Here is a 72,089-nt window from a genome sequence, read left to right as displayed (position 1 = left end):
CCTTGAATCGACTCCATGTCATTTCCTTAGAAACCACCCCTCTGCTTCTCTAGCAGATTCATCGCAGTCCACCATCAACTCGCCTCCCAGATAGTTGGAAGGTGGCATAAAGAACTCGCTGCCTATCCGTGCAGTGTAGGACCTCCAAGATCCTCTCAAGCTTATCCACCCAATCCTCTACTATCACTGGGTTAGGTCCTCCCAAGAATGTCGGAGGATGCATGCGTGTGAACCTCTCAATGGTGCGCCCTACAGCAGTAGGAGAGCGCTCGTATCTCCTCACACTCTGCCCGATCTCCTGCAATACTTGCCTCGTCAAACCTCGAAGCACATAAGGAGACTCATCACTTGCAATCTCCTCGGAGCCACTTCTCAGGTTATTATCCTTGGGCTCCATACTAAAAAAAGAATAGGAATCGGTTAGAATGCCTACAACATATACAATTAACACAATGATCTACACTAATCATGTTAACTACTCCCTACCAGGTCTAGGTCTGTTCTATCACACCGACACGAAAGTCATCAATGATTTGCCATGCTTTTATTAGAATTGTCAACCCAGGAAAAACACGGAATATCGTCGACAATTCTCAGTCTAGCAACCCAACAACCCTCAACCAACACTACCCAGATCCATATCCTATACTCTGATATGTACTCAAAACTAAGCCTAACCAAGTCTACAAGATCTAGTAACCTGGTTAGCTCTGATTCCAAACTGTCACACCCCGAACCCCGAAGTGGGACCCAGAGGTGAGAATGTAACCTATCCTATCCCTATATCATACAATCATCAAAAGATACAGTACAATGGATGAGGGTCCGACCCCGTGGGGTTCCTAGGCACCCTAAACAGCATCCAAACACAATCATATACGTAGCGAAAAATCATCAATATATCATATATGCAATACCATACCAGAGTCTATACAGGAGCAAAACATAGCGCTAACAAAACGTACAATCGGGTGCCCAAAAACAACCCAAAATTGCAACCCAACAAATCTACAGTCCTAGCACTTACCCAAGCACTAACACAGTACACCGGGCTCTACGCTCCCCACACTAGGATGCTAGTTCCGGTTACTCGAAGGACCTGTAAAAATGTACGTACAGTAGGGGTGAGACACCTCTCAGTAAGAAAGAACACATGTTATATTAGTGTGTGGCATTTGAGTATTATCATGACAAAACATATACACAGTTAAATGCAATTCAGTACTAATTCACACAGTGCCTACAAGCACACATAACATATGATTTAGTAACCCGGTTACCAGAACTGGCGATCCCATCAGCTCAGCTCTCTCAATACACCGATCACAAGAATAGGCGATCACATCTGCTCAGTTCCATCATATACACACACATGATTAGTACACAGTGTCATCACACTCATTGGCCTGAAGACGATCCTGCATTCCGGCGTTGGCCCGTAGCCAACCTGCGAAGCACGGCGCCACCAGCACATGGCAAGTCCTTGACTCCCATGGCATCGTACCAGTGCTCAAATGGTGGATCCACACCTTGCAGCCTAATCTGTCGGAAAGGCTCATGCCCTCGGATATAGAGTCGGACACTCTCAGTACCTGGAATAATTTCGAAACCGTGTTCCTACTAGCATTTCAACATATCACACACACATGCATGCTCATATAACCAAACAAACCACACCCATTTGGTAATCTAAATCATGGTTTCCAAACAAATACAGTTTATACAAGGTCAAGGCACGACCATCCCATTCACGCAGTATAAATCACATATATACATAGGTTTTCATCAAAACCAAGGATGCAGCCCGTCACCCTCTTTTTCCCAAAAATTGTAATAATGAAAAACCCATATTTTCCCTGTTAGATCCCCCCAAATGAGTAATCAAAACACACACATAGATCGTGGATCACAGTTCTGCCGAGTCCGATTTAAAAAATAACTAACATAACACAGTTTCCCCTTACCTTAACCCCGTAAGCAAAACCCGAACTCCAAGGCTCCTAAACTGCGAACCAAGTTCCAAAACCTACAAACGCCAATATAGAATATACTCATGAGACCATCTTCTACAAAACTACTAGATCAGAAATGAAAACCGAGCCTTACCTTAATTTTACGCCAGAACCCAAAAATCTCCGAAATGAGATTCCGATCCACAGAAGTTGCAGAGAATCCTTGTGGTAACCTCGAATTTTCGATTCTATCGACAACCGGCGAGGAAGTCTAGAAAGAGAGAGAGAGAGAGAGAGAGAGAGAGAGAGAGAGAGAGAGAGAGAGAGAGAGAGAGAGAGAGTAGAGAGAGATTAGGAAACTTAATGAATAAGAAACAAATTTTTCCTTTTATTCCACTTTGAATATTTTGTCACGGATGTCAGCCGCCTCGTCAACGAAGTCTGATATTTCAATTTCTCCAGACCTCTCGGCTTTTCTTCGTCGAAGAACCCTCTAAATTTCATTGATGAAAAGTCTTCTGCCTTCGTCGACGAAATCTGCAGAAATCCTTTTATATATTTTTCCAGGTTCTTACAGTACTACCCTGCTAGGAGGGTACGTTTGGACTAGGATAAGGGGATTTTGATGTGAGGTCCTAGGGATGTTTTGTATTTTTTTGGGAGATTGTATATAAACACAATATTTTGAGATATACTTGACTCTGGTATTATGTATTTTGTGGTTATGTATTTGTGATTTAGATTTACTACTGCCTAAGTTCTTATGTGTATGACAGGTGTCCCCGCCACCTGCGGGTTCGAGTTGACTATTTTACTTATTATGTTTTATTATATGATTAGATAAGCAGGTCGTTATAGTGTGGTATCAGAGCCTAGGATACTAGGTTCTGTAGACTCTAGAATATAACAGTAATAATACCAGAGTATAAGATAAGGGACTTTAAGGTCTGGTTTTGTAGTTTAGATGTAGGACTTCCATGGTGGTTTGTGTGATTTTCTTGGGGTAAATATTTCAGGAAAGTCATGGTAAACTATCGATGGGTTGGGTATCTAGGTTGTAGGATTGAACCTTGAATTAAGATCATGATAGATGAAATAATTAGGAGTAAATATTATATTTGTTGGGTGATATGTATAGTGAAGGGGTTCTAAGTTAAGTTATTTGTTTTCGAGATGGACCCTGGTGGTAGTAGTGTCCATGCCAGTGGGAATGAGGGTGCTGGACCCTCAGGCACTGTGGGTGGTGATTCAAATGCAGTTTTGCGTAGCGTAGCACAGCAAGTCGTGGCCGAAATTGCTAGGAGCCCGAGGGAACAGAGTGGTCTGTTGGCAGGCCACACAGTAGCTCGATCGAGAAATTCATTAAGATGAATCCTATGACTTTCTTAAGAGGAACTGATCCTGTAGTTTCTAAAAACTAGGTGTAGGAGTTAGAGAAAATATTTGTAGTGTTGCAGTATTCAGAGGAGCAGAGGATGCTGTTTGCTACTTATAAATTGACTGGAGAGGTCGAGAGATGGTGGTCGGAGGTGAAACTCCTAGAGCAATAGAGGACAGTACTTGTGGAGATAACGTGGGAGCGGTTTAAGGAGATATTCTTCGATAGGTATTTTTTGGCTTCATCTAGGGAAGCTAAAATAGAGGAGTTCCTGAATCTGAAGCAGGGAAAGCAGACTGTGCAGCAGTATGCGGTGAGGTTCATTGAACTATCTTGCTTTGCCCTGTACATTATACTAGATGGGGCGAAAAAGGTACGGTAGTTTGAAAGAGGTCTAAGGAGAGAAATTTATAAGCAGGTGTCGATACTGAGGTTATAGGATTTTGCTGAGCTAGTTGATGGAGCCACTATTGCAGAGATTGGAGAGCGGTTAGAGGTTGAGGAGCAGAAACAGAAGAAGAGATCCAAACATTCTGGTTCCTAGCAGGGAGTCGGCTGTGGTTTGTGGAAGAGAGGTGGCTACTATAGAGATCAGATGCAGGAGATCGGGAATTATAGTTTTCAGGGTGTGCAGCCATCTCCAGCTTGTGCGTCTTGCTGGAAGAGACACCTGGGGGAGTGTCGTGCCGGGTGAGGTGTTTGCTATTGGTGTGGGGAACCAAGGCATATGATGAGGGATTGTCAGGCTCAAATTGATGCTGCTCCTGCTCCTAGACCTGTTCGAGGAGGTTACCAGGTGCCACGTGGAGGCTAGCAGAGGAATATGGCTCCAGCTAGGGTCTTTGCTCTAACGTCAGGCGATGCTAAGGCGGCCGGCAATGTGGTGATAGGTACAATTAATATATTTTCATTTAAAGTTATTGCACTATTTGATTCAGGTGCCACACACTCGTTCATATCCTTGGGGCGTGTTAAATTATATGGGGCAGACACACAAATATTAGATGTTAAATTATTAGTGGCTACACCGACTAGGTCAATAGTGAGGTGTAGTAAGATGCTCCAAGGTTGTCTAGTTGATATTCAGGGGAGAATTTTATCTACTGACTTGGTAGTGCTGGATATGCATGGATTTGATATCATTTTCGGTATGGATTGGCTAGTAGCTAATTTTTCCAGTATAGACAGTCGTGTGAGAGAAGTGATATTCAGACCTCCATGGAAACCATAATTCATATTTATAGGGTCATGAATGTAATCTCTATCCCAGATGGTTTCAACTATTTAGGCAAGAAAATTACTCCTGAGTGGTTGTTAGGAATTTGTGGCCTTTATGAAGGAAACCGTAAGGAATGAAGTGAAGCTCACCAGTATGCCAGTAGTAAAGGAGTCTACTGATGTGTTTTCATATGAATTACTTGGTTTACCACCTGATTATAAGGTAGATTTTCCCATTGATCTATTTTCAGGTACAACGCCGATCTTTAAAGCACTGTATCAATTGATGTCGACAGAGTTGGAAAAACTGAAAGATCAGTTACAAGATTTACTTGATAAGAGTTTTATACGACCTAGTGTATCTTCGTGGGGAGCCCGAGTACTATTTGTGAAGAAGAAGGACAGGTCTTTGAGGATGTGTATAGATTACAGGGAGATTAATAAAGTAACAATCAAGGACAAGTATCCTCTATCCCATATAGATGATCTATTTGACTAGCTCCAAGGTACACGGGTATATTCTAAAATTGAACTCAGATCAAGCTACCATCAGATAAAGGTGCGAGCAAAGGATGTATTGAAAATGACCTTCAGGACCAGATATGGGCATTACGAGTTCCTTGTTATGCCATTTGGTCTGACGAATGCTCCTGCGATACTTATGGATTTGATGAATAGGATCTTCTATCCATATTTAGACCAGTTTGTTGTTGTTTTTATTGATGATGTACTGGTATATTCGAGGAGCTATGAGGAACATGAGGTGCATTTGAGGCAAGTTTTGCCGATGCTTAGAGAAAAGAAGCTATATGCCAAGTTCAGTAAATATGAATTCTGGTTCAAGAAAGTTGTATTTTTGGGGCATGTTATCTTGGGAGATGGAATTTCTATGGATCCTAGTAAGATTGAGGCGGTAGTGAATTGGGTTAGACCAAGGAAAGTCCAGGAGATCAGGAGTTTCTTGGGGTTAGCTAGTTATTACCATCATTACGTTGAGGGATTCTTAGCCTTATCAGGGCCTCTGACACAACTGACTAAGAAGAAAGCTAGATTTGAATGGGACGACAGTTGTGAGAAGAGTTTTCAGAAATTGAAGCAGAGGCTAGTCACAACGCCTGTATTGATCATCCCGTCAGCGGGTGAGGTTATACTATTTACAGTGATGCCTCCTTGAAGGGACTTGACTGTGTATTGATGCAACATGGCAGGGTGGTGGCGTATACATCCAGACAGTTGAAAGAATATGAGAAGAACTACCCTACCCATGATCTTGAATTGGTTGCAGTGATACACGCATTGAAGATTTTGCGGCATTACCTGTACGACAAGCAGTGTGAGATTTTCTTCAACCACAAGAGTTTAAAGTATTTATTCACTCAAAAGGAATTGAATATGAGACAGAGAAGGTGGTAATAGTCAATTAAAAATTTTGATTGTACTATCAGTTACCACCCAGGGAAAGCAAATGTGGTAGCTGATACGTTGAGCAGGAAGTCTGCGAGACTAGTAATGGAAGCTATGGAGATCCAGTATTCAATGTTGACCTTAAAGGTCGCACTCGGTTTTGATAATGATAAATACTGATATTTGATGATTGTCAAGTGCTTATGCAGGTTCAAATAAATGTCCCAAGGAAGGACACTTAAAGAAACAGGAAGACCACAAAGACTTGTATTTGTAATTGTAATTCATATCAGTTTGTAATAATTTATATGGGTCTGTAATAGTAACCTAGGTTGTGGTTGTATGTTTATCACTTGCACATCATGCATACAGGATATAGCGTAAGCTCAATCAGACCATAGCAAGACCTTAGGCTCCAACACTCACACACATAATATAAAATATATGAGTGTGTTATAATTGTGCTTAAAATTGGAGAAATTTAAGCAAGATAAGAGGAGTCGGGCGATCGAACCTTTGGAGTACAAAACTTCTCGAGTGCCCAAACTTTGAAAGTCAAAATGTTGACCAACCCTCGGGTGACCAAATCTCAAATGCACACATCTTCCCTGGGCACCCGAACCCTTCGAAAAGGACGATTCACAAACTCGGGCGCCCTATGGTTTTAGTTCAAATATATCCCCGGGCGATCAAACACCTGCCTTCGGGCCACCAAAAATTTGATCGGGCACTCGAAGTTACGAAACTTGGTTACTGACTTTGATTCGGGCTGCCAAACCTTTATCCCAGCGACCAAACTTAATTGAAGAACTTTTTGAACTATGTCTTATCAAGCAACCAAACCAAGGTTCAGCCACCCGAACCTCACCCGATTAAAATTATTTTAACCACGGTAAAACAGGGTTATTTCGGGCTAATTGAATTTTAATATTTTGAGACTTTTTAATCATGTCCTTTATGTCCTAAACGGTAATAATTTTTCACCTGGCTATAAATATGAGTCCATTTGCTCAATTAAGGGGTGATTAAGAAAAGTGATTAGCAAAAAAAAACCTTCTCTATCTTGAAAATCCCTTCTTTGTCCAAAAACTCTCAAACTTGCCTCCTTTGATAAAATCTGAGATTGTGAGAGTTCTTCGTGTGTTATTGTGATTGTTATACAGTGCTAAATTCTCCCATTTGTATGATTTATATATATATATATATATATATATATATATATATATATATATTTGGGGGTTTTAGCCTAGGTTTAACTCATGGATTTCTCATTTATAAATCTAGTGTGGGATTAAACCAAGGAAGCTTAGGATATTTGCATTTCATTGCAAGTTTCCAATAGCTTTGCTTTTGGTGTGCAAAGATTTTTTAAACAAGCAAGAAACCTTTTCAAGCTAGCTTTGTGCTCATTTCAGTGAAGAAAATCATTTAGAAACTAGTTTGATTATTTGCATAGTATACTTGGAATATTGATGTGTTGTTGATATATTTTGTTTAGATTCCAAGTCATTGCTTGTGTTGATTATTCTAGAGAATCATACTGATTGTATTGTGTTGAATACTCTTGAACTTCATATTGACTATACTGTGTTGAGTATTGATAGAACAAACCTTGCATCACTGAGTTTACACTATATCCTTGCTTTTGATGCGTATGTCATTGAGCGTATTATTTGGGTACAAATATGCTTTACATGAAAGCACTATTTCATTGTACCATTTAATTGTAAATCTGAGTGATTCCATTCGTGGTCTGAGGGGGCGGTAATCCAACTTGGTAAGGATTAGTGTATAGGTTGAGGTCAGCCCTGTGCTAATTGACCTGGTTTGTATAGGTGCTGCTCCACCTGGTTAAGTGGGCAAGTGATAGTGGTAATCCTTGTGCTTGTTAGCCAAGGTGGGGATGTAGGCAATTGGCCGAACCTCAATAACATTTATGTGTGTCACTCTTACTTTATTATTCTTCTGGTACATGTACTGTTAATTAAATTGCTTCATTTAATTTCTAATTTATTTATATTACTCGCACTAGATTAACCATAGGGTTGTGAACATACTGCTATTAGGAGGAATACCTAGGGGTTAAATTTTAAAAATACCAATTCACCCCACCCTCCTGGGATCACGGTAAAGCTAACAATTGGTATCAGAGCCATGTTGCATAAACTAGTTGTTATTTTGAAAAAAGATCACAAATGACTTATAGCTCCATGACCCCTTTCCCTGAGGGACCATCTTCCACACAACCTCCTATTTTTAGTGGTGTTAATTACACCTTCTAGAAACAGAGGATGCACATCTACCTTCAGAATATTAATCGGAAGGTGTGGAGGATTGTCTCTAAGGAAAACTATATCCCTATGAAAACTGAGGGTGCAACTAGTGTTCCTAGGACTGACTTTGAATAAGATGATGATGATATGAAAGCTGTTAGTCTTAATGCTACTGTCATGAATATTTTATACTATAGTCTTGATGTAAATGAATTTAACAGGATTATGGCATGTTCTACTGCAAAAAAAATTATGTGATAAGTTAGAGGTCACATATGAGGGTACTAGAGATGTGAAAGACAGTAGGATAGATATGTTGACCAGTGAGTATGAGGCTTTTAGGATGAATGTAGGTGAGTCCATTCAGAGCATGTACACTAAATTCACACATGTCATAAACTCACTACATGCATTAGGAAAGACCTATCTCATATATGAGATGATTAGGAAGATCCTTAGAGGCTTACCTTTTGTTTAGGAAGCCAAGGCTACAGCCATTGCTGAGGGTAGAGACCTTAAGGCCATGACCTTAGATGAATTGATAGGTTCCTTGATTACTTATGAATTGTCCATAAATGAAAGGCTTAATGAGCACAACAAGGCTAAGAAAGTTACTACATTAAAAACCTCCACGAACATATCTAGTGAGAGCAATGGATCTGAAACTGATGAGGATATGGCTATGCTAACCAGAAAGTTTAGCAGATTTTTCAGGAAAAACAGAAAACCATTAAAAAATTACAGAGAATTTATTACTGAAAAGGGAGAGCCTAGCAAAAGAAAAGAAAATTCAAATGCTCCCACATGTTATAATTGCAATAAAATTGGGCACATCAAACCAGAATGCCCATTACTGAAAAAGGAAATCAAGAAAAAAAGAAAGCTATGAAGGCGAACACTTCATGGTACCAATACAGTAGCAGTGACTTGGATACAGATCATAGTGACACGGAGGTCGCTAATCTGTGCTTAATGGCACACGAAGATGAGGTATTGTCCTCTAGATCATTATCTTCATTTTATTTATCTGATTCTGATTTTGATTGCATGCCTACTTTTAGAGAGTTACAACTTGACTATATTCGTGTATCTAAATTATTAGGCAAAATGACCAAAGAAAACGATGAATTGAAAAAGAAATGTGAGAATTGGTCAAAATTGTTTAATATTGTGAAAACCTCTCATGTCTCTATCTTAAAAGAAAAGGATGTTACTATTGTTGAGCTTGAGAGGAAATTGGAGGATAGCTCCAAAATCATTTTTAAATTCACTAAGGGCAAAGAAAATTTTGAAAACTTACTTGGTGCCCAAAGAAACTCCTTAAGTAAAGAAGGTCTTGGTTTTAATGGTATTGAAAATGTAAGACGACCTAATCTTTACTTAGGACACTTTACACGTGAGTCAAAAACTCATCTTCCTCCTAAAGAACCTAAGTGTAGATTAAGATGTTTTAAATGTAAACAGATTGGTCACATTCAATTTGATTGTCCACTTAGGAATAAGCATGCTAAAATTAGGAAGGTATAGGTAGTTAAGGGAGATCCTGCTACTAACCCCCGTGGACCCAACAAAATTTGGGGACCAGCATTAGTCACTTAACTTATTTTGCAGGCTTGCCTAAGATGTCATTTGTAAAGAATAAAATATGTGATGCATGTCAAATGGGTAAGCAAACAAAATGTAACTTTAAGAAAAAGAAATTTATATCTACCACTAAACCTTTGGAGATGCTTCACCTAGATCTATTGGACCTAATTCTATGCAAAGTCTTGGTGGTAAATCTTATGCTTTTGTAATTGTGGATGATTTTTCTAGATTCACATGGGTGTTATTTCTTGCACATAAAAATGAATCATGTGAACAATTTACCAAACTTTTTAAGAGAATTCAGAATGAAAAAGGATATAAAATCACTCACGTTAGAAGTGATAGAGGCACGGAATTCAAAAATGAAAGCACAGAAAAATATTGTGACTTAGAGGGCATATTACATAACTTCCCTGCACCTAGGACACCTCAACAAAACGGTGTAGTAGAAAGAAAGAATGGGTCACTGCAAGAAATGGGTAGAACTATGTTAAATGAGCATAACTTACCCAAATATTTTTGGGCTGAGGCTATTAATACTACATGCTATGTTATGAATAGGGTGTTGATTAGACCATCAATTAATAAAACCCCTTATGAATTATGGAACAACCATAAGCCTAATATTTCATATTTTCATGTGTTTGGTTGTTAGTGCTTTGTGCTTAGAGATAATGAACATCTAGGAAAGTTTGATTCCAAATCTGATGAAGGTATTTTCCTAGGATATGCATTAAATAACAAAGCATATAGGGTTTTCAATAAAAGAACTTTAACTGTCATTGAATCTATTCATGTTGTGTTTGATGAGTCTAATCCATTTTCTAATAAAGATGATGAAGATGATATTGATATTAGAAAATTCTTAGAGAAAATGTCTATTGAAAACAATGCAAGTGAAAATCAAGAAGCAAATGAAAAATCACTTGAAGATAATGAAAATGGAAATTAGGAGTTGCCTAGAGACTGAAAATTCATTAGAAATCATCCTATAGATCAAATCATAGGCGAACCATCCCGTGGTGTAGCCACAAGATCCTCCTTGAGAAATATAGTGAATCATTCTACCTTCTTATCCCAAGAAAAACCTAAAAATATTAAAGAAGTCATAGAAGATGAGTCTTGGGTGATGTCCATGCAAGAAGAGCTTAATCAATTTGAAAGAAGCAAAGTGTGGACCTTAGTTCCTAGGCCTAATGAGCATGTTGACCTTATAGGTCATGCTCGGTTTTGGTTATGGCAAATACTCATTCTATATAATGGGTGTTTGAGATTTTGTGTAGGAACTAAGATTGTTAAGATCAAGATGGGCACAAAGCAAGTAAAGTCTGAAGACCGATTATCGATATTAATTGTAATATAATTCATTTTTGAAAATTGGTCTGTAATAGTAAGTAGGGCTCTGGTTTGTAATAAGCTCACACACATCACATGTATGATTTATTACGTAAGCTCATACAAATCGTTAATGAGAAATAACCTTAGAAAGACCTTAGGGTTTTCGGTCGACCGACACTGGACTTTTTCGATGTCTTAATTTTGGACCCCAAGTGACCCTAGGACACATACATTTGCACATATGTTTGTTAGGCACTTGAATAGAGTTTGTATGTTTCAAGACTAGACCGAAATGCACACTTTGTGTACTTTCGGTTGACCAGCCAAAACAGTTCATTTTGCCCTGGTCGACTAAAACAGGCTTGGGTCAACAGTTGACCAAGTCCCTAGTCGACCGAACCAGGTAGTTCAAAAAGCCCCGGTCGACCAAAACCCCCTGGGTCAACATTTTGACCATTTGGTCGATCGAGCCACTTTTGTACTCCAACTACCTGATCGACCGAGGGTCCTTGAGAAAAATCCCAACATTCTGGCCGACCGAGCGAGCCAGTTCAAAATGGTCTGATCGACCGAGCCTCAGAAAAATGGGAAATCGTCCACTTTCGGTCGACCGAGCCCTTAGTTTAAAATCCTCCTAGTTGACCGAACCATGTGAGTCTTGGTCGACTGAACTCTGGTCGACCGAACCTCTTGGGTTGCCTTGCATTTTTACCATGGTTAACTTATTTTTATCATGGTTAAAATATTTAAAACAAAATTAATCTTTTCTAATATTCCCGACTATATCCCTAACGGTCATATTTTAGGGGTTTTCTATTTATACCCCTTCATTTGGGAAGATTTAGAACTTGATTAGCCTACTTGATTAAAAATTCTCTCAAGTTCAAATATCCATAATACTCAAATCTAAGCCCCATTCACTCATACTTACCTACTACTATTGTCTAAACCCTCTATAAGTCGATTGAGTGTTTGTTTGGAAAGGTTTGCTCTCCTTGTTCTATTTGATTGACACAATTTTCTTGAGAGCCAAACCTAAGGATTCTTAGGGGAGTTTGTTGATATGTCTATCCTAAGAAGACTTTGATAGATTTTTTAAGCTTGCACTTTCTTTGCAATATCTTGAGAAGATTGTATTTGTTTTTTGATTGCAAAATATTTTCAAAATACTTTCAAATATCTAGTGTGCTTTATCTTTATAAATATTTAAAGAGATATTTGTTTGTGTGAGAAAAATCTTTGTTGCTATATTCATTGATTTATATCTTTAGTTGAATACAAAATATTCATCTCATTTAGCAAACCAAATCTATATACTACTTGAGCTTCATATACATATGTATTAAGAAAACCTGTTAATTGAAATATATGGAGTGTGGCTAATATCTTTGCTTGAGCATTTAGATTGAATATCTTGTGATACAAAGATTGCTTGTTTGACACTCTCACGTACGCATTATACTGATAGAAAACACCTTTGAGAGTTGAACTATCTAGACCACACTGAGCTTATATATTATATCATATTGTGGTGTATGTAATTGCGTGTAATTTGGTACACATCTGCTTTACATGAAAGCATAATCACTGTACCATTTGATTGTAATACACATCTGTTGTATTTCTAAGCACGAGCCTGAAGGGGGAGACTAGCCCTGAAATAGTCTCGGATTGACTTAGACCCAGTTAAGAAAGCTAGGTACGTCATCCTGTTAAGGCGTGTAGGTTGAGGTCAGCCCTACTAATTGACCTGGTTAAGGTTGAGGTTAGCCCTATGCTAATTGACCTGGTTGTAATCGGTGTTGCTCCACCCTTAAGTGAGCTATTAGTGAAATCTTCGGGCTTGCGAGCTAGAGGCAGGGACGTAGGCACAGTTGGCCGAACCCCGATAGCATATCATGTGTTTGTTTATATTTTTGTATTGTATATTTACCGCACATGTATGTTATGGATGAATGATGCGTATGACTTAATTTCTACATTATATTTATCTATATATTTGGAAATTGCATAGATTTACCTAGAAGAAAAAGTTTTAAATTCCAATTCACCCCCCCTCTTGGGAATACACCAATTCTAACAGAGCACGCCATCATTGGAACTAAATGGGTATATAGAAACAAGAGAGATGAGAATGGGGTAGTAACTAGGAATAAAGCTAGACTAGTTGCCCAAGGGTATAACCAACAGGAAGGGATTGACTTTGATGAAACATATGCTCCTATTGCTAGATTAGAAGCCATTCGTATGCTACTTGCCTTTGCCGCTTTTAAAAATTTTAAATTGTTTCAAATGGATATTAAAAGCGCTTTTCTAAATGGCTACATAAATGAAGAGGTATACATAGAACAACCACCTGATTTTGAAAATCATAAATATCTTAATCATGTTTACCAGTTTTCTAAAGCCTTGTATGGATTGAAACAAGATCCTAGAGCTTGGTATGAGAGGCTTAGTAGTTTTCTACTAAAAATGGGTTTATCCGTGGCAAGATTGACACTATACTCTTCATTAAGTCCAAAAATGATGATATGCTCCTTGTTCAAATTTATGTGGACGATATCATTTTTTAGGCAACCAATGATGAGTTGTGTAATGAGTTTGCCAAATGCATGCAAAGTGAATTTGAAATAAGCATGATGGGTGAATTTAGTTTCTTCTTAGGGCTACAAATTAAGCAAGCTAATCATGGAACTTTCATATGCCAATCTAAATATATCAGGGATTTGCTAAAGAAATTTAATATGGAAGATTACAAAATTCTTGGTACACCTATGAACCCTTCCATTAAGCTTGATAAAGATGAGCAAGGGATCCCTATTGACATAAAATTATATCGTGGCATGATTGGAAGTCTCCTATATCTCACTGCTAGTAGGCCTGATATTATGTTTAGTGTATGTATATGTGCTAGGTTTCAGGCTGCTCTTAAGGAATCTCATCTAAAAGCTATTAAACGAATCCTTAGGTATCTAGTTGGGACTATTTAATTAGGATTGTGGTACCCTAAGCACACTACCTTTGAGATTGTTAGTTACATTGATGCTGACTTTGCCGGTAATAAGGTTGATAGAAAAAGCACTAGAGGCATTTGTCATTACTTAGGACAATCTCTTGTTTCTTGGTTTTCTAGGAAACAAAACTCAGTTGCCTTATCCACAACCAAAGCTGAATATATTGCGGCTGGAAGTTGTTGTTCCCAAGCTCTTTATATAAAACAACAACTTGTGGACTTTGGTTTGTACTATGAAACCATACCGATAAAATGTGATAATACTAGTGCAATCAACATCTCTAAAAATCCTATCTCACATTCACGAACTAAGCACATTGAAATTAGAAACCACTTTCTCCGTGATCATGTGCAAAAAGGAGATGTGGCTCTGAGTTTGTATGCACTAATGAACAATGGGTAGATATATTGACTAAACCACTACCTGAGGATAGGTTCATACAAATTAGACGTGAGTTAGGCTTAATGCATAGTAGAGAAGCTTCCTAAAACTTAAATGTTTCATAACTTGCAAAAATTTAGGGGAGCTCTCTCATGGGAACTTGCCAAGTCTTAGCAATTGATACTAATGATTAACTTATTTTCTTGCTTTAGACTTTGTGAAAGGTGATTGATTGATTGTGTGCACAATTCATATTTCTATCGCATGCTTATATTGATTATCATTTGAGATGCACAACTTGTCCACTTCATGATCGTATTGAAATTTCATTTGCTTGATTATATTATATTGAACTGTTTGAGTAATTGTAAATAAATTGCTAGAACATATTTAGACTCAAACAGGTTATAATTATACATGAAGTATTTTGGAAAGTTCGATTTACAAACGGAACTCTGCCGAAATTTTTATAAATCTTTCCAACTTTTCTTGTATATTCATAACATTTACCCATTGCCTAGTTTACTTTAATTGGCCCTTTTTGCTGTTACCAAAAGGGGGAGATGCAAAAAGGGGCAAAAATAATGGGTAAAATAATTTTTTTAGAATGCATATTGAAAGGGGGAGCCTTCTTAGGCTTAACCCATATTTTTGTTAGTTGTATTTGTCATCATCAAAAAGGGGAGAATGTTGACCTTGTAGGTCGCACCCGATTTTGATAATGCCAAATACTGATATTTGATAATTTTCAAGTGCTTATGCAGGTTCAAATAAATATCTCAAGGAAGGACGCTTAAAGAAACAAGAAGACCACGAAGATTTGTATTTGTAATTGTAATTCATATCAGTCTGTAATAATTTATATGGGTTTGTAATAGTAACCTAGGCTGTGGTTGTATGTTTATCACCTGCACATCATGCATACAATATATAACGTAAGCTCAATCAGATCACAGCAAGACCTTAGGCTCCAATACTCACACATATAGCATATAATATATGAGTGTGTTATAATTGTGCTTAAAATTGGACAAATCTAAGCAAGATAAGAGGAGTTGGGCAACCGAACCTTTGGAGTACAAAACTCCTCAGGCGCCCGAACTTTGAAAATCAAAATATTGACCAGCCCTCGAGTGACTGAACCTCAAATGCACACATCTTTCCCGGGTGCCCGAACCCTTCAAAAGGGACTATTCACCAACTCGGGCGCCTTATGGTTTTAGTTCAAATATATCCCTGGGCGATCAAACACCTGCCTTCGAGCCACCAAAAATTTGATTGGGCACCCGAAGTCACGAGGCTTGGCTACTGACTTTGATTCGGGCTGCTCAACCTTTATCCGAGTGACTGAACTTAATTGAAGAACTTTTTGAACTGTGTCTTATCAGGCAACCGAACCAAGGTTTAGCCACCCGAACCTCACCTGATTAAAATTATTTTAACCACGGTAAAACAGGGTTATTTCAAGCTAATTGAATTTTAATCTTTTGAGACTTTTTAATAATGCCTTTTATGTCCTAAACGGTAATAATTTTTTACCTGGCTATAAATATGAGTCCATTGGCTCAATTAAGGGGTGATTAAGAAAAGTGATTAGCAAAAAAAACTCTCTCTATCTTGAAAATCCCTTCTTTGTCCAAAAACTCTCAAACTTGCCTCCTTTGATGAAATCTGAGATTGTGAGAGTTCTTCGTGTGTTATTGTGATTGATTACAGTGCTAAATTCTCCCATTTGTATGATTGTTATATATATATATATATATATATATATATATATACATATATATATATATATGTATATATATATATATATGTATATATATTGGGGAGTTTTAGCCTAGGTTTAACCCACGGATTTCTCATTTATAAATCTAGTGTGGGATTAAACCAAGGAAGCTTAGGATATTTACATTTCATTGCAAGTGTTTAATAGCTTTGCTTTTGGTGTGCAAAGATTTTTTAAACAAGCAAGCAACCTTTTCAAACTAGCTTTGCGCTCATTTCAGTGAAGAAAATCATTCAGAAACTAGTTTGATTATCTGTATAGTATACTTGAAATATTGATGTGTTGTTGAAATATTTTGTTTAGATTCCAAGTCATTGCTTGTGTTGATTATTCTAAAGCATCATATTGATTGTATTATATTGAATACTCTTAAGCTTCATATTGACTATATTGTGTTGAGTATTGATAGAACAAACCTTGCATCACTGAGTTTACACTATATCCTTGCTTTTGATGCGAATGTGATTGAGCGTATTATTTGGGTACAAATCTGCTTTACGTGAAAGCCCTATTTCATTGTATCATTTGATTGTAAATCTGAGTGATTCCAGGCGTGGCCTGAGGGGGCTGCAATCTAGCCCGGTAAGGATTGGTGTAAAGGTTGAGGTCAGCCCTGTGCTAATTGACCTGGTTTGTATAGGTGTTGCTCCACCCAATTAAGTGGGCAAGTGATAGTGGTAATCCTTGTGCTTATTAGCCAAGGTGGGGACATAGGCAATTGGCCGAACCTCGACAACATTTATGTGTGTCACTCTTACTTTATTGTTCTTCTGGTACATGTGTTAATTAAATTGCTTCATTTAATTTATAATATATTTATATTACCTGCACTAGATTGACCATAGGGTTGTGAGCTTACTGCTGTTAGGAGGAATACCTAGGGGTTAAATTTTAAAAATACCAATTCACCCCCCCTCTTGGGTGATGGGGATCAACATGCCTTATGTATCCCTTTTACTGATATGATGACACATGGACAACCTCCTGATCTCCACTCCTTTGCTGACATGGTGACACGTGGACGACCTCCAGATGTCCACTATTGTTTATATCTATTTTGCTGGAACACATGGGACTAATTGAAGATCATCTACTTCTTTGATGGAAGATTTTTTTTTTTTATGTAAAGACTTTGCTATTGTGTTAATTTATATTTTTCGTGTATATGTTATTTCAAGATTACTAGGTGCTTGAAGACCATGCTTGAAGACCCAAGTGAAGTATTGAAGTAAAGTCCAACTTAAAACCCATGTGGCCCCCACATGGCTCCAATGGGTCCCACACGGTTTTGGCCTTCCTTTTGGAATGTGTTTAAATTTCAAATTTGAATTGTAATAATGCAAGACAACTAAGCTTGGCTTGTGTGCTTATGAGTTGGAGTTCCTTGTTTTTAGTAAGTATTAATTGTGTTAGGTTAATAGTTGTTGAAAGTTGTTGAGAGTTGTTGTTGAAAGTTATTGAGAGTTGTTGTTGAAAATTGTTGAGAGTTGTTGAGTGTTTAAAGCTTTGTCTCCTAGGCTATTCCTATAAATAGCTTTCTTATTGTAATAAAAAAAAGTTGAAGTTGAATATTGAAGAAGCATCTCTTTGCTTGAGCTTGTAAAGCTTGTTCCTCTCCTTGTGAGTGAGTAGTGTGAGGCTACGACGTTCTCTCCGGAGATCGAGTGGTGAGAGACCACTAAACTATCCAATGACTCCATCAACCCCTCCTCCATCTAATACTCTCACGGCCCCCATCAACACCATACGGCCAGCACCTTCATACACCTATACGATGATTATCATCTACACTTCATTGCTGCGTTCATCTTGTGATTCAAAGCTTGTACGAAGGACCAACGGTGTGACCTAACTACGTGTGGAACAATGTCAAGTCATCCAAACCAATATCTTGGTAACTTCAATACTTGTGCTTGAATCTTTTGTTATATCTTGTGGACCCTTGCTAGTAGATTAAAATCACATCTTTGAATAGCCCATTTGATCCATAGATTGTAATATTGGTACTTGTTAGTTAAAATCAATTGTATGAATATTAGTTTGCTAACATAGAACTTTTATTCTTGAATGTTTGAAATAACAACTTTTCATTATATAACTTGATTCCTTTGTGAAAGAACCAATCGGGACTTAATTGCTAGACAAGTCATACACCTTTTCAAAATCCTTGAACATGTGAAATAAAACATGATTTATTGTGTTTATGTTCGGATAATTAAATTCTTAAATTAAAGTGTTTAAGTGTATGTGCTTGTGTGAGGGTTGAATAGTAGGACATAGGTCGACCTTTCCCGTCCTACATCATTGGGATCACGGTAAAGCTAACATCCGATCATGATGGATCTGGAGAGACTCGGCATAGAGTTGGTAGAGAGTGATCCTCCTATATGTATTGCCAGTTTAGTGGTATAGCCTACTTTGTAGGAAAGAATTAAAATTGTTAAAAAAGAAGATCTAGAATTAGCAGAGGTGATAGATAGAGTGCAAACTGGTTAGGGAGAGGAATTTTGCATTACAGATAACGGGGCTTTACGGTTCTGTTCCAGATTGTGTGTTCCTGCTGATGCTGACATTAGGAAGACCATCTTAGAGGAGGCTCATAGATCTTTATACATAGTCCATCCCGGAAGTATGAAAATGTACAGGGATCTGTGAGAGTTCTATTGGTGGAGCGATATGAAGAGAGAAATTGTCAAGTATGTAGCCTAGTGTTTGATGTGCTAGCAGGTAAAAGTTGAGCACCAAAGGCCGGCGGGTCAGTTGCAGCTGCTATTTATCCCAGAGTGAAAGTGGGATCATATATCTATGGATTTTGTCTCAGGGCTACCATCGACATTGCATGGCCAAAATGCAATTTGAGTGATTGTAGATTGATTGACCAAGATTGCCCATTTCCTCCTTATCAAGATCAACTACTCCCTCAGCCGTTTGACAGAGATTTACATTCAGGAGATAGTCCATTCTCACAGAGTGCCTATGTCTATAGTATCAAATCGAGACCCGTGTTTCACGTCATGGTTTTGGAGAAGCTTGCAGGAAGCCTTAGGGTCTCAACTATCATTTAGCATGAAATTCCATCCTCGGTCAGATGGGTAGATTGAGAGGATGATATAGATACTAGAAGATATGCTCCGAGCATGTGTATTAGATTTTGGGGGTAGTTGGACTCAGTTCATGCCACTGGTAGAGTTTGCATATAATAACAGTTATCAGGCCAGCATTGACATGACACTGTTTGAAGCTTTATACGGTAGGAGATGTCGATCTTCTTTGTATTGGGACGAGATGGGTGAGTGGCGAGTTATGAGACTAATGCTTGTGCAGTAGGCGTACGATAAAGTTTGACTTATCAAAGATAGAATCAATGCAGCTCAGAGCCGACAGAAGAGTTATGCCAATAATTGCCGTAGAAAGTTAGAATTTGATATTGGTGATCATGTATTTTTGAAGATAGCTCCGTTAAAAGGGGTTGTGAGGTTTGGAAGGAAAGGTGAACTTAGCCCTAGGTTCATCGGTCTATTTGAGATTTTAGAGAAAGTGGGATCGATTGCCTACAAGTTAGCTTTACCGCCTATGTTGTCCAGGATGCACGACATATTCCACGTTTCTATGTTGAGGAAATACATCCCAGACCATTCTCATATTATCAATTATGGTGAATTAGAGCTCAGTGATTCACTAGTCTATGAGGAGGTACCGGTGCAGATTTTGGATATGAGAGAATAGGAACTACATAATAAGAAGATTCCTCTGGTAAAGATTTTATGGAGGAATCATGCAGTGGAAGATGCTTCTTGGGAGCTCAAAGAACAGATTAGAAAGAAGTACCTGCAATTGTTTCAAGAAGTTCAGATGTAATTAGGAAATGTAAGCAAATATGTAGTATTTATGTTGCAGGTACATGTAATACTCTAGTTAGTAAGTGGTATTTTAGTTTTGGGGGAATTTTCTTTTGTATATGTAATCTCCCAGGACTTGGAATGTGTATTCCTCCGCCATAAGTGAGGGTAAGTAATAAAATAAGTAGACCATTTTTCCTTTAAGGGATGATGAATTATATGAATAGTAAATTTTAAGGATGAAATTTTATAAGAAGCGGAGAATGTAATGACCTAAGGAATAATGATATTTAAATATTAAAGAGATAGGGAAATGGAAGGTGGCAGCAGACTTGGTTGACGAAGGGGAAGTTCATCGACGAATTTTCTCTTAACCTCATCGACTAGAAAATACCAAGAGGTTTTGGGGCGACTCTGAATTTCGTCGACGAAGGGAAGAGCTCATCGGAGAATTTACTATTGACCTCATCAACGAGGTGACATGGCTCATCGATGAAGCCACTAGTATAAATAGTGTAAAATCCAAGTTTAAAGGTAGAAAAATCAGGAAATTCTCTCTCTTTTCCCTACGATTTCTCTCTTCTCTCTCTTCGATTTCGGCTCTGTCATTCTCTAGATCGACAATATGAGGCCTCCACGACGCTCTTGGGGAAGTTGTCTCCAAATCTATCAGAGCAGTTCCTTGGTGGAAGTGAGTAGAAATTCATCGTTGAGTTGAGGTAAGGCTTTTTATGCCAAATTTGGTCTTTTTATAGTTATAGGAAATGATATCCACGTGAAAATATTGAAGTTTAGTTCTGGGACCTTTAAGATGAATTCTAATGAGACCATCACAAGCATGTGCACTAGGTTCACACATATCATAAACTCACTAAATGCCTTAGGGAAAACATATTCCACCTATGAAATGATTCACGAAATTCTAAGAGCACTTCCACCTATTTAGAAACCGAAAGCCACAGCCATAACGGAAGGTAGAAACCTAAAATTAAAAACCCTCACTAAATGAACTATAGGATCACTTCTAACCTATGAAATGGCTATGAAAGAAAGAATCATTGAAAATAGAAATAAGAAATTTATAGCTCAAAAATCCTCGAAAGAATATTCAAGTGAAGATGATAATGACTCCAGTGAATTAGACGATGAAGAATTAGCCTACATAACTAAAAGACTTGAAAATTCTTTAAAAGAAATAAGAAATTCACTAGAAAATTCAAAGGGTCAAAAACTAAAAAAAGGAGAAATAGTAAAATGGAATACAAGAGCAAAAATGAACCTCCCACTTGTTATCACTGTAAAAAGGCCGAACACATTAAGCAAGACTGTCCTAAGCTCAAGAAGGAAAAGAAGAAAAAGAAGCTTGCATTGAAAGCAACATGGGATACCACAAGTTCAAGTGAATTGGAGAGCGAATCCAGCGAGCAAGAAATGGCAAACATGTGCTTCATGGCACACAACTCTTACTACTCTTTTTCATTAGATTCGTGTGATGAATCATGTGATGATTCATGTGAAGGTATGCCCTCCTATAAAGAACTTAAAGCTGGATCATTCTCTCTTCATAATAAGTTTATCAAAGTCTAAAAAACAAACATAACCTTGAAGCAACAAAATGAATCACTTAGAAAACATTTTGAATCTTCGAAAATTGTTGAAAAAGAAAAAGACTTAAAAATTGATGATTTTGAGAAGAAAGTAAAAGACATTCTCAAAATTTAGCAAAGTCTCAAGTGAATGAAGATGGGAAGAAAGAGCTAGAAATAAATGACCATAAAAACTCAATTCAAGATAAGGGAAAGATTATTTACAACTTTACTAGAGGTAAAGAAAACTTTGAAAAAATGGTAAGACAATAAAGGATGGCTAACAATAGGGAAGGAATTGGATACAATGAAACACCAAACAAAAGAAAGAAAAACTTATTCATGGGATATTTTGTAAAGCAAGCTAAACATTATGCAAGTACTTCATCCACAAACATTTGTGAGCATACTACTTGCTACATGTGTAAAAATAAGGGACATATAATGTTTAATTGTCCACTCAAGAAAAAATACATCAAAGTGAAAAATGAATGGAAGATAAAAACTAAAACTAGACAAGACTTTAAAAGAATTAAGAAAGTTTGGGTTCTGAAAGTAACTACATAAATCCTTTATTGTAGGTTTGCTTTAGGTCCACTCCATCTAAGGAAAAATGGTACTTGGACAGCAAATGTTCAAGACATATGATGGGAGATAGGTCAAAGTTCACTTCCCTCACTCAAAAGGATGGAGGATATGTAACGTTCGGTGACAATGCAAAAGGCAAAATTATCGGAATTGGTAAAATGGGTAAAGATTCCTCACTCACCATTGATGATGTTTTGCTAGTAGAAGGTCTAAAGCACAGTCTTTTAAGTATTAGTCAACTTAGTGACAAAGGATTTGAAATAATATTTAAGAAAGAAAAATGTATAATACAAAATCCTAAGGATCATGAGATACTATTCACAGCACATAGAATGAATAATGTGTATTGCATAAACCTTGATAGCCTAATTTCTCAAGATGTAATTTGCTTGGTTGCCATAAGTTAAAATAGTTGGTTTTGGCATAGAAGATTAGGACATGCTAGCATGGACCTTATATCTAAACTTTCTAAAAAGAATTTATTAAAGGGCTTGCCTAATACTAAGTTTATCAAAGATAAAATTTGTGATGCTTGCCAACTAAGAAAACAAATTGTTAGCTTTGGTGCAATCCCAAGAGGGGGGGGGGGGTGAATTGGGTATTTAAAAATTATCACCTAGGTTAAACCAGATAAGCAGTATTACTTAACCTAGGGTCTGTCTATGCAAATGTAAATCTAATCATTTACAATATAACATACACGTGTAGTAAGTAAATTGCGGAAATGTAAAGGACACGCACGATATGTTATCGAGGTTCGGCCAATTGTGCCTACGTCCCTGCCTCTAGCTCGCAAGCAGGAGGATTCCACTAACAGCTCACTTAAGGGTGGAGCGGCACCATTTACAACTAGGTCAAATTAACACAGGGCTGACCTCAACCTTAACCAGGTCAATTAGTGGGGCTGACCTCAACCTACACGCCTTAACAGGACAACGCACCTAGCTTTCCTAACCGGGTCTAAGCCAATCCGGGACTATTCCAGGGCTAGTCTCCCTCTTCAGGCCCGTGCCTGGAAATACAACAATTGTGTGTTACAATGAAATGGTACAGTGATTGTGCTTTCAAGTAAAGCAGATAAGTACCCAAATTCGCGCAATAATATACACCACAAATATGATTCAATATGTAAGCTCAATGTGGTCTAGATGATTCAACTCTCAAAGGTATTTTCTATCGGTGTAAAGCGTACGTGAGAGTGTCAAACAAACAATCTTTGTATCACAAGATATTCAACAAATAGTTTCACACAAAGATGTCAAGTCTTATGTATTTCAATCATTAAGATATCTCAAGCATGTATGTATTAAACGATATATATGCTTGGTTTGCAAAAGATGTGTAATCTTTGTATTCAGAAAATAATATATGAGTGAAAGAATATTGCAACAAAGATCTCAATCACACAAGCAAATATCTCTTCAAAGTATTTTGCAATATAAAAGTATAATAGATATTTGGAAGTGTTTGAAAAGTTTTTGCGAACAAAAACAAACACACTCTTCTCAAGATCTTGCAATGAAGGTGTAAGCTTAGAAGATCTAACAAGGTTTTCTTAGGAAATGCTTATTAGCAAAAGCCTCCTTCGAATCCTTAGGTTTGGCTCTCAAGAAAATCATGTCAAACAAGTAGCATAAGGAGAGCAAACCTATTAAACAAAACAGTCAATCAACTTACAAAATATGTAGGCAATGATAGAAAGCAAGTATGAGTTGTTTTGAGTAATCAAATGAGTATTATAGGGTTTTGATTTTTCAAAGAATTTTCCCTAATCAAGGTGGCTAATCTGCTCTTAATTTTTGCAAATGAACACATATATATATAGCCATGGAAGGAAATATGACCATTGGGGACCTATAGGGTATTATTAGAAAAAGTTTAATGATGTTTAAGGCATTTTAACCCTGTTTAGAAAAATATTAACCACGGTAAAAATGAGACCAAACCGAGAGGTCTGGTTGACCAAAAAGTGGTTCGGTCGACCAAGGGCTTTTTGAACTGAGTGGTCGGTCGATCGGACAAGGGCGATTTTCCAAAACTCCGAGGTTCAGTTGACCGGGGCTATTTTGAACTGAAGGGCTCGGTTGACCAGTCCGTTGGGAATTCTCCCAAGACCCCTCGATCGACCAGGTAGTTGGAGTACAAATCTGGTCGGCTGACCAGGAGGTCAAAATGTTGACTCCCAAATGGTTCGGTCGACTGGGGCCAAATGAACTGTAATGTCTCGGTCGACCGGGCCTTGGTCAAACAGTTGACCCAGAGCCGGTTCGGTCTACCAAGCCAAGAATGAACTGTTTTGGCCAGTCGACCAAAAGTGCACCAAGTGTGCATTTCGGTCCCTTCTTACAACATATAAACCCTATTCAAGTGCCTATTACATACAAGTGCAAAGGTGAGTGTCCTAAGGTCACTTGGGGTCCAATTTGAAATCACCAAAAAAGTCCGGTGTCGGTCGACCTTCACCCTAAGGTCTTTCTATGGTTCGGTTTGAGCTTACAAATTAAATCATTCATGTGATGTGTGTGAGCTTATTACAAACCGAAAACCCTAATTACTATTACAGACAACTTCAATGAAAATTATTACAATTAAGAGTTATGAAATTGTCTTCAAGCCTTTCTTGCTTTGTGCACATCTTGATCTTATCATTCTTGATTCCTGCACAAAACTCAACCACTCATTAGATACAATGAGTATTTGTCATAATCAAAACCGGGCATGACCAATAAGGTCAACACAAATCAAGACAACTTTTAAAAAGAAGAAACACATATCAACTTGTAGAACCCTAGAACTCATACACTTAGATTTATTTGGACCTACTAGAACTCAAAGCTTAGGAAAAAAATAGTACGTCTTCATGATTGTTGATGACTACTCTAGATACACATATGTAGTGTTTTTAGCTAACAAAGTTGAAGCTTGTGATTTGTTAATAACTCTATGCAAGAAACTTCAAAATGAGAAAGGTTACAGTGTTTCAAACCTAAGAAGTGACCAAGGAAGAGAGTTTAAGAACAAAGATGTTGAAAAATTTTGTAATGATCATGGAATAAGCCATAATTTCTCAGCACCAAGAACTCCACAACAAAATGGAGTTGTTGAGAGGAAAGTAGAACACTTCATGAAATGACAAGAACTATGCTAAATGAAAATAACTTACCTATGTACTTTTGGGCTAAAGCTGTAAATACAGTTTACTATGTAATTAATAGGGTTTTTATTAGAACAAGCCTAAATAAGACACCTTATGAATTATGGAACGGAAGAAGGCCTTACATAACTTACTTCCATGTTTTTGGTTGTAAGTGTTTTGTTCTCAACAACAAAGATGACTTAGGAAAATTTAATGTTAAATCGGATGGAGGAATTTTCTTAGGGTATTCTACAAATTGTAAAGCATATAGGATCTATAATAAAAGAACACTAGCCATCATTGAATCAATACATGTAAACTTAGATGAGTCAAACCCTTTTGCAAAGGAAGTCAAAAATGAAGAAAAGGATGATGTTTTGCAAAGAGAGGATGATCTAGAAATCAAGGAAGGAAAAGGAGAAAATAAAGAAACCTCAAAAGATAAACCTATAGAAAATCTTGAATTACCAAGAGAATGGAAGTATGTAAGAAATCACTCTCAAGATCAAATTGTAGGTGAACCATCTAGAGGTGTAACTACTAGATCTTCTTTAAAGAATCCATGTAATCACTATGCATTCTTGTCTCAAGATGAACCTAAAAATGTTGAAGAAGCCCCTAAAAAAAGACTCTTGGATAATTGTTATGCAAGAAGAGTTAAATCAATTTGAAAGAAGTAAAGTATGGCAATTAGTACCCAAACCTAAAAAATCACTCAATCATTGGAACTAAATGGGTGTTAAGAAACAAAAAGGATGAAAATGGTATAGTTATTAGAAATAAAGCTAGACTTGTGGTCAAAGGGTATAACCAAGAAGAAGGAATAGACTATGATGAAACCTTTGCCCCTGTAGCCAGAATGGAAGCTGTAAGAATGCTATTAGCTTATGCATCCAACAAAAAATTTAAGTTATACCAAATGAATGTTAAAAGTGCCTTCTTAAATTGGCATATTAATGAAGAGGTATATGTTGAAAAACCCCCCATATTTGAAGATAAAGAAAATCCTAATTAAAAGACTTGGTGGATTTTTAATAGAGAAGGGGTTTTCAAGAGGAAAAATTGATAGTACCTTGTTCATTAAAACCAAGAAAGATGACATACTTTTAATTTAAATCTATGTAGATGATATAATATTTGGTGATACTAATGAATATCTATGAAAAGAATTTTCAAAATGTATGCAAAAAGAATTTGAAATGAGCATGATGGGGGAATTAAACTATTTTCTTGGATTACAAATTAAACAAGTGAAGAATGAAACTTTTATTAGTCAATCAAAATACATAAAAAAAAAATGATCAAAAAATTTGCTATGGAAAATAGTAAACCCATAGGAACCCCTATGAGTACCTCCATTAGCCTAGATAAAGATGAGAAAGGAAAACCTGTAGATATAAAGTATTATAGAGGTATAATTGGAGATTTACTATATTTAACAACCAGTAGACCTGACATAATGTTTAGTGTGCGTTTGTGTGCACATTTTCAATCAGCACCTAAGGAATCTCATCAAGTTGCTATAAACAGAATTATAAGATACTTATTAGGCATAATTGAACTCGAACTATGGTATCCAAAAGACACCGACTTTGAAATGATTGGCTATTTGGATGCAGATTATGCTAGATGGAAATTGATAGAAAGAGCACAAGTGGCACATGTCACTTTTTAAGAAGATAATTAATACCTTGGTTTTCAAAGAAACAAAATTTCGTGATTTCTCAACTGTTGAGGCTGAATATGTAGCAACCAGGAGTTGTTGTGCACAAACAGTGTATATGAAATAGCAATTAAGAGATTTTAATTTAAAATACACAACTATACCAATTAAGTGTGACAACACGGGTGTGATAAACAAATAAAAAAATCCTATTTATGACACTCTAGAACCAAGCCTATTGACATAAAACATCATTTTTTAAGAGGCCACATTTAAAAAGAAGATGACTTTTGAATTCATCAATAAAAATGATCAATGGGCTGATATCTTTACTAAACCTCTCTCAGAAGATAGATTCATAACACTTAGAAGAGAGTTTGGCCAATTATATAGTAGAGAAATTGTGTAAAGAATCAAAATTTTAGAAAAGATCAAGAGTCAGCTGACTGACCAAAGACCCAGCCGACTGACTGAATAAATGAGTGTCAAGAGGGTTACAGTCAGCCGACTGTTCTGATGATGCTGAAAGCTGATTTTTTGGACTGTTCTTCTACTCAAAAACTGAATCTTGTAATTTTTTTCTTAATGTATTCAGTAGTTTGTGTGTCAAACACTTAGCTTGGTCATGTTGCTTGCACCAGTATGAGTTTTTTTTATGGAATAATACTTTTCCCTTTGTTTTGAATGATGCCCAAAGGAGGAGAGAGAGTATAGCAAGCAAAGAAGATATTTTGCGCATATTGATATTTTTTAGCATATTGAAAATTTTAAAGTCATGAGCGCATCCTGAATATAATGACTATTGATTGAAGCATATTCACCATGTTAGTTAAAACACCTTGTGAGCATATTGAACATATTAAAGCACATGAAGCACTCTACATGCTATATTGAATTATAATGGATTTTGTGTGTTCATAAAATTGATATATGTATTTGATTTCATATACTTAAAATATTAAAAGAATGCTTATTATAAGGGAAAGTCTTTTCAAAGAAACCCTCGTCTTTACTCCTCATTTGTCATCATAAAAAAGGGGGAGATTGTTGGCCTAACTAGGCTTTTCAATCTTGTTTTGATGATAAATAATGAAGGATACATTAACATGAGCTATTAAGTGATATTATTTTAGGTTTGAATGATCAAAGTACTCTAATGGAAGAAAGCTTGCAAAAAAGCTAATCCAACGAAAGCATTCTGGAGTATAGAAGTATTGCAAAATGACAAATGAAAGCTCAAAGCTTATCGGGATCAAGCTAAACCTCAAGAGATGGAAAGGAGCTTGAAGACTTAGTGCTTATTGGGTTCATGTTTAGAAAGTCATTTGTAAGTACTTCAAATCAATATTATATAGATATATGAAACTCTTTAGGATACAAAGACTTAGAGACTAGTTCTTGAAAAACTCTTGAAAATGATGTTGAAAAGTTATATTTGAGTCTTTCAAAAAACTAGAGTTTAAAAATGAAAAATGAAAATATTTGGAAAAAAAATGGACTAGTCAGTCGACTGACCAGAACACACTAAGATTGGCTAGCCGACTAACAAACACAAATAATGAATAAACCTGCTCAACCGACTGACAATTTGAACTAGGATTAATCAGCTGACTGAACCCCTTGTTTGTCTAGCTGATTGACCATTTTGAACGTGGTTGAGTTAGCCGACTGACAATTTATTGGAATTAATTTTTGGACAGACAGAATGCTGTCAGCTGCTTGTCTAGCCGACTGACATGCACAAAATTGACCCAGTCAAGTGAGTTACCCGACTGACTCCATGGAGATTTTTAAATTCGGACTTAATAGGAAGATTGTCAAATTTAATTCTAGGATTCAAATCTTTCGCAAAGTTGACCAAACACACCAAGTCAACTTGGTAAATAAGGAAACTCTTTCACAAAAAACTCTATAAATACCTCTTTCTCTTAGTGAATTTTATAGACAAAAAGCAATACAAGCATCCTACTTTCATATTCTCCTAAATCCATACTTTCTCACATTCTTGCTAGGAGAACTCTACGAAATCGCCGATTGATCAAAAGCCTTAGTTCTGATTTGTAGCTAAGTTTTCTCTATCTCTAAGAAAGAACCTTCGGTGACATCTAACTCTTGAGCTTCATATTGTCTATTTAGTATTCATTTTGAAGTATATTAAGTGCTCTAACTTGTACAATTTTTCTTTGTTTTGAAAGTGTTCTTGTACGGAGATTCTTATTCTTATCTTGTAGTTTTTTGATGATTCAAGGTTGATTTGGATCATTGGACCAAGCGTGGGTTGTCACTTGGAGAGGTTTCTCTTCTTGAATAAGAGGTTTTTTTAACATTTTTGTTCCGCCCAAAAAGGAACAGGTATAGTGGAATTTTTAGGTGATTTTCCTAAGGCGAGGACGTAAGCTGAGGATAAGTCGAACCTCGTAAAAACTTGGTGTCACTCTCTTTCCCTTACTCTCTTTAAATTCAAGAAAAAATATAAATTGTGTGGGTGTTTTAATTTTCTTAATCATAAAAACTAAGTGCATTGGAAATTAAATAAATCAAAGTTTAATTTTGATTTGGGATTGTGAAAACCGAACGGGAGTACATAGGTTGACTAATATACTTTGCGGAAACCTTAAAGGGAGTACGTTGATATGTTAACACCCAAATACAAATTAACTAAGAGTTTATTTAAATTCTGAGTTGGTTGGGATTTGAACTAAAGAAATAAATTACATTCTCTATGAGGCTTACATAAATATCCATAGGGCTATATAAGAATTCTTACTAAAAGCTAAATTTGCCAAAGTGCTACATCATGATTGAATGATTTGTTGTTTGATTGGTTACTTGGTTGGTGTGTGGTTGTAGATTGAATATTGGTTCTTGTTCATTTAAGTTTCTGTTGTGTAATTGATAAATCAGCAAATCTTTTTGTTTAATAAAACAAGGAGTTCAAGAATCCATATAAAGGGAACAATAAATTTTTCAAATAATCTAATTCACCCCCCATCTTGGGGTAACTACTTCACTTTCAATTGCTATCAGAGTCGGGTTATAGTAAATCTTAACAAGAAGGTATATAAATATCTAGATGGCATAAATAGGAGTAGCTCCCTTTGGTGAGGGTCAATCCTCAACTAGACCACCCATATTTTGTGGACTCAACTACACCTTTTGGAAACAACGTATGAGAATCTACCTTCAAATAATGGATTGGAAGGCATGGAAGGCTGTCACAAATGGTAACTTAATCCCTACAAAACTAGTGGATGAAAAAGAAGTACCTAAGGAAGAAAAGGAAATGACCGAAATAGATCACAAAATGGTGCAAGTTAACTCTAGTGCTATAAACGCCCTACATTGTGCACTTGATGCTAATGAATTCAATAGAGTAATGACATGTAAAATAGCAAAGAAAATTTGGAATAAATTAGAAGTAACCTACAAGGCACCATAGATGTTAGAGAAAATAGGATTGATATGTTGATTGGTGAATATGAAGCCTTTAGGATGAATTCTGATGAAACCATCACAAGCGTGTACACTAGGTTCACACATATCATAAACACACTAAATGTCGTAGGGAAAACATATTCCACATGTGAAATGATTTGCAAAATTCTAAGAACACTTCCACCTATTTGGGAACCGAAAGCTACAGCCATAACGGAAGGTAAAAACCTCAAAACAACCTCATTAGATGAACTCATAGGATCACTTCTAACCTACGAAATGGCTACGATAGAAAGAAACACTAAAAATAAAAATAAGAAATCTATAGCTCTAAAAGCCTCAAAATAATATTCAAGTGAAGATGATAATAACTCCAGTGAATTAGATGACGAAGGATTAGCATTCATAACTAAGAGACTTGAAAATTCTTCAAAAGAAATAAGAAATTTACTAGAAAATTCAGAGGGTCAAAAACTAAAAAAGGAGAAAATAGTAAAAAGAAATACAAGAGCAAAAATGAACCTCCCACTTATTATCACTGTAAAAAGGCCGGACACATCAAGTCGGACTGCCCTCAGCTCGAGAGGGAAAAGAAGAAAAATAAGCCTGCAATGAAAGCAACATGGGATGACACAAGTTCAAGTGAATCAGAGAGCGAATCTAGCGAGCAAGAAATGGCAAACATATGTTTCATGGCACACCACGAAGAGGTAAACTCTTACTATTCTTTCTCGAAAGATTCATGTGATGTATCATGCTTCTCATTTTATTTTGTTCATCATTGTCCAATTCCCAAGCGTAGGAAAATTCCATTGTCAAGCATAGTAAATCTTGGAGTCCCGAGGTCATTTCCACAGGGATTCAATTGGTAAGTTTAAGAGTCCATACGTCACAAATTAATTCAGAGTGAGAGGTGTGGGGATTGATTTTAATGAATACAACTGTCACTTGATTATACCAATTTAATTAAAGGGTTAGGCTTTAGATTTCATCCTAATCTCATCATTGGTAATCAAATCTCATTTTTATAACTCAACCAACATCAATATACCTATTGAACTTGATCGGAAAATATATCGTTGAAATGCATAGGTTTGACAAAAATTGTTGAATAATGTCAAATGAAAATATTTTAGCAAACTTTTAGAATGTAAGAACAAAAAGCATTGGTTGTGTCAAGATTTAACTTGTCTACCGTCAATCAAGAAGTTTACAAAACCAAAAGTTTTTAGAAAAAGATCATTGAACATTAACCAATCTTAAACATAAAATACTTGAAGAATGAAATGAGAATTACCAATAATAAGATGTAGGACTCTACCCTTAGCCTAACTTGAAATTTAGTTGGCCATTAGAATGAAAAGAAGAAATACTTAAGTTAAAAACTTCCGAATGTTTACAAGGAAATAAGAGAGAGAATACAAGAAAATGAGGTAGCTCCATAAGGCTAACACAAGCCTCTTATTTATAGGTTGAAAAACTACTACTTCCACTCCAAAACCTAACACAATTTATTAGTTACACTCCTATACCTACCACAAACACCTTCACCTACCAAAAACACCTTCACCTACCAAAATGGTAGTTGCACTCCTTGTGATGTTGAAATTTATTGTTTAATCTCGTCACCTTTCTTCTAACTCAAGTTTGGAAGGCTAAACATTGCAATTTGGACTTTCTCGTGAAATGCAAATTTGTAGGTCTTGAAGTCTTCTTTGAAATGCGACCAAGTTTGCATAAGTTGGAAAATCTAGTCAAAAGTTATGTCTGATTTACCAAAGCTGCGCAAAACTGCTACATTACTTCAATTAACCCGAATTAAAGCACTATTGGATGTTATTCAATTCTTCCAAACATCCTTCCTCACTTCATAAATTAGTACTTTGAATCCTTAAAGTCTTTGCAACCAATCCATACTCCTCCCGAGGGCTAATCAATTATTTATTGCAATTTACCTACAAATCACAAGAATCACACAATAAGTTCTATATGCATATTACGTAAATGATTTACTTATTTCTATGCACTAAGATAGCATATAAATGTTCATAAATATGCAATATTATGTACTAATCACACCCCCCAACTTGCACATTGCTAGTCCCTAGCAAATATTTTAAAGAAAACTTCAACTAAAGTACAAAATTGGAAAATAAAGCCACTTTCATAGGGAAACACGATTGCATTTAGCGCATGCAACAAGCCTTTAAACCCCTAGGTTCCTCCTAGTGGACGAGTTAAGTCTCGTGAGGGCTTGCAGAGATGCTACCCACAAACATCATTCATGCTGTCAAAAGAAAATAATAATGACTATAGTAAAAATAAAAGTAAAAAAAAAATAATAATAATAAAATAAAATAAAGTAAACTACTACTACCTTAAAACAAAAAATAAAACTTAAAACAAGAACTCCCTTATCAACTTATGAATTTTAAACTAGCCCAATAAATAGAATGCTCAATTAATTAATTTACTTATAAGTAATACAAAGTTTTTAGAGAAAAACTCAAATGCATCAATCCAACTCTCAATGTGTAAGTGAATTTAGCCATTGAAAATAATCCAAGTTATCCAAATGCAAATGAATTTAGATCATTCCATTTTTGAGTTTTGACTTCAAGACCTTACCATGTTGTCTCTCAGAAATAAAATCTCTCATTGAAAATAGGGTAAACATCCACCCAAGAGCTCATGTGAACAAGAGTATTTGACTAGCAATTTCAAGTATAATTCACATGAATAGAAAAATGGCACAGATGGAACAAGTCTCGAAAACTGAGTAATGAATTATAATCTTGATAAGTGGCATGTTAGTGGCACATGATTCATTAAAATTATTCAACATTGAAACACACGGCAATTCATAGAATCAAAAAGGACTTTCATTGGTTGTAATGTAATTCGGGTAAGAAGGAAAGGGGATCAAAATTGTGATGGTTTTCAATGTGGCTTAGGACACTACCCATGACCATCACAAATTCTAACCTATCCAAACACATAGTTAAATACCCAAACATAAAATGGGATTGAAGAAAACACACCATACAAGGTTGTAAACCTCAATCTTTAAGAAGTTATTGCTCGAGAGGTCTACAAATGGGGCATTAAATATGGCACCAACATGCTAATAATAAAGGGTGTGCCTTGAGTTTTTTTTTTTTTCCCTTTTTTTTTTTTGTTTTTTTTGTTTTTGTTTTTTTCTTTTTTTTTTTTGTTGTTTTTTTTATGACCCCAGTCCTATGTTCCTTCAACGTTTACAAGCCACTTTCAACAACGCCAACCCTTGAACAATATTTACCCACAAAAGATTTCCCTAAGCTGGCCAAGAATGGGGAAAACACTAATAGCTCAAAGACAGGGTACAAATGATATTGAAAGTTAGAAGAATTAAGGCTCAAATTTTCAAGAGGGCCTAAGATCATGCTCTATAAATTGCCACAATTCAGTATTGAATAATAATAAGGCTTAAATATATGTCACTAACAGTGGAAAATTTATGTATTGAATTAAAATTACCCCCAATTGAAAGATAGGCACAAATATGACAAGAAGGTTTAAGTCTCCACTTGATTTGTAAGGACCTCATTCACAAGCATTAATAACTCAAATATGTTTCAAATGGCTTGTAGATGTGCACGAGTGAGATGCCAAATTGATGATTAAGCATGTCTCAAAACAAAGTATTACACTAAGTCTATGAATCACATAAGAGCATACTAGAATTCAAACAAAGTTTAAATTCACTCATCAAAATGTCTTCTCTCTTTCTCACTCTGTTTTCAAAAATATATATATATATATATATATATATATATATATATATATATATATATATAACTGATATCTTCACACCCCCCAACTTAAATTATGTATTGCCCTCAATGTATATAGATGAAGTAAGAAGAAAAGATTAGGGAGAGTAAGGAGAAGGTATCACCTTGAAAATGAGTCTATGACATATCTGTAATTAATGGGTAAGAAAAAGGACAAAACACCAAAATCAAAGTAAATGTCTGGGCTACGCACGCCGGTAATCTTATCCTGACAACAAATTTGAGAACAAGGAAGGAATGCCTTTATTTGATGGGGTTTTTCTATAGCCTTCCAGACCTGAATGATCTACCTGCAACCAACACAAACAGTAGGATAAGAAGACAGGTTGTCTGCCCTTTCGAAAAAAAACCTAGAAAATGAGATGTAATGGTGCTTATAAATGGAAGTGAATGCACAAGGGTTAGGCACTCAAGACATCCGTTTGATCTTGCACTCCAAAATTTCCTAGCTTCTTTTAAAGGCTCTCAATCATCCCCATGGCAGGATCATCATCCAACCCAATTCTGGATCTGAATGTGGCACCAGATGTGACGACCAGTCCTAACTAAGATATATCCCTGGTCTATCTTATTTTTCACCTCAGCTCCAAGGTGATGTGATGAAAATTGAAATGGTAATGGCCACAATGTCTGATACAAGTGCAGCTTCCCATGTGATTTCTCTGAGTGCTCAGGTGATTACGTCGATATCTCACTTGACCCAACGTCTGCAGAGTCGGAACACTACTGTGAACCGCCTCCAAAATGAGATTGCCTTTCTGCAGCAGAAATCCCAAGAAGACCTACAAAAAGTAAAAGACTTGCGGCAAGAAAATAAGGAGCTGAAGCGAGAGGTCAATGAACTAAGGAGGCTAGTGGAAAATTACTCCAACGATCTTGGGCCTAGGGTAGCAGGGCTGGAGGAAAGTCGAGAGCATTTCCAGAAGGAACATAAACGGTTGAAAGCCATGGTGCAAGGAAAGGGCAAGACCTCTTGCTTTTCAACTTAATGGGGGAGGCATGACAGAGATTCGGTCTAAGGGTCTTTTCTCTTTTTCCTTTTTATTTTTTTATTTTTTTTTTGTTTTGAAAATAATAGACCGAGTACCACGATGTGTAAACCTCTCCCCCCAACTTGAAATGTACATTGTCCTTATTGTCCAAAGTGATGGCATGATGCAAGCCTGCGAAAAGGGGTTAAAAAGAACATGGGAGAACAAGAACAGTTAAAATAAAAGAGAAGAAAGAGAAAAAAATAAAAAATAAAAATAAAAAAAATAAAAAAAATAAAAAAAATAAAAAAATAAAGATGGAAGAACATAAAAATAAAATAAAGAAAGTGAAATATATACAAGACTACAAGACTAAATGTGGTCTAAGTTGAGGGGAAGTCCTGGTAAACACGATCCACTACTTCCTCTCCAGTGTTAACACAAGGGAAATCTTCCAAAAATGGTTTTAGACGTTGCCCATTTACCTTGAAAACATTACCATCTTTGGGATTTTCAATATCCACAGTGCCATGAGGGTAAACCGCCCTTACTATGTACGGACCTGTCCAATGGGATCTTAGCTTACCTGGAAACAAGTGAAGCCTAGAATTTTACAATAAGACCTTTTGGTTAGATTCAAATTGTCTCCTCATAATATGTTCATCATGAAAACCCTTTACCTTCTCTTTATAAATTCTAGAGTTCTCATAAGCATCTCTTCTTAATTCTTCAAGTTCATTTAACTACAAACGACGATGGTCACCGGCCATTCCAAGATTGGAATTTAAAGTTTTAATGGCCCAGTAGGCTCTATGTTCCATTTCCATAGGTAAATGGCAAGCCTTACCATAAACTAGCCTAGAAGGAGACATATCCAAAATGGTTTTGAAAGTAGTCCGGTATGCCCAAAGCGCATCAACCAATCTCAAGGACCAGTCTTTACCAATCGGGTTTATCGTTTTTTCAAGGATAATTTTAATCTCCTTATTAGCCAATTCTGCTTGCCCATTAGTTTGCGGGTGATAGGCTGTTGAAACTTTATGGGCGATACCATATTTTTTCATTAAAGTTTCAAAAGATCTATTACAAAAATGTAAGCCGTCATCACTAATGATTGCTTTGGGCATCCCAAAACGGGATAAAACATTTTCTTTTAAAAACTTGATCACCACCTTGTGATCGTTAGTTCTCGTTGGAATAGCCTCTACCCATTTGGATACATAGTCCACCGCTAAAAGAATGTATAGATAGCCAAAGGAGTAAGGGAAAGGACCCATAAAATCAATGCCCCAAAAATAAAAAATTTCAATAATCAAAATAGGGTTCAAGGGCATCATATTTCTATGTGTAATCCCTCCTAACCTTTGGCATCTATCGCACCGTTTGCAAAATTCATGAACGTATTTAAAAAGAGTGGGCCAGTAAAAACCACTTTGTAAAATTTTTGCGGTGGTTTTTCTTGAAGAGAAATGCCCACCACAGGCTCCACTATGACAGAATGAGATGACACCTTGAGTCTCTTCATTTGACACACATCTTCTCAAAATCTGGTTTGGACAATATTTAAACAAGTATGGGTTATCATAAAAGAACCGTTTGACTTCAGCCAGAAATTTTTTCCTATCTTGGGCATTCCAATGTGATGGAAGTTGCCCAGATACGAGATAGTTAACAATGTTGGCGTACGAAGGTAGGTTCGCCACAAGGAATAGTTATTCATCCGAGAAACTATCCCTGATAGGGATGTGCTGTAAAGGGTTATCAAATACCATTCGGGACAAGTGATCAACTAAAACATTTTCAACTTCTTTCTTGTCTTTAATAATTAAATCAAATTCTTGAAGGAGCAAGATCCACTGGATGAGCCTTGGCTTAGCATCCTGCTTAGAGAGTAGATACTTGAGCGCAGCATGATCTGTAAAAATAACAATAGGTGAAACAATGAGATATGACCGAATCTTGTCCAGTGCAAAAACTATTGCTAATAACTCCTTTTCTGTGGTGGTGTAATTCATTTGTGCATCATTAAGAGTTCTACTAGCATAGTACACCACACAAGGTTTATTATCTCTCCTCTGCCCTAGCACTGCTCCAATGGCATAATCACTTGCATCGCACATAAGTTCAAAAGGCATGTTCCAATCTGGTGGTTGCATTATAGGTGGAGAAATTAACATTTTTTCAGTTTTGAAAAAGCCGCTTCACATGCATTTGTCCACTCGAATGGAACATCCTTAGCAAGAAGGTTGCACAATGGACGTGCAATGGCACTGAAATCTTTTATAAACCTTCTATAAAACCCTACGTGTCCAAGAAAGGACTGCACATCCTTGATGCAAGTTGGTGTAGGAAAATTTGAAATAATTTCTACCTTGGACTTGTCTACTTCTATCCATTTAGCATAAACAATGTGGCCCAACACAATACCTTGTGTCACCATAAATTGACATTTTTCCCAATTTAAGACGAGATTTTTCTCCTCACATCTAGTGAGGACACAACCTAAATTTCCCAAGCATCCCTCAAATGAGTCACCGAAAACAGAGAAGTCATCCATGAAGACTTCCACAATTTCCACAACCATGTCACTGAAGATACCCATCATGCACCATTGAAAAGTTCCCGGTGCATTACAAAATCCAAAGGGCATTCTTTTGTAAGCAAATATGCCAAAAGGACAAGTGAATGTAGTTTTTTCTTGGTCCTCTAAGGCAATCTCGATCTGATTGTAACCAGAATGCCCATCCAAAAAATAGTAGAAAGAGTGACCAACCACTCTCTCTAGGACTTGGTCCAAAAACGGAAGTGGGAAATGATCCTTCCTAGTGTAAGAGTTCAATTTTCTGTAATCAATGCACACATGCCAACTCGTTTGAATACGAGTTGGAATTGACTCATCATTCTCATCAACAATCACAGTCACTCCCGACTTCTTTGGTACCACTTGAGTGGGACTAACCCACTTGCTATCAGTGATGGGGTAAATGATACCTGCATCCAAAAGCTTCAAGACTTCCTTCCTAACTACCTCTTTCATTATAGGGTTCAATCTACACTGTGGTTGGCGAGATGGTTTGGCATCTTCCTTAAGGTAAATCCTATGTGTGCAAACCAAAGGGCTAATACCTTTGATATCAACTATGCTCCATCCTATAGCACTCCCATGGGATCTCAACAAGTCTAACAATTTGGCCTCTTGGGCTTCCTCTAATGTAGAGGATATCACTGTAGGGTAGGTCTCTCCCTCACCCAGAAAAGAATATTTTAAATGTGATGGCAATGGTTTTAGCTCAGGCTTGGGTGGTTGGACATGAGATGGTAAAATTTTAGTCTCAAAAGGAGTTAACTCCTCAAATCTAGGAGTCCAACCATGAACTTCAAAGACCTCAACTATATTGAGAAGAGAGCGAAAGTGCTCCGCTTTGGGGTTCTCAGCACAGTCATCCTCCACAACATTTACCAGGCATGCTTCAAGAGGGTCTTCATAAGAGAAGGCATCCAAGTGTTCCTGAAATAGCATCAATGCTATTAGATTCAAACACATCACCATCATCCCCAACTTGCTTCATGACATTAAAAATGTTATGTTCAACAGTCATGTTCCCAAATGAGATTTTCATTAAACCATTCCTGCATTGGATGTTAGCATTGCTCGTAGCAAGGAATGGTCTACCAAGGATAATGGGAATGTGGGAATTTTTGGTCACCACTTGTTGAGTACCCAGTACCACAAAATCAATAGGGTAAAAGAATTGATCCACTTGTACTAAAACATTCTCCACGACTCCCTTGGGGATCCTAATACTTCTATCTGCCAATTCTAAGGTCATCTTTGTTGGCTTCAACTCTCCCAACCCAAGTTGTTTATAGACAAAGTAGGGGAGAAGATTCACACTCGCCCCCAAATCAAGCAAGGCACGCTCGAATTTGAATTCCCCTATCACTATGGAAATGGTCGGGCTCCCAGGGTCTTTGTATTTGGGAGGTGTAGTTGCATTCAGGATTGAGCTCACTTGTTCAGCCAAAAGGACTTTGCTATACACATTATGCTTCCGCTTCACAGTGCACAGATCCTTTAAAAATTTAGCATATGCAGGTACTTGATTTATGGCATCAAGCAGAGGTATATTCACCTTCACTTGTTGGAACAATTCAAGCATTTCAACATTACACCTTCCCTTTTAAGGAGCCTTGAGTCTTTGTGGGTATGGAATGACTATTGGATCTTTTGCAACAACTTTCTCACCCTCAATCTCTTGGGGATCTTGCATCACCTCATTACTCTTAGATTCATGAATAGGCTCTTTGAAAACATTGCTTGAAGAGCCTTCATCATTTCCTTTTGAAATCTCTTTTTGTGGAATTTTTCTTTCAACTTTCTTACCACTTCTAAGGGTAATGGATTTAGCATGCTCCATAGTCACCTCAGAGTCACTAGTACTCGCAATACTATGTTGACCCACTGGATTAGCTTGGGGTTGGGAAGGAAATTTACCTTTTTCTTGTTGAAGTACCCCAACAGCAGTGTTCAACTTAGTAATTTAAGCTTTCATGTCCCCAATAGATTGAGTGATTTTAGAAATTAATTGACTCGTGTGGGCTATGAATTATTGCAATTGATCCTCTAGACTTCTTTTATGAGGGGGTTGGTATGGTGGAGCATTTTGTTGCCCTGGAGGGGCATATGCTTGAGGATGATTTTGAGTATACCCTTGAGAACTTTGACTTTGATGGAATTGGGCTCCTTGCCCTTGAAAATTTGGTAGGGCATGGTGATTGAAACTTTGAGCAGGAAATGAAGGATTAGCCACCTCTTGATTCCTCCAACTAAAGTTAGGGTGATTTGACCACCCTTTGTTGTAAGTTTCAGAGTATGGATTGTTGAAGGGCCTTTTGAATTGATTCAACGAATTTACACTTCCCTGACCACTAATCACTTCTTTCAGAGAGGGAATGGTGGGACACTCACTAGTGGAGTGTTCCTAGGTCTCACAAATTGCACAAACATTTTCCAATCTGGGTCCAGTGGTAACCTCATTTACCATCTTCATTTGCAAAGCCTCCATTTGCCTTGTGAGGTTTGCAATCTTAACTAACACATCGTCCTTTTCTTTGAGTTGGTGCATCCCTCCTCCACTCTGAATACCAGGGTGCCTTGATGTTCCAATGGATTGATGAGTGCCCCAAGTTTGGGCTCGTTCTGCCAAAACATCAAAGTAATCTAATGCATCCTCAGGTGATTTGTTTAAAAACTCACCATTGCACATCAAGTCTATATACTGGCGATTCTTAGGTGAAAGTCCTTGCATGAAAAAGTTCACAATTGGCCAAGTATCTAGACCATGATGTGTAATGGTTTGTAGAAGCTCCTTGAAGCGTTCCCACACTTGATGAAATTCTTCATTTGGTTTTTAAGAAAAATTTTGAATTTGTTTGGTCAAATCAATGGTTTTTTGTGTGGGAAAAAACTTCTTCAAGAAGTCTCTTTGCATTTCTTCCCAATATGTAATAGAATGAGGTTTAAGGGAATATAACCATGACTTAGCTTTATCCTTTAAAGAAAAAGGGAAAAGCTTAAGTTTAACCATATCTTCAGGGACAACGGGGTTAGTAAGAGTTGAACAAACCTCTTCAAATTCCTTTAGATGTAAGTAAGGGGACTTTGAATCCATCCCATGAAATGTGGGCACCATCTTAATCATTTCAGGTTTCAACACAAAGTGGCGAGCTTGCATTGGTAAACGAATACAAGAGGGCTCACTAGACCTTGGAGGATTGAAATAATCTCCTAATGTTCTTGCTTGTTGAATGATGGGAACAATAGGGACATTTTGATAATTTGGGGCATTTTGAAAATTTTGAAATTGTTGTGCCCCCATTCCTTCTTGGTCTTGCATATTACGTTGATTTCTGAAGAAAGGCAGTTGCCCCACTTAACCTTGGAGAAAGGGTTGGTTGTTATCACCCCCTTGATTAACTTGAGCGAATAAGGGGTTGGCTTCTCCATATTGGGGTGGAACATTCCTGGGAGAATGAATTGGGCCTCCATTTCCATCCCTCTCATGTGGAAGTTCTTGGTTATTTTGTGGTTCCAACGCCATTGGTCCTCCAGAGGATGAGGGTCCTCTTTGGAAATTTATGGATGGAGGTGCTTGGATGGGCTCTTCCGAGAATTCTAAGTGACGTTGAACTAATCTAGAAGGCCACTCCCTAACTAGCCTATTAGTTCCATCACGAACCCAACTCGACATACACTATGATTACAAAATTCAATAAAATGAAATAAACAATTAGTTCCTGCAAAAGAAAGAAAATGTTACTACAAGTTAATATAAACAGTTCAGGCGGTACAACCGTCCATGGAAAATAAGGTAACGTAAATACAAATAAATGTACAAAAATGAATAAATAAATAAATATATAATAGTTAGTACAAGTAGGCGGTAGAAAAACTAGCCATGGTATATACATACATACATACATATATATATATATATATATATATAGTATTATGCACTTCTTCTTCTTTTTTTTTTTTTTTTCCAAACTTAAACTGAATCCCCGGCAACGGCGCCAAAAATGCTTGTCATTTTATTTTGTTCATCATTGTCCAATTCCTAAGCGTAGGAAAATTCCATTGTCAAGCATAGCAAATCTTGGAGTCCCGAGGTCATTTCCACAGGGATTCAATTGGTAAGTTTAAGAGTTCATACGTCACAAATTAATTCAGAGTGAGAGGTGTGGGGATTGATTTTAATGAATACAACTGTCACTTGATTATACCAATTTAATTAAAGGGTTAGGCTTTAGATTTCATCCTAATCTCATCATTGGTAATCAAATCTCATCTTTATAACTCAACCAACATCAATATACCTATTGAACTTGATCGGAAAATATATCGCTGAAATGCATAGGTTTGACAAAAATTGTTGAATAATGTCAAATGAAAATATTTTAGCAAACTTTTAGAATGTAAGAACAAAAAGCATTGGTTGCGTCAAGATTTAACTTGTCTACAATCAATCAAGAAGTTTACAAAACCAAAAGTTTTTAGAAAAAGATCATTGAACATTAACCAATCTTAAACATAAAATACTTGAAGACTGAGATGAGAATTACCAATAATAAGATGTAGGACTCCACCCTTAGCCTAACTTGAAATTTAGTTGGCCATTAGAATGAAAAGAAGAAATACTTAAATTAAAAACTTCTTGAATGTTTACAAGAAAATGAGAGAGAGAATACAAGAAAATGAGGTAGCTCCATAAGGCTAACACAAGCCTCTTATTTATAGGTTGAAAAACTACTACTTCCACTCCAAAACCTAACACAATTTATTAGTTACACTCTTATACCTACCACAAACACCTTCACCTACCAAAATGGTAGTTGCACTCCTTGTGATGTTGAAATTTATTGTTTAATCTCGTCACCTTTCTTCTAACTCAAGTTTGGAAGGCTAAACATTGCAATTTGGACTTTCTCGTGAAATGCAAATTTGTAGGTCTTGAAGTCTTCTTTGAAATGCGACCAAGTTTGCATAAGTTGGAAAATCTAGTCAAAAGTTATGTCCGATTTACCAAAGCTGCGCAAAACTGCTACATTACTTCAATTAACCCGAATTAAAGCACTATTGGATGTTATTCAATTCTTCCAAACATCCTTCCTCACTTCATAAATTAGTACTTTGAATCCTTAAAGTCTTTGCAACCAATCCATACTCCTCCCGAGGGCTAATCAATTATTTATTGCAATTTACCTACAAATCACAAGAATCACACAATAAGTTCTATATGCATATTACGTAAATGATTTACTTATTTCTATGCACTAAGATAGCATATAAATGTTCATAAATATGCAATATTATGTACTAATCAAATCATATAATGATTTATGTGAAAGTATGCCCTCCTATAAAGAACTTCAAACTAGATCATCCTCTCTTCATAATAAGTTTATCAAAGTCTCAAAAAGGAATATAACCTTGAAACAACAAAATGAATCACTTAGAAATCAGTTTGAATCTTAAAAATTGTTGAAAAAGAAAAAGACTTAAAAATTGATGATCTCGAGAAGAAAGTAAATGGCATGTCTCAAAATTAAGCAAAGTCTCAAGCGAATGAAGATGGGAAGAAAGAGCTAGAAATAAATGATCTTAAAAACTCAATTCAAGATAAGGAAAAGATTATTTACAACTTTAATAAAGGTAAAGAAAACTTTAAAAAAATGATAGGACAACAAAGGATGACTAACAATAGGAAAGGAATTGGTTACAATGGAACACCAAACAAAAGAAAGAAAAAAAAAAACTTATTCATGGGATATTTTGTAAAGCAAGCTAAATATTATGCAAGTACTTGATCCACAAACATTCACGAGCATACTACTTGCTACATATGTAAAAACAAGGGACATATAATATTTAATTGTCCACTCAAGAGAAAATACATCAAAGTAAAAAAATGAATGGAAGATAAACACTAAAACTAGACAAGACTTAAAAAGAGTTAAGAAAGTTTGGGTTCCAAAAGTAACTATATAAATCCTTTCTTGTAGGTTTGTTTTAGGTCCACTCCATCTAAAAAAAAAAATGGTACTAGGTCAGCCGATGTTCAAGACAATGACGGGAGATAGATCAAAGTTCACTACCCTCACTCAAAAGGATGGAGGATATGTAACCTTCAGTGACAATGCAAAAGGCAAAATTATCGGAATTGGTAAATAGGTAAAGATTCCTCACTCACCATTGATGATGTTTTGCTAGTAGAAGGTCTAAAGCACAATCTTTTAAGTATTAGTCAACTTAGTGACAAAGGATTTGAAATAATCTTTAAGAAAGACAAATGTATTATATAAAATCCTAAGGATTATGAGATACTATTCATAGCTCATAGAATGAATAATGTGTATTGCATAAACCTTGATAGCCTAATTTCTCAAGATGTAACTTGTTCGGCTGCCATGAGTGAAAATAGTTGGCTTTGGTGTAGAAGATTAGGACATGCTAGCATGGACATTATATCTACACTTTCTAAAAAGAATTTATTAAAGGGCTTGCCTAATACTAAATTTATCAAAGATAAAATTTGTGAGGCTTGTCAACTAGGAAAAATAAATTAAGACAAGTTTTAAAAAGAAGAAACACATATCAACTAGTAGACCCTTAGAACTCATATACTTAGATTTATTTGGACTTACTAGAACTCAAAGCTTAGGAGAAAAACAATACGCCTTCGTGATTGTTGATGACTACTGTAGATACACATGGGTATTGTTTTTAGCTAACAAAGATAAAGCTAGTGATTTGTTAATAACTCTATGCAAGAAACTTCAAAATGGGAAAGGTTACAATGTTTCAAACCTAAGAAGTGACCAAGGAAGAGAGTTTAAGAACAAAGATGTTGAAAAATTTTGTAATGATCATGGAATAAGCCATAATTTCTCAGCACCAAGAACTCCACAACAAAATGGAATTGTTGAGAGGAAAAATAGAACACTTCATGAAATGGTAGGAACTATGCTAAATAAAAATTACTTACCCATGTACTTTTGGGTCGAAGCTGTAAATACAGCTTGCTATGTAATTAATAGGGTTTCTATTAGAACAAGCCTAAATAAGACATCTTATGAATTATAGAAAGGAAGAAGGCCTAACATAACTTACTTCCATGTTTTTGGGTGTAAGTGTTTTGTCCTCAACAACAAAGATGACTTAGGAAAATTTGATACTAAATTGGATGGAGGAATTTTCTTAGGATATTCTACAAATTGTAAAGAATATAGGATCTATAACAAAAGAACACTACCCATCGTTTAATCAATACATGTAAACTTTAATGAATCAAACCCTTTTGCAAAAGAAGTTAAGAATGAAGAAAAGGATGATGTTTTGCAAAAAGAGGATGATCTAGAAATGAAGGAAGAAAAAGGGGAAAATGAAGAAACCTCAAAAGATAAACCTATAGAAAATCTTGAATTACCAAGAGAATGAAAGTATGTAAGAAATCACCCTCAAGATCAAATTATAGGTGAACCATCTAGAGGTGTAATTACTATATCTTCTTTAAAGAATCCATGTAATCACTATGCATTCTTGTCTCAAGATGAATCTAAAAATGTTGAAGAAGCCCTTAAAGATGTGTCTTGAATAATTTCTATGCAAGAAGAGTTAAATCAATTTGAAAGAAGTAAAATATGACAATTAGTACCCAAACCTGTAAATCACTCAATCATTGGAACTAAATGGGTATTTAGAAACAAAAAGGATGAAAATGGTATAGTTATTAGAAACAAAGGTAGACTTGTGGCCAAAGCGTATATCCAAGAAGAAGGGATAGGTTATGATGAAACATTTGCCCTTGTAGCCAGAATGGAAGCTATAAGAATGCTATTAGCTTATGCATCCTACAAAGAATTTAAGTTATACCAAATGAATGTTAAAAGTGCCTTCCTAATTGGGCATATTAATGAAGAGGTATATGTTGAACAACCCACCGGATTCGAAGATATAGAAAATCCTGATTATGTGTTTAGACTAACTAAGGCTTTATATGGGTTAAAACAAGCCCCTAGGGCTTGGTATGAAAGACTTAGTGGATTTTTAATAGAGAAGGGGTTCCAAGTGAAAAATTTGATAGTACCTTGTTCATTAAAACTGAGAAAGATGACATACTTTTAATTCAAATCTATGTAGATGATATAATATTTGGTGCTACTAATGAATATCTATGTAAAAGGAAGAATTTGAAATGAGCATGATGGGGGAATTAAACTATTTTCTTGGACTACAAATTAAACAAGCAAAAAATGAAACTTTTATAAGTCAATCAAAATACATAAAAGAAATGATCAAAAAATTCGATACGGAAAATAGTAAACCCATAGGAACCCCTATGAGTACCTCCATCAACTTAGATAAAAATGAGAAAGGAAAACCTGTAGATATAAAATATTATCAAGGTATGATTGGAAGTTTACTAAATTTAACAGCCAGTAGACCCGACATAATGTTTAGTGTGCGTATATGTGCACATTTTCAATTAGCACCTAAGGCATCTCATCAAGTTGCTGTAAAAAGAATTCTAAGATACTCATTAGGCACACTTGAACTAGGACTATGGTATCCAAAAGACACCAGCTTTGAAATGATTAACTATTCGGATGCAAATTATGTCAGATGAAAAATTGAAACAAAGAGCACAAGTGGTACATGTCACTTTTTAGGAAGATTATCAGTATCTTGGTTTTCAAAGAAACAAAATTTCATGGCCTTATCATCTTCTGAGGCTGATTATGTAGTAGTCGGGAGTTGTTGTGCACAAACAATATATATGAAACAACAATTAAGAGATTTTAATTTAAAATACACAACTATACCAATAAAGTGTGCTAACATGAGTGTGATAAACATATCAAAAAAATCCCATTTCACACTTAAGAACCAAGCACATTGACATAAGACATCATTTTTTTAAGAGACCATGTTCAAAAGAAGATATGACTTTTGAATTCATCAATACAAATGATCAATGGGCTGATATCTTTACTAAACCTCTCTCGGAAGACAAATTCATAACACTTAGAAGAGAGTTTGGCCTATTACATAGTAGAGAAATTGTGTAAAGAATCAAAATTTCAGAAACGATCAACAGTCAACCGACTGACCAAAGACCCATCTAACTGACTGACCAAAATGAATGTCAAGAGGGTTATAGTTAGCCGACTGTTCTGATGATGTTGAAAGCTAATTTTTTAGACTGTTCTTCTACTCAAAAACTAAATCTTGTAATTTTTTCCAAAGTATTCGGTAGTTTGATGTCCAAAGGGGGAGAGAGTATAGCAAGCAAAGATGATATTTTGCCCATATTGATATTTTTGAGCATATTGAAAATTTTAAAGTCTTGAGCACATCTTGAATATATTGACTATTGATTGAAGCATATTCACCCTGTTAGTTAAAACACCTTGCATGCATATTGAGCATATTCAAGCACATGAAGCACTCTACATGCTATATTGAATTTGGATTATGTGTGTTCATAAGCTTGATATATATATATATATATATATATATATATATATATATATTTGATTTCATATACTTAAAATATTAGAAGAATGCTTATTGTAAGGTGGAGCCTTTTCAAAGAAACCCTCATCTTTGCTTCTCGTTTGTCATCATAAAAAAGGGGGAGATTATTGACCTAACTAGGCTTTTCAATCTTTTTTTTATGATAACAAATGAAAGATACATTAACATGATCTGTTAAGTGATATTATTTCAAGTTTGAATGATTAAAGCACTCTCATGGAAGAAAGCTTGCAAATAAAACTAATCAAATCAAAGCATTCTAAAGTATAGAAGTATTGTAAAATGAAAAATGAAAGCTCAAAGCTTATTGGGATCAAGTTGAACCTTAGGAGATGGAAAGGAGCTTGAAGACTTAGTGTTTATTGAGTTTGTGTTTAGAAAGTCATTTGTAAGTACTTCAAATCTATATTATATAGATATATGAAGCTCTTTAGGATACAAAGACTTAGAGACCAGTTCTTGAAAAACCTTTGAAAATGATTTTGAAAAGTTATATTTGAGTCTTTCAAAAAACTAAAGTTTAAAAATAAAAAATGATAATATTTGGAAAAAAATGGACTATTGAATCAACTGACCAGAACACACTAAGATTGGCCATCCGACTAACAAACACAAAGAATGAATAAGTCTATTCAGCTGACTGATAGTTTGAACTAGGATTAGTCAGATGACTAACAACCTAATCTGTCCAGTCGATTGACCATTTTGAACGTGGTTGAGTCAGCCAACTGAAAATTTATTGAAATTAATTTTTGGACAGACAGAATGATGTCAGCTGCCTATCCAACCGACTGACATGCACAAAATTGACCCAGTTAAGTGAGTCAGCTGACTAACTCCACGGAGATTTTTAAATTCGAACTTAACGAGAAGATTTTCAAATTTAATTCTAGGATTTCAAATCTTTCGCAAAGTTGACCAAACACTCCAAGTTAACTTGGTAAATAAGGAAACTCTTTCACAAAAAACTCTATAAATACCTCTCTCGCTTAGTGAATTTTATAGACATAAAGCAATACAAGCATCCTAGTTTCATATTCTCCTAAATCCATACTTGCTCACATTTTTGCTGGGAGAACTCTATGAAATTGCTAATTGATCAAAATCCTTGGTTCTGATTTGCAACTGAGTTTTCTCTATCTTTAAGAAAGAACCTCTGATGTTATCTAAATCTTGAGCATCATATTGTCTATTTGGTATTCATTTTGAAGTATATTAAGTGCTCTAACTTATACAAATTTGCTCTATTTTGAGAGTGTTCTTGTACGCAGATTTTTATTCCTATCTTGTAGTTCTTTGACGATTCAAGGTTGATTTGGATCATTGGCCCAAGTGTGGGTTGTCGCTTGGAGAAGTTTCTCTTCCTAAAAAAGAGGTTTTTGTAACGATTTTGTTCCGCTTTGAAAGGAACAGGTATAGTGGAATCTTTAGGTGGTTTGCCTAAGGCAAGGACGTAAGTTGGGGATAAGCCAAATCTTGTAAAAATCCAATGTCACTCTGTTTTTCTTACTCTCTTCAAATTCCAGCGAAAATATAAATTGTGTGGATATTTTAATTTTCTTAATCATAAAAACTACGTGCATTGGAAATTAAATAAATCAAAGTTTAATTTTGATTTGGGATTGCGGAAACCAACAGGGAGTACATTGGTTGACTAATATACATTGCGGAAACCTCAAAGGGAGTACGTTGATTTGTTAACACCCAAATACAAATTAACTAAGAGTTTATTTAAATTTTGAGTTGGTTGGAATTTGCACTAAAGAAATAAATTACATTCACTACAGGGCTTACATAAATATCGACAAGGTTATATAAGAATTCTTACTAAAAGTTGAATTTGCCAAAGTGCTACATCTTGATTGAATGATTGGTTTTTTGATTGGTTACTTGGTTGGTGTGTGGTTGTAGATTGAATATTTGTTCTTGTTCATTTAAGTTTCTGCTGTGTAATTGATAAATCAGCAAAGTTGTGTGTTTAATAAAACAAGGAGTTCAAGAATCCATATAAAGGGAACAATAAACTTTTTAAATAATCCAATTCACCCCCGCCCCCCTCTCTTGGGACAACTACTTCACTTTCATGTTAAGTTTTAAGGGATGTCACATTGAAACTACAATGAAGGTAGTAAATAAATCTTTGTATTATACAAAAATTAAAGTAGTTGAATTATATAAAATCTTGCACCAAAAGTGCAATAACCTAAAGTTATTTACACTTTGGCCTAATCACCTTAGGCATCCTGGAGATGTAACAATGCAAAAAATCATTGAAAATTCAAATAGTCATCCACTAAACTGATAATAATGGTGTATTCCTAAAAGGGGGGTGAATTGGGTATTTAAAAAATTTCTTCCTAGGTTAAATTCAAATTACATACAGTATTTCGCAACCTAGAGTCTTTCTACGCAATTACCAATTTTTTCGAATAAATAAATATGCAAATATTTCATAACAGATATGACATTCACAACAAATTGAATATTAGCATACAAGTGCGGAAATTTAATAGTGCGGGGAAGGAGAAAGCACAACACAAAATTTTTTATCGAGGTTTGGCCAATCCTATATACATCCTCGCCTTAAGCCAACTGCTCAAGGATTCAACAAGTGCTCACTTTAACCGGGCGAAGCAACGCCACTTACACTATCCTTATAGGGCGAAGACTCCCTTGCTTAATTATGGGACTGAACCACATCCAATTCTCCTTACAAGACGGAGACAACCCGAGCTCAATTACGGGGCTAATCCACAACCAATTCTCCTTATAAGGTGTAGACACCTCAACTTAATTACCAGGTTGAGCCAAACTGTGCACACTTTATAGGATGGTGCAAATCCTAACTCACTTAACTGGGTTCGAGCCAAACTGGGACTCCTTACTGGGCAAGTGTCCCTCTTCAGGCCACGCTTAGAATACAACAAAAAATAATATTTTTGTACAATATAAATGCTTCTCAAAAAGCAAATACGTACAATATGTAGCTCAAAAATGCACTCTAGTATGATAAGAGTTAATGCTCAATAGAGTTTATATGATTTGTCTCTCAAAAGTGTTTGTATATAAAATGATATGAAAGATGATAATAAAAATGATCTTTGATATATAATATTCCCTAAGCATAGTTCAAAGATATAAAGCCAAGGAAATATCTCCATAGAAATTATTTTTGAACAATGAATTATAGGAGATGTTGGAAATTAGCTTATAAAAATATTTTTTGCAATAAGCGTAATAATAAGCTTTGATCTTGCAATGAATGTGCAAAGATTTACAAGTTGTAAAAGGGTTTTCCCAAAAAGTATTTATCAATCAAATAATCTGGGAAGAACTCAAGCTCTCAAAAAATTGATTTTCAAAAAGAATGAATGAATGAGAGTGTAAGCTTTAAAATATAATGTATAATGCCCACAAATATATGTATTCAAATAATCCTCAAGTTGCAATTAATTTGCAAATGAAGAGAATGAATTTATGCTCTCTTTCTAGAATGGTATAGCAAAGGAATATTGAGAAAGAGATAAGTGTATGCTTGTGTATGTGGGAGTGTAAGAGATAATAGCACAAAATATTTTTCTAAGAATTCCTAAGCTAATCCACATCTTAATCATGCTTTGGAATGGGCTATATATAGAATCCCCAAAAATTATGACCATTAGGGACACACTCATCATTTTATAAAAGTTTAATTAAAAATTTAATGATGCTTAGCGCAGAAATAATCGTGTGACTCGAGAGGTTAGGTCGATTGGGGAAGCCACTGGTCGGCTGTCCTTAGCAAAACTCAACCTTCTCGAGAGGATTGGTTGTTTGGGTGAAATGCTCGTCGCCTAGCCATTGTATAATTTTCAAATTTTCTTAAGGGTTGGTCGACTGGGCAAGGTGTCGATCAGCTGAGGCAAAGGCGATTCTGAAACCTTTGTAGGTTCGGTTAGCCAGGGCTCAATTCAGTTCATTTAAGCCAATCGGCCGAGGGTTAAAATTGGCCAAGAATTTATGGCCGATTGGCTGGCCATTTCAAGAGAAAAATTGGCTGGTCGGCCGAGGTTTCCTGAATGGGCTAGATATGCTAGGTCGATCAATTGAGACATTTAAAACTTGCATAGATCAGTCGATCGAGGTCATTGAAAATCTGAGCTTTTTTTTCCCTTGATTTTGACCTTTAAATTGTCCACCCTTGGTGTATGAGTATGATATTTTAATGAAGGGTTTTCCATGAAAATTTAAGTTTCCTAATGTCAGTCTATGGTCCTGTGTTCGAACTTTCAATCTCATTATGCATGATATGAATTATTACAAATTAAAATACTAAATGCAATTACAAAAGAAATAATATATGTCTTTTTCCTTCTTTGCTATTCTGTCATTCATGGAATACGCCAGACTGTATTCTTCAAGTCCCTTTTGGTTTCCATTATCCCTTTACCATATGTACATGTTAAGATATAGACCTATTTAACACTAAATGCACACATGAGATATAGGTGCTTTGTCAGCATCAAAATCTATCAGACTCAAAAAGTCAACATAAAGAACCGGAAGATTTTTTTATCAACTGATTTCATGTGTACTACTTGTTCTCAAGGAAAATTAATTCTCAATTTAACAAAGTAGTATTTCCTATATTAGGGGAAGAAAAAATCAATGCCTGAAGCACAACAGGAAATAACATGGAATGCCATGTATTTATCTCATTTAGATTCTCGGACAAATCAAAGTGAACTTGAAGTTTAGAAGATTATACATATGTAAGGGATTTCAATTCAATTAGCAGATTCTTTTACAGATGCCAAGACCATATTAAAATCTCATATACCTACTGCAAATATTTCAGCATGTATTGATATCCTTAGAGGACAATAGCCGGCTAATGAACCTAAACCACAAGTTAAGCATGGAAGGCTTATTGGTACAAAAGATAAAACTCCCAAAAGGAGAAAATTGAAATTTGTAAACACTCCAGAAGAAGTTACAGAGGTGGATAATTCATTCGACATTCACAAACCCATTTCTCTTGAAATATAATAATAGTAAGATCTCAATTCATTACATAGGAGAAATGTGGGATAGGGATAAAGTTGTTGTCAATAATGCATTTGCATATGCAATAGCTACTAACATTACTAGAAGTAATAACATTACCATAAGTAATGACATTACCAGAAGTAATGAAGATCATGAACCTAAATTTGTTAATAAATGTTGATATATAAGTGGTTGGCCAAACTGGAAAAAGGCTATCACATCAGAATAAAACTCTCGATCAAAAATAGAAGTTTTCGGACCTATATTCCAGACACTAGAAGATGTCTAACTCATTGGATACAAATGGGTATTTGTGCGCAATAGAAATGAAAATAATAAAATTACTCAATATAAAGCAAGGCTTGTGGCACAAGATTTCTCGTAGAAATCCAAAATTGATTATAAGGAGGCATGTTCTCATGTAATGGATGGAATCACTTTCAAATTCCTAATTGGGCTAGCAGTCACTAAACGATTGAGCATATGACATATGGACATAGTAACATCATGGATCGTTGGATAGTGAAATTTATATAAAAAATACTTGAAGGATTTGAATTTCCTGAAGCAAAATCTAGAAATTTATGTTTAGTCAAACTCCAATGTTCCTTGTATGGATTAAAGAAAAGCATGTGATACAATCGATTGAATACCTTGAAAAAGATGGATTCATAAAAAAATCCAATTTGTCCATGTGCTTTTATTAGAATCCAGATTTGTTATAATTGTTGTTTATGTTGACAATTTGGAATTAGTTGGCACTCTTGAAGAGCTCACTAAATTGCTAATGGCAGAATTTGATAGGAAAGATTTGGGAAAGACAAAATATTGTCTTGGCCTATAGATTGAACATGTAAATGGCGGAATTCTTGTTCATTAATACATCGACAAGGTATTGAGGCAATTTTATATGAATAAAATTCATCTTTTGGGATCTCCAATGATGGTGTGATTACGTTAAGAAAGATCAATTTCAACCTCATGATGAGGGGGAAGAATTACTTGGTCCTGAAGTACCATATTTAAGTGTTATCGGCTCTTTAATGTATTTGGCAAGTTGTACAAAACCCAAAATTGCATTTTCTGTAAGTCTACTAGTAAGATATAGCTCTACTCCTACTCGGTGAAATTAGGATGAAATTAAACTCATTCAATGCTATTTGAGAGTAAAGCAAACGATTATAATAATATTCGCCAATCATTTGGAAATACTAGCTACCTATGAAGCGAGTAGAGAATACGAGTGGCTCAGATTAGTGATTTCTCATATCCAAGTAAATTGTAGTCTTCAATTAATCAATAGTATTCTAATAGTTTTATATGAAGACAATGCTACATGTATAGTTCAACTGAGAGGAGGATACATAAAAGGTGACAGAACAAAGCATATCTCTCCAAAATTCTTCTATACACATGAATATCATAAGAATGGTGATATAAATATTCAGCAGATCCGATCAAGTGATAATCTAGCAAATTTGTTCACCAAAGTTTTTCCTACTACAACATTCAAGAAATCGGTTCATCTTATCAGAATGAGACATCTTAAAGATCTTAGCAGAATGAATTAATATATAGCTGACATCCAAGGGGAAGTGTTATGAAATATAGGTGGATGTTCCCAATGTCAACTATGAACCTGCCCCATATATCTATACTAATTCATGTCCCTATGAACCTACCCCATTTGTATACACTAATTATGTCCCCATGTGAACCTACCCCATCTTCCACCCCATTAGATTTTCACTCCAATAAATGCTTAACTATCCATATTGCCCTATAAAAGGGCACCCTCTCCTTCTCATTTGGGACACACATTTGATGCCTCCATGTAAGTAGACATATAGTAAGGATAAGAAAAGTGAAGAGATAAAGTGAAGAGAAGTGATGTTTTGTACAAGGCTGGTTCTATATCATATTGTAATTCTTCCCGAAATAGTGAAGTTCTGATCTCAGTCACCTATGGAGTAGGTATATCTGAACTGCGTAAATTCTTTGTCTCATCTTCATTTATTTTTCTGCTCATCTTTAAATTAAGTTCCAAATTAGTGGATGCTACCAAAGGGAGTGGCGATGCCATACGCAAAATGGAAAAGACTCATAGAATGGTAGAGGCAAATAGAGCTTTTGCACATTTTTGTTAATCCATGAACAAGATCTATATAGACACATTTATTTTATTATTAATTCTTACATCATTTTATAACTCTCTCTCTCTCTCTCTCTCTCTCTCTCTCTCTCTCTCTATATATATATATATATATATATATATACATGTCAATTATTAATTAAATTGAATATGACAAGTGTGGCTGTGTCGAGAAAAAATTTAAATCTTTTAGGAGGACCAAGGTAGTCCTCTTATTAGACCCTCTCATCCAATCAAAATACATCAAACAGTAAGTATCACATGGTAGGTTCCACATATTTCCTTTGTTTTGTGTAATTTTATTGGATGGAAGACCTAACTTTTTTTTTTTTTTTTTCGATTGTATCTAAGATGTTAGTGTACATCTTTCACTTAAATTGTTGGATATGGAGGAGCAGGTTCTCGACACTACCAAAAAAATAAATAAATAAACTGGCTTTTAGTGACGAAAGTATTAAAACCGTCACTAATAATGGTTTTTTAGTGACAAAATTGAAAGCGTCATTAATACTTTCGTCACTAAAAGCTCATTTTCCTGCTCAAACTATCGCGGGAAAATATTAGCGATGCTTTTTCAAGTATTAATAATGAATTAGAACCAACACTAATAGGGTATCAACCATCAACGGTTTCCTTTTGTTAAGTTGGCTTTTTCTATTTTTCAGCATTCATTTATTGTTAATTTAGTAGTTAATTATTTTGTTAGTTAAAATTCTGCGTGTATAAATGTGAGGTCTATGATGTACATAAAGATATACAGAAAATAAATACAAGTTGGAGATTTTTTTTCTTTCTTCAAGATTCAGCTTTATTTCTTTGTTTCCTACAAGCAATATACTCCTTCTTTCACATTTGATATTGTATGAGAGCAAGGCTCTTGTTTTTTGATTGAAGATTTTTCCAATCCATATTTTCTCCATCATGGAGAAAGTCCTGGTTCAATCTTGGTTTCTCAACGTTTAAATGGTCATAATTACTATACATGGAGTAGATCAATGTTGACAGCTCTCAATGCTAAGAACAAAACGGATTTTGTGGATGGAACATTTTCTCAGCCTGAAGATTAGTATGATCCATTGTACATTCTATGGTTTGGTTGCAACAATATGGTTCTTTCATGAATTTTGAATTCTCTCATATGAGAAATTGCTTCCAGTGTTATTAGTTCTTTAATTGCTGAAGAAGTTTGGAGTAATCTGAAAATCAGATTCACACAAGGTAATGGCCCTAGCTTAATTCAACTCAAGAAAGATCTTGCTTCATTAGTTAAAGATCAATCTTCTGTTAGTTCTTATCACAAAGTTGAAAGTTGTATGAGATGAATTTTCTACTGTGAAACCCATTCCTAGTTGTTCTTGTAATTCGGGATGTTCTTGTGGAGCTTTAAAAATAGTGATTAAGCAACATCAAAAGGAATATGTTGTTCAATTTTTGATGGGTCTAAATGATTCTTTTACACATATTCAAGGACAAATTTTGCTCATGGATCTAATGTCATCCATTGATGGAGTTTTATCTCTTACTTTAATTACAAGAAGAAAAGCAAAGAAAGGTGGTGGGATCATCTTTGATGACTGAGATTGTTACTTTATTCAGTAAGAATGTTTTGGGAACAATGGCAAAGAATCATCAGAAGCAACGTCCTGGGCCAGTTTGTACTCATTATGGTTTCGCTGGGCATATGGTTGACATGATGCTACAAGTTACATGGATATCCTCCTAGATATCGTTAGAATTCAAGAACCAATACATCTTCTACGCATCAAGTTTCATTATCTTCCAATGACTCAAATTGTTCATTCACAAATGCTCAATTTCCTTTCACTAAAGAACAATGCCAACAACTTCTTTCGTTTTTACAACCCTCTTTAGAGACACCTCAACCCTTAGCTATGAATGCTATGAGCAATCCATCTACTACTTCAAACCTTTGAGTTTATCAGGTATGATTAATCTACCTGATTATGTTTCTAAGCATCCAAATTCGTGGATAATTGATAGTGGTGTTATTGATCACATGGTTAGTTCTATTTCGCATCTCACTACAATTAATTCCGTTAAAAACACATAAGTGAAATCCTAACGAAACATGTGTTCCAGTTACACATATTGGAATTGTGAAAATGTCATGTTCATTAGTTCTTCATAATGTTCTATATGTTCCATCTTTCTCTTTTAACCTTATTTCAATCAAAAGAGTCATAGAAAATTCCTGTTGTTTGTTGTTTCTTTCTCATTCTTATTTTATGCAGGATCTACACTCATGGAAGATGATTATAGTGGCTAAGCAAGTAGCTAGACTATATCTGCTGCAAGCATCTGTTGTAACTTCTAGTGTTTCTTCTGCTATAAATTTCACTTCTACTGTAAATCCTCCTTCTTTTGATCTTTGACATTTTAGGCTAGGTCATCCTTCTCTTCATTAGATTCAAACACTACAAAAGATGTTTCTTGATATACATACTCATTCATATTTCAATTGTAATGTTTGTCCTTTGGCAAAACATAAAAGATTGACATTCAATGCTAGTCATTCGATCAGAATTAAAATATTTGTTTTGATACATTTATGGGGTCCTTTCTATTTTGAGTCAATTACTAGTTTTAGATATTTTCTTACAATTGTGAATGATCATTCACATTGTACTTGGGTATATTTAATGAAAAATAAATCTGATACTCGCTTTCTAGTCCAGTCATTTTTTAAGCTCATAAAGACACAATTTGATATTCATATCAAAACTATAAGGACTATTTAAGGTGTTGAGTTTGATATGCCTGAATTCTATTCTTCTGAGGGAATCTTGCATCAGCAAACATGTGTTGCTACATCTCAACAAAATGGTGTAGTTGACCGTAAGCATCAACATCTATTAAATGTGGCAAGATCTCTTAGATTCCATGCAAATTTACCCCTTATTTTCTGGAGTGAATGTGATCTCATAGCAGCTTACTTAATAAATAGAACACCTTCTTCTCTTCTATCAAATAAAACACTATACGAAGTGTTATTCTCAAAACCACCAATTTATATTCATCTTAGAGCATTTGGTTGTCTCTGTTTTGCATCTACTCTATCTCATAATCGTTCTAAATTTGCACCTAGAGCTCGTCCTTATGTTTTTTCTTGGATATTTATATGGCACCAAGGGGTAAAAACTCTAAGATTTAGAAACCAATGTCATTTTCTTATCCAGAGATGTAATTTTTCAAGAATATATATTTCCATTAAAAACTGGTCATGATATTCCCACTCCATCAGTAGTCATACCAGTTCCTCAAGTAGATGATATACTTATATGTCCTAGAACTCAAACTACTCAAAACATTTCTTCAGATTCTGTTGATATTATTTCCAATATCATAAATTAACCACTAAATGCTTCAACTTCTTCTCAGCAAAATCTTGATTCTACTACTTCGAAGACTCAGATTAGAAACTCTACTAGAATTCACCAAATTTCATCATATCTTGTAGATTATCATTGCAACTTATCTAATATTGCAGATGACACTTCATCACCTGATTTCATAAGTAATGGTCTTCTCTCGGGTACAAAATATCCAATTTCTAATTTTTCGTCATATTCTAATCTTTCTTGTTCTCATAAAGCATTCACACTTTATATTTCTTTGCAAAAAGAACCAACACATTTTTGACAAGACATTCAACATACTCAATGGTGTAATGTCATGGCTAATGAATGATTACGCGCTTAAACTACGTAATTAGGTTGTTTAATACATGCATTGGGGCTTATATTTTTAATTAAATACCTAATTACTCTTAATATTTTAATACGATGTCTTATTTGTAATATTTGGATTTTATTGAGCAATTTATTAATTTTTGGCATTTTTTTATTGTAGGAAAATTATCAGAAGCTAAAACTGGCACCATTTCATAATTCACGCATAATTTTCTTGTTTGAGTTCCGATTAAGACGATTTAAAATTTTGTGGAAATTCAAAAAAATTATCTACAATTTCCATGTTTTAAGTTTCAAGAGATACGGGTTCTAAGATGATCAAACATGAGCTTATTCGCCAAAAAAAATGAGAAATAGAAAAAAAAAAAAAAAAAAAAAAAAACTCACCCTATTGTGACCCAGCCATGCAGTGGGGTCGGATCCTACTTGGCTGGGCGTAGGGCAGCAGCTCTCCCTCTTCCTTTATAATCTTTTCTTTCCCTCATTCTTTCATCCGCACCCAACTTCTCCTGCTCCTCCTTCCCTTCCTCTTCTCGGGTTTTTTGTTTTCGCCTTCTCTTTCCTTTCTCACCCAACTCCCTCTCTTCCCTTCTATCTCCTTTTCTTCTCCCTCTTCCTCCAGCTCTCTCTCTTGGCCGCTGCTGAACCAGCCAAACCTGCTGCTTCCTTCTCTTCCCTTGCTCCCTGCTACCTTGCTACCACAGTTTCTGAACCCCGAACCACCCTTGCTACCCCTTCTTCTTCTTCGTCTGCTGATGTGCCACCGCCCACGATTGCGCTGCACTTGCTGCACAGTCGCTGCCCTGCTCCATTGCTGTTGTTGAAGTTGCTGGTGCTTCTCCTAGCTACCACCTTTGCTATTGGAGGTCTGAACCCACGAGTCTTGTTGTTCTCCTATCGTAGCTGAGTCCAAGAACCACCACTATTCTTGCCCTGCTACCATAGCTGCTGAACCCCGAGCTGCAGCCAGCCACCCCGAGAAGCCTCCTCGGGCTTGCTGCTACTCCAAGACACAGCCACCTACTACCCTGGCTGCTGAACCCGAGCCATGACCAACCTATTATCTCCCTTTCTCAATTTACTTTCTTCCTTTCTTCTTTCATTTACTTGTTTGTTTTGGTTTTTAATTACTTGAATAATTGTATTTTATTTTTGTAAAATTTTAATTAAAGTTTTAATCTTATTTGAGTACTATTATTAAGGTTAGTATTTTTTTCTCTTAATTAATAATTAGCATTAAACTTAATTGATTAAAGTTTGGTTTAATCTCCTAAAGAACAAAAAGAAAAAAATAGTTTGTTTTTAGAAGTTAAATTAGTTGTTTTCTTTAAAATTTAAATTTTGTTGAAGTTCGATTTAGTTTAGGGTTAATCCTATCAAAGTTCTTATTTTTATCGTGTTTAGTTATTGTTTTAGTCATTAAAGCTTTAATTTTTGTTCGAGCTCTTGTTTGCGTTCAATTTTTTATCTTGATTCAGGTTCTTCAATTTGTCAAAAGTTTGGTTTTTTTGTGTTCACCCATGTGTTTGATTGAATTTTTATTATTGTGTGTTTTAATTGCGTGGTAAAGTTATCCTCTTTACTTTTTAATTCCAAAGTTTAAATGCATGTTTCAATTCTGGTCTGATTAAGCATAGGATTTCCATTTCTTGTTATTAAATTCAGTACATGTTAGGATTTAGAATTTAATTTGCATGTTCGTTTAATTTATCAAAAGAAATCTCAAAAATCCAGAAAACCCGAATCTGAATTGAGTTCAGTAACTTTTTATTTTCAATTTGAAAATACGTTAAATTTGGAATTTAACCACATTCCTTGAGGAAACGATCTGGTTGTTGCAAGCGATTGCGAAATTTAATTTCAAATTTTTTATTTTTTCAATTATTTTTGATTTTTCATTAATTAAAAAAATAAAAAATAAAAAAATTGAAAAATTTAAAAAAAAAAAAAAAATTTAATCAAGCTTGTTTGTTGTTGTGTTGGTGAATTTCTGTTGTTTGCATTGATGTTTGATGCCCTAGATCCGAGATAATTCAAATAGACTGTCTAAAATTTCACCTAACTCCAGTAAGGATACATAGAGCACAGAATTTAATTGTTTTTCTATTACTTTTACGAGTGATTCTGAAAATTAATTTGAGCAATTTGCTTGAACAATTCTTTGAGGAAGTTATGGCAGCACTTGCACCACTTTCATTTCAGGATTTTCTACAGCCTACATGCACATCTATACCTTCTTGTATTGTGTTACCATGAGATGCACCGAACTTCAATATTAAGCATGGCATGTTATCTGTGATACACTAGTTTCACGGGATGGATTCTGAGAGTCCATACCAACACTTGACAAATTTTGAGTTGGTCTACACCACTTTCATTAATAGGGTTGGAACTAATGAATATATCAAACTTTGCTTGTTTCCCTTTTTTTGAAAGATAAGGCAAAAATCTGGTTTAATTCTCTATGACCGAACTCTATTACTAGTTGGGCTGAAATTGTAATGACCCGAAGAATAATGGTATTTAAATAATAAATAGGGAGGGAAATAGAAATAGAAACAAAAGGAGACAGTAGTGTTCGTCGACGACTTTGCACTTTCGGATGTAATAACCCAAAAATTTTTCCTAGGGCCTCGTCAACAAACACAGAGCATTCATCGACAAGGGTACATGAGGACCTCGTTGACGAAAAAGCAATTCGTCAATGAGAAAATACTGAGCGTCTATTTTTTGAATTCTAAATTTCGTCAATGAAAAGATGGTATTCGTCGACAAACCTCCTTCTGGACCTCATCGACAAGATGACGTGACTCGTCGACGAAGCCCACAGTATAAATAGTGCTAAACTCAGTTTTTCACGCTGAAAAGTCAATGGAACACTCTCTCTCTCCTCTCTCTATAGTCCTTCCCTCTTCTCTATTCGATTCGGCCCCGTTAGTCACCGGATTAACGATCTGAGGCCACCATGATGCTCCTGGGGAAGTTCTCTCCAAGTTTGCTGGAGCGGATCGTCGGTGGGATGAAGTTGGATTTCATCCTAGATTCAGAGTAAGACCTTTTTGTTATTTGACTTTCCAGCAGTTGTAGGAAATTCTGTAAACGTAGAAAGAGTAATATTTTGTTCTAGGATATATGGTTTTCAGGGTGTTAAGTGGAGAATCATACAAGTGTAGGACCCATCACAGTAAGGGGATTTTAGCATAAATCAGGTAAAGGAAATATGCTATACTAGGCAATTCTAGTATGTTTTCAGTATAAATTATACGTTATTACCAGATTATTATTCGCAGCAGAAATTTATACAGTTTATCAAGTATGTTTAAAATGTTTTAAATTAATGTGTGGCTTGAGAATATATATATATATAGTATAGAAACATGCTTTATAGTATTTTTGAGAGTTATGTTTTATAGAATGTATAGACAGTGGATATGTTTTACAGTAATTACAGAACACCATGATTATACAGTTTACAGTACCATAACATACAGTTTTACAGTTCATTTTAGAAATACAGTTGATATAGATACAGTTTGTCACAACGTCATGGTTGATACAGTTATTACAGAATCATGGTAAAACAGATAGTTGTATATAGAGATGCATTATATAGTATCAGACCCTGATGGACCATTACAAATATAGTTTACAGAGCATGCTACAATTGCTACATACTGTATAAAGTGCAACCACCTTATTTAGATAATACGTGGTAAGTAGGTCGATCAAATTCCCATGAGTTGACAGGCTCCCCATTAGATATGGGTTGAGGAGGGCTAATCAGACTAATGGAGTATAGTGGTTTATCTTGGTTGGCTAGCTTGGGTTGATCTCGCATACGGGCCGCACAACCCTGTCATGAGGGGTTAAATCATGACATACAGTTATCCATCTAGAGAAATTTTCAAACATTATTATGTATATACAGTTTTACAGAACTAGGGAATATATGTATTTATATTAAAAGTATTATGTATAGAAACCTAAAATACAGATATGTTAAGTAACATGGAAAATGGTGGTGGTTTATATTATTTGTACTGTATTTACAGATTCAGTTATACATGATTATATAGAAACAAATCTTCATACCATTATAACTTATTTGTCACACACTAGCAATAGCATATTTCGTCTTACTGAGTGTTGGCTCATCCCATTACTTTAACATTTTTCAGGTGATCCAGGTGGACGAGTAAATCAGGCTCACAGATAGAGGGGATTCAGTATTGCCTTGTCAGTAGAGTGAGTATTTTTGGGAGTATTTATGTATAGCGCTAGCCCAGTTGAGGGTATTTTAGGAAACAATCATATATGTATATTTTGGGGAACATTTTATCACTCTAGTATTGTATATTTTCTTGATTATGTTTATATGAATTCCGCTTCTCGCTGCTTAGGTTGATGGTTTGGTTGAATCTAGTAAGTACCGGTGCATTATAAATTTTACAGTATATTAAAAAAATTAGAACAGGAAAATAAATAGCAGGTCGTTATAGTTTGGTATCAGAGCCTAGGTTGTTAGGTTCTGTAGACTTTAAAGTGTAGAGGAAGTAATACCAGAGTATAGGAAAGGATTTGAGGTTTGTTCTGTGGTCTGGGTACATAATTACTGTGGTGGTTTTTGTGTTTTTCCTGGAGTGATGATTTCAGGAAAACCATAGTAAACTATTGTCGGATCGTGTGTCTAGGTGAGAGAACTGGATATTGAGTTAAGGTCAGGGAAGGCAGTTAATTTTGAATTGGTATAGGATAGGTCTGTGTAGGAGATAATGTGCTTAAGTGTGTTTCTTATTTCGGGATGGACTCAGGAAGTAGTGGTATGAATGCTAGGGAGGATAGGCCAGGACCTTTCAGTATAGGTGGAGGAGATATAGATGTTGTGTTACATAGCGTCACTCAGTAGGTGATGGCTAAGATGACCAAGAGCTTTGGGAAGCATGGCTGTTCGATCGAGTAGTTTACGCGGATGAAGCCCCCATCCTTCACTGGAGGAGATGACCCGATTGTAGTTGAGAATTGGATCCAAGACATCGAAGAGATGTTGGCTGTGCTTCCTTGTTTCGATGGGCAGAAGGTAGTGTTTGCAACATTTAAACTGACAGGAGAGGCGAAGCGCTGGTGGAGATCAATGCGATTAACAGAGAAGTAGAGGTCGGTTCCAGTACCAGTGAGGTGGGACCAATTCAAGGAGTTTTTCTTCGAGTAGTATTTTCCTTCTGTTGTTTAGAGCGTGAAGGCAGCAGAGTTTATGCATCTGGTACAGAGGCAGATGACCGTATCCCAGTACGCAACTCGGATTATCGAGTTGTCACTTTTTGCTCCATATTTGGCACCTGATGAAGAGAAAAAGGTAAGGAAGTTTGAAGAGGGATTGAGGTAGAACTTGTTTGAGCAGGTGATTGACTTTAGAGTTCAGACATTTACGGAGGTTGTAGACAAAGTTGCAATCATTAAGAGTGTTATACAGAGGGGTATAGCGGCTCAAAGTTAGAGGAAGAGGCCTACACCTCAGGGCTTTCAGGTTGACTCTTGTAAGGGTCCATGGAGAGGAGGTCGTGATATGGGAGATCAAAGGCAGATGATAGGATCTCATGAGAATCAGAGTATGTAGACCTTTCCAGTGTGCCATACATGCGGGAGACGTCATTCGGGGGAGTGCCTGGCAGGGAGAGGTGTATGTCACCGTTGTGGGAGACAGCCACATAGCACGTGCATGCCCCGGTTCGACAAACTAGATCCCAGATCCGAGGCCCTATCGGGGAGGATATCAAGCACCTTATGGAGGTCAGCAGAGGAATATGGCCCCGACGAGGGTTTACACATTGACGTCGGGTGATGCTGAGGCTGCTACGGATGTGGTGATAAGTACTTTTACTGTTTTATCACATTCCATTATTGTTTTATTTGATTCAGGTGCTACTCATTCCTTTGTCTCTGCATCATGTGTTAAATTATCTGGAAATGAGACTCAGTTATTAGATAGAGAGCTGTCAGTAGCTACACCATCTGGGTCAGTGTTAAGGTGTCAGAGGGTGCTCAGAGGGTATCCCATAGAAATTCAGGGGAAAGCGCTACTAGCAGACTTGATTGTGTTTGAGATGTGTGGGTTTGATGTAAACTAGGTATGGATTGGTTGGCAACTAATCACGCCAGTATTGATTATCTTCAGAAAGAAGTAGTTTTCAATCCCCCTGGTGAAAAAGAATTTAGGTTTACTGGTTCACGTGTACGTGTGCCGTCGCAGTTGGTATCCGCTATATAGGCAAGCTGACTACTCTGGGATGGAAGTCAGGGGTTTGTAGCTTTTGTAAAGGAAGCGTCAGAGAATGAATCGAAGCTCGACAGTACCCCGGTCGTCTAAGAATTTCTAGATGTTTTTCCAGAGGAGCTACCAAGGTTGCCTCTCGAATGCGAGGTAGATTTTCCTATAGAATTGTCTCCAGTGACAGTGCTAATCTCTAAGGTTCCTTATCATATGGCTCCAACTGAATTAGGAGAATTGAAGAATCAGTTGCAAGGCTTGTTGAATATGGGATTTATATGACCCAGTGTATCACCGTGGGGAGCTCCAGTGTGCTTTGTAAATAAGAAAGATGGGTCTTTGAGGATATGTATTGATTACAAGGAAATAAACAAGGTTACTATTAAGAATAAATATCCTTTACCCCATATCGATGATCTGTTTGATCAGCTCTAGGGTACACAGGTGTATTCCAAGATCGACCTCAGATCAGGTTATCACCTGGCGAGAATAAAGGCAGAGGACGTTGCAAAGACAGCCTTCAGGACCAGGTATAAGCACTATGAATTTCTTGTTATGCCTTTTGGTCTGACGAATGCCCCAACTGTGTTCATGGACTTGATGAATAAAGTTTTTCACCAATATCTAGATCAGTTTGTAGTGGTTTTTATTGATGATATACTGGTGTGCTCGAGGAATTTTGAGGATCATGAGGTGCATTTGAAACAGGTTCTACAGACACTCAAGGAAGAGAAACTCTATGCCAAGTTTAGCAAGTGTGAGTTTTGGTTTAAGAAAGTTGCATTTTTAGGCCACATGATCTCATGCGATAGTATTTCAGTGGATCCTAGCAAGATAGATGCAATAATGAATTGGGTCAGGCCAAAGAACATGCAGGAAGTTAGAAGTTTCTTAAGACTGGTAGGTTATTACCGACGATTTATAGAGGGATTTTCATCTTTGTCAGGACCTCTCACACGTTTGACCAAGAAGAATGCCAAATTTGTGTGAGATGAAGAATGCGAGCAAAGTTTCCAGGAATTAATGCAGCGGCTCGTTACTGCACCTGTACTGACGATTCCATCATGAGGTGATGGGTATGTAATTTACAGTGACGCATCTTTGAAAAGGCTCGGTTGTGTACTGATGTAGCATGGTAGGGTGGTGGTATATGTGTTCAGGCAGTTAAAAGAATATAAAAAGAACTACCCTACTCACGATCTGGAATTGGTTGTGGTGGTGCACACACTAAAGATCTGGAGACATTACTTATATAGTGAGAAATATAAAATATTTTCTAATCACAAAAGTCTAAAGTATTTCTTTACATAGAAAGAGTTGAATATGCGCCAGAGAAGGTGGTTAGAACTCATCAAGGATTATGACCGCACCATCAGCTACCACCTAGGTAAAGCAAATGTGGTGGCTAATGCTTTGAGCCGTAAATTAGAAAATATAGCACAGCTAGCCGCAGTAGTTCAACACCCAATTCAGATGGACTTGGAAAGACTCGGCGTGGAGCTAGTGGAAGATGATCCTCAGGTGCTTATTGTCAGTCTGGTTATATAGCCTACACTTTATGAAAGGATTAAAGTCACTCAGGGGAAAGATCTAGAATTGGCAGAAGTGATAGCCAAAATACAGGATGGTTAGGGTGAAGAATTCAGTATTTCTAAGGATGGGGCCTTAAGATTTCACACCAAATTGTGTGTGCCTGCAAATGACAATATCAGGAGGACGATTCTAGAAGAGGCACATAGATCTCTATACACTGTTCATAGTGGCAATACGAAAATGTATAAGGATATGTGGGAGTATTTCTGGTGGAGTGACATGAAGAGGGAAATAGTAGGATTTGTACAACAGTGCTTGACGTGTCAGCAGGTTAAAGCTGAGCAACAGAGGTTAACTGGTCAGTTGCAACCACTTTTCATTCCCGAGTGGAAGTGGAACCATGTATCCATAGATTTCGTTACTGGGCTACCGCCGGCACCACATGGTCAGAATGCCATCTGGGTAATAGTTGTAGGGTTCACGAAGACGGCGCACTTTCTACCCATTAAGGTTAGCTACCCTATGAATAGGTTAGCAGATATTTACATACGGGAGATTATTCAACCCCATGGAGTGCTAGTATCAATAGCCTCAGACCGTGATCCACGTTCTACATCGCGGTTCTGGAGGAGTTTACAGGAGGCACTGGGGACTCAGTTAGCGTTCAGCACCGCCTTCCATCCTTAGACAGACGATCAGACAGAGAGAACGATTCAGGTACTTGAGGATATGTTGCAAGCGTTTGTATTGGATTTTGGGGGTAGCTAAACTCAATATATGCCATTGATGGAATCTGCCTACAACAACAACTATCACGCTAGCAAAGCATGGCTCCTTATGAAGCACTTTATGGTAGGAAGTGTCGTTCCCCTTTATATTGGAGTGAGCTGGGTGAAAGGTGAGTTTTGGGACCAGAGATAGTCCAGCACGTACGATAAAGTACGACTCATTCGAGATAGAATCAATGCAGCACAGAGTCGGCAGAAAAGCTACATAGATACTCACCGCCAGGAACTGGAATTTGAAGTGGGTAATCATGTATTTCTGAAAATAGCATCGCTGAAGGGAATTATGTGGTTTGGGAAGAAGGTTAAGTTGAGCCCTTGGTTCATTGGCCCATTTGAGAGACTTAAGAAGATTGGGTCAGTCGCCTATTGGCTGGCTTTACCGCCATCTCTATTCAAGATTCACGATGTGTTTCATGTTTCTATGTTAAAGAAATATGTCCCAGATCCTTCCCATATCATCAGTTATGTAGAATTGGAACTCAATAGTGATCTAACATATGAGGAAGCTCCAGTACAGATCTTAGACATAAAAGATCAGGAATTGCGTAATATAAAGATACCACTAGTAAAAGTCCTGTGGAGGAATCACACGGTAGAAAAAGCCTTGTGGGAGCTTGAAGATGAGATTAAACGGAAATATCCCCACTTGTTTAGAGGGTTATAGCAGTGATATGTAAATTAAAGTAGTGGTAATTTTGTTTTATTTAGTACAATGTAATTGTAATGTAAAGTATAGGATAGGTTTTATTTAGGTTTTGGGGGAATTTTATTTTATAGTTGCAATCTCCCAAAACTACCCATGTAACCATGGTATTCCTTCGCCATAAGTAAGGGAAGGTAGTAAAATAAGTAGACCATTTTACCTTTAAGGGATGATGAGTGATATGAACAGTAAATTTTGAGAATGAAATTTTATAAGGAGGGGAGAATGTAACAATTTGAAGAATAATGGTATTTAAATAATAAAGAGGGAGGGAAATAGAAACAGAAACAGAGATGCGTTCGTCGATGATGTTGCACTTTGGGATGTAATAACCCAAGAATTTTTCCTTAGGTCTCATCAACAAACACAGGGGATTCGCCGACGAGGGTGCATAAGGACCTCGTTGATGAAGAAGCATTTTGTCGACGAGAAAATACTGAGTGTCTATTTTTTGAATTATGAATTTCGTCGACGAGGAGATGGTATTCGTCGATGAACCTCCTTCTGGACCTCATCGACGAGATAACATGGCTCGTTGACGAAGCCTGCAGTATAAATAGTGCTAAAATAAGTTTTTTCACGCAGAAAAGTCAGTGGAACACTCTCTCTCTCTCTCTCTCTCTCTCCTTTCTCTATGGTCATTCCCTTTTCTCTCTTCGATTTTAGCCCCGTTAGTTGTCGTATTGACGATCTGAGGCCACCACGATGGTCATGGGAAAGTTCTCTCCAAGTTTTCCAGAGCATATCCTTAGTGGGAAGATGTTGGATTTCATCCCAGATTCAGGGTAAGACCTTTTTGTTGAAATTTGGATTTCTAGTAGTTGTAAGAAATGTTGTAAACGTAGAAATAGTAATATTTTGTTCTGAGATATATGATTTTCAGGGTGTTAAGTAGAAAACCCTACAGGTGTAGGACCCGTCACAGTAGGGGAATTTTTACAGAAATCAAGTAAGGCAAATATGTTATGCTAGCCAATTCTAGTATGTTTTCAGTATAAATTATACGTTATTACCATATTATTATTCACAGTAGAAATTTATACAGTTTATCAAGTATGTTTAAAATGTTTTAAATTAATGTATGGTTTGAGAATATAGATATAGTACAGAAATATGTTTTATAATATTTTTCAGAGTTATGTTTTACAGAATGTACAGCCAGTGGATATGTTTTATAGTAATTACAGAATACCATGATTATACAGTTTATAGTACCATGGCATACAGTTTTATAATTCATTTTAGAAATACAGTTGATACAGATACAATTTACACAAAGTCATGGTTGATATAGTTATTACAGAATCATGGTAAAACATATAGTTGTATATAGAGATGTATTATACAGTATCAAACCCTGATGGACCATTACAGACACAGTTTACAGAGTATGGTACCGTTGCTACATATAGTATAAAGTGCAACCACCTATTTAGATAATACGTGGTATGTAAGTCAATCAAATGCCCACGAGTGGACAGTCTTCCCATCAAATGTGGGTTGAGGAGGGTTGATCAAACTGATGGAGTGGTTTATCTTGCTCGGCCAGCTTGGGTAGATCCTGCATACGGGCCGCACAACCCTATCATGAGGGGTTAAATCATGGCATACAGTTATCCATCCAAGGAAGTTTTCAGTTATTATTATGTATATACAGTTTTGCAGAAATAGGGAATATATGTATTTATATTAAAAGTATTATGTATAGAAACCTAAAATAAAGATATGTTAAGTAACATGGAAAAGGGTGGTGGTTTATATTATTTGTACTGTATTTACAGATTCAGTTATACATGATTACATAAAAACAAATCTTCATACCATTGTAACTCATTTGCCACATACTAGCAATAGCATATTTTGTCTTAATGAGCGTTGACTCATCCCATTACTTTAACATTTTTCAGGTGATCAGGGTGGCCGAGCAGATCAGGCTCACAGATAGAGGGGCTTCAGTACTGCCCTATCAGTGAGTATTTTTGGGAGTATTTATGTATAGCCCTAGCCCAATTGAGGGTATTTTGGGAAACAGTCATATATGTATATTTTGGAGAACATTTTAGCACTCTAGTATTGAATATTTTCTTGATTGTGTTTATATGAATTTCTCTTCTCGCTGCTTAGGTTGATGGTTTGGTTTAATCTCGTAGGTACCAAAACATTATAAATTTTACAGTATAATAAAAAACCAAAACTAGAAAATAAATAGCAGGTCATTACAGAAATGCAGCTTGAGTTCTTACATAAGTTCTTTCCTTTTCATAGAACTTAATACCTGCAAGAGCATATCAGTTAGTTCATGCAGGGAGGTGATGAGACATTCTAGGCTTACTGAGAGAGATTCAAGGACCTGATGAACATATGTCCACATCACGGATTCGAATCTTGGAGGTTATTGAATTGTTTTTATACTACTCTAACCCCTGCTCGTAAAAATTTTGTCAAAACTATGTGTGCAATGAGGATTCTTTTACAAGGAACCAGATGAGGCTCTATCATTCTTCTATTATTTAGCTGAGAGTGCCCAACAATGGAACACTTGTCATAAATGGGCACCAATAGCAGCACCTCTTAGGGTGATCAGTGGTGGCAGTAGATATGAGGTCAAAGAGGAAACTAGCTTACAGGCTCTTGTTGCTACGTTGTCTAAGAAATTGAAGGTTATGGAATCAAAAAAAAAGTGAAAGCTAAGGATTGCTCTATTTGTGAGACCTCAGACCACAGAATTCAGGAATGTCATTTACTACCAGTATGGGAAGCGAGTAGATCTGATCAGGTGCCATCGTCAAATTAGGTCAACAAAACTCATAATCAATTGTTCTTGAACACTTATAATCCAGGATTAAGGAATCATCTGAACTTCTCGTGGAGGAATGATTAGCCCAATCCATCAACCTCACGGTATCAACAAGTTTCTCAATCTTATGCACTACCTTCGTAACTGATATATCACCCAGTTACAACTCCTTAACAGCAGTATCAGCCGCAACAGATTTCTCAGAGATACGCACCACAGGGATTCCAACCAACTTTAGCTCCTAATCCAGCAAAGAAATCTTCTAATGATAGCATGACACAAATGGCAAACATGTTCCAGCAATTCATGCAGCTTCATGCCACGACCACCAGAGAATTGAGAGATACCATAAATAAGATAAGTACACAGCTGAATACCCTGGAAAAAGGGAAATTTCCTGCACAGCCTCAGCCTAATCCCCAAGTATATAGACAGCAACAGCAACCAATGCACAATGTTTCAGGGGATGCTTTTGAGTCAGCTAAGGCATTTATTACTCTGAGAAGCAGAAAAGAAGTTTCACATCCTGAAATGCCTATTGATCGACAAATAGTTACTCCAACACATGAAGTGATAGTTAAGACAAATAAAGGAAAAGAAAAATCAAATGAAGCAAGCTCAAGTTCAAACAAATCAGATAATAAGGAGGATGAACCAGTTAAGGAGTATTAGCCTATGGTATCCTATCCTCAGCAATTGACATCTGGTCAGAAAAATAAGTATCACACTGAGATCCAAGAAATATTCAAAAAGGTGAAGATCAACATTCCACTTCTAGAGGCTATACAGTAGATCCCTGCATATGCAAAATTTTTGAAAGACCTATGGACAGTAAAAAGGAAACTGAACGTGAAGAAAAAAACCTTCTTGACTGAACAAGTTAGCGTGTTGATATTGAGTCAGACTCTACAGAAACTTAGAGACCCTGGTTCTCCTACTATTTCAATCATGATTGGTGAATCTCATATCAGGAGAGATCTACTTGATTTGGGGAGTAGTGTGAACTTGCTCCCGTTTTCGATATATGAATAGCTGGGTTTAGGTGAGTTGAAGAAAACTACTATGGTGCTACAGTTGGCAGACAGATCTGTAAAAGCTCTGTGAGGCGTTGTTGAGGATGTATTGGTTCAGCTTGATAAATTTTACTACCTTGTGGACTTCATTGTTTTGGACATGCAACAACATGTTTCCATCATACATCAGGCCCCTGTTATTCTTAGCCGACCATTCCTTACTACTTCTAATGCCCTGATTAGTTGTTGAAGCGGAGTACTTAAGCTCACGTTTGGAAACATGACATTGGAAATGAACATGTTCAATGCTCACAAGATGTTAAATGGTTGCGATAACGCATAAATACATGCAGTTGATGTAATAGATAATTTGGATATTTCAGAGCTACTGTCAATACTTGATGTTGATTGCGCATTTGAAAACTACTCTTCTGAACATCTTGAGGTATTTGATGAAAAATTTCCAGGATCGGAGGAGCAGATTCCAAAGATGGATGGGTCCTATCACCTATTGGATGCAAGTTACACGAGTAGTTGGTGTAAACCAACATTTGAGGCTATTGACCTGCTCAAAATTATGAAGTCATCAGAAGAAGAAATTCCAACACTCAAACTAAAACC

This window comes from Malania oleifera, chromosome 2 (genome assembly GCF_029873635.1).
Source record: "Malania oleifera isolate guangnan ecotype guangnan chromosome 2, ASM2987363v1, whole genome shotgun sequence".
NCBI lineage: Eukaryota > Viridiplantae > Streptophyta > Magnoliopsida > Santalales > Ximeniaceae > Malania > Malania oleifera.
Note: the sequence above shows the minus strand (reverse complement) of the source record.